The 72,089-nt window shown below is 37.5% G+C and overlaps 3 protein-coding genes across 4 annotated transcripts; 1 reads left to right on the top strand and 2 right to left on the bottom strand.

Moving 5' to 3' along the window:
• The first annotated feature begins 7,595 nt into the window (after positions 1-7,595).
• LOC115918517 (galanin receptor type 1-like) lies at positions 7,596-10,292 on the top strand. The gene is made up of 3 exons (XM_030981503.1): positions 7,596-7,961; positions 8,690-8,825; positions 9,617-10,292. The coding sequence occupies exons 1-3, from the start codon at positions 7,596-7,598 to the stop codon at positions 10,273-10,275; spliced, it is 1,161 nt and encodes a 386-aa protein (XP_030837363.1). The 3' UTR covers positions 10,276-10,292.
• Positions 10,293-17,922: 7,630 nt separating this feature from the next.
• LOC100894075 (G-protein coupled receptor 54) lies at positions 17,923-23,069 on the bottom strand. Of its 2 annotated transcripts, none has more exons than XM_030982463.1 (4): positions 22,529-23,069; positions 21,829-21,990; positions 20,634-20,769; positions 17,923-19,719 (listed from the first exon to the last, which is right to left on the bottom strand). In XM_030982463.1, the coding sequence occupies exons 2-4, from the start codon at positions 21,985-21,987 to the stop codon at positions 19,085-19,087; spliced, it is 930 nt and encodes a 309-aa protein (XP_030838323.1). In that variant the 5' UTR covers positions 21,988-21,990; positions 22,529-23,069; the 3' UTR covers positions 17,923-19,084. The 2 variants fall into 2 exon arrangements, with proteins under 2 accessions (XP_030838323.1, XP_011666084.2); XM_011667782.2 differs by having other exon boundaries at positions 22,483-23,068.
• A 2,283-nt stretch (positions 23,070-25,352) lies between these two features.
• LOC115922794 (lactadherin-like) lies at positions 25,353-46,638 on the bottom strand. Its single transcript, XM_030982461.1, has 11 exons — positions 46,452-46,638; positions 43,113-43,167; positions 40,765-40,956; positions 38,016-38,120; positions 36,796-36,954; positions 35,463-35,639; positions 33,180-33,502; positions 32,092-32,248; positions 30,793-31,007; positions 26,981-27,130; positions 25,353-26,468 (listed from the first exon to the last, which is right to left on the bottom strand). The coding sequence occupies exons 1-11, from the start codon at positions 46,545-46,547 to the stop codon at positions 26,325-26,327; spliced, it is 1,773 nt and encodes a 590-aa protein (XP_030838321.1). The 5' UTR covers positions 46,548-46,638; the 3' UTR covers positions 25,353-26,324.
• Positions 46,639-72,089: the final 25,451 nt, after the last annotated feature.

Raw genomic sequence — 72,089 nt, 5'->3', positions numbered from 1 at the left:
GTAAACAAAATAAGATGCCATTGTATTTTCAGCTGCATACACCGCGGCAGGTTCGGCGTTTCAAGAGGGAACAATAATGACGTCCAGCTATCATTCCGGAGGTTTTTTAATTTGAAAGTGTGGTTTCTTTGATCGTTCATTAACCCATATCCTGTGTATTTACAAACAAAAGAATTTAGTTATCAGAATGGGGGTCATATCCCTTTTTGAATAGTGTAAAATTCCATCACATTTATATACAATAAACTCATTGTAATTTGAGAAATATAAGCATTGCAATTATGTTCATTCTTTATGGGATGTCGTCTGCTTGGGCAGGGTTGGTTCATATTGTGACGGCATGAAAAAAAAAAAATTCCGGCGAATCTCTCGCATATCCCAGATGATATGGAGGTTGTTTTATTTGTATTTTTATAAACCACCCGATATGTAGTTGACCTAAAACTTGCATAATAGTCATCTAATAGCTTACCAGTTTCTAGTAATACGCTATTTGCCGTATTTGTGATTTTCTATGAACCCGCACTTTAAAACATAGTTTTGGTTCACAGGATGTATACATACCACGATCGTGGATATACTGCACCTGTTCATATTAATAGTATAATAGTTAATGATTATTGCTTGATCTGGTCAGGGCCCCGTCTTACAAAGAGTTACGATCGATCCAAATCAATCGTAAGTCCTCCAATCAATCGCAAGTTTGCAGTCTCCTATCTCTTATGTACATAGTTACGATTGATATCAATCGCAAATAAGTTACGATTGATATCAACTCTTTGTAAGACGGGGCCCTGATCTGCAAATTACGGAAAGTTCTCTTTAATAATTCTCTATGGTTGGAAGAAGCCATGAAGGCGATATAGGCATACATGATTGTAGGTGCATACATGTGTGGGTGTGCGCGCGCGCGCGTGTGTGTGTGTGTTTGTGGGCGTGGGTGTGTGAAGGGGAGGGGTACACACGAGAAAAGTAACTGTAAACACCATCATAGAGAAGACGTAATGAGAGACATGGGTAGATTGATCGAGAAAGAGTCGGAGACAGAGATAGAGAGAGAGAGAGAGAGAGAGAGAGAAACAAACTTATCAAAAGACAGCAAAATGGAAAATATGATCACATAAGTATAATTGCTTTCCGATTACATTTTACAAGCAAGATAGATTGAAATAAACAAAATCAATCAAAATGTATTAACAGTCGTAATAAAACCTATGTACTTTCACATATTTCCTTCTCTCTCTCTCTCTCTCTCTCTTCTCTCTCTCTCTCTCTCTTTCTCTCTCTCTCTCTCTCTCACACACACACACACACACGCACACGCACACACACACACGCACACACACACACTTCCTTCCTCCTCTCCCTAATTCTCTTTCTGTCTCTCTTATCATGCTTAAATTACTCTGACTGCCCGCTAATCTTGTTTCATCCATTTTCTCTGCTTTAACTAGATCCATTAGATCTGTCAACGCTTATAACGTAACAATTAGCTGAAATGATGCAATAACACGTAAAAGGTGTTTGCTTGCCCTATTTGCCAACACATCAAATTAGAACCACCGCCGCCATGGCGATTCTTCATGCCATACATTATCGTATTACTATGGTTACCAAGCCCAATTCTTAGACATGAAATGGGTTATGTCATTTTAATATCAAATAGAATTCTAAGGACTTAATTGGGTTTATAGAACCCTTATCAATGTTTGACACAAGTTCTTTTAATGCGTGACAGAGTGTTCGATTACAACCTTTATACAGCCTCTCATCATTGCATCCGCCGGCATTAGCGTATCGAGGGGGGGGGGGGGGGGGGGAATTTTAGGTGTTTACCCCCCCCCTCCCTCCTTCTCAATCTGATAACTCGAGCTATTCGGTTTAAAATGTAAAAGAACATTGTTGTATATATTATGTTACTGCAATTCAGCCTTTGGGCTGCAATGGGATTATTTTGAATAAATATACCTTTATATGATAGACATAAAACGTTGCAAGTTTGAAGGAAAAATTGCATAATCGTTTAGGAAGACTGAGCAAACAATTGTGAGTACCGCCATGACAGTATACATTGTTAGCTAGAAAGGTATTGGAGAAAAAAAATCCAAGTAAGTTTGAACCATACTTGAGACGGGAGGCAGCAGTAAAGAGGGACAAATAAGCTAAGGTTCCAGTCTCTACACCCAAGTTCACCCAAGTAAGTATGTTCAATGTAAATCATTAATCATGTCAATGAAATTCATGTAAACAAACAACACGTCTGACTCTCCCTCTCAACGGTATGCAATTAATGACTCCATTAATATGACATTGACTTCAGGTAGACTTGCCTTACAATATAATAGCAAACAGTCGGCAGGGGCGTCTCAAGATGTGGGATTCGGCCGGGGTGTGCCCTTTCAAAGTTTCATCATAAAAGACTCTGTCAAAAACATTTTTCCTTTCTTGTAGGAAAAAAAGAACGATATATAGACAGAGATATAGAGAGAAAGAAAGAAATATAGATAGAAATAGGAGAGAGAGAGAGAGAGAAAGGAGAGAGAGAGAGAGAGAGAGAGATAGAGAGAGAGGGATAGAAAGTGAGCGAGAGAGAGAGAAGAGAGGAGAAAAAGATAGATAGATATAAGATAGAGAGAGAGAGAGAGATGGAGAGAGAGAGAAGAGAAGGATATATATATATATATATATATATATAAAGAATGAGAGAGAGATAGAGGGAGAGAGAGAGAGAAATAGATTGATAGAGAGATAGAGAGAGAGAGAGATAGAGAGAGAGAGAGAAAGAGAGAGAGATAGAGAGAGAGAGAGAGAAGAGAAGAGAAAGAGAGATAGATAGAGTAAGATGTAGATCGAACGAGAGAGATATATATAGAATGAGAGAGAGAAAGAGAGAAGAGAGAGAGAGAGAGAGAGATAGAGGGGAGAGAGAGAGAGAGAGAGAGAGAGAATTTGCAGGCAACAAACTGTGTTTACTTGTTTCTGTTTTGAAATTGGCCTGATTGTTAGCAAACAAAGCTACTCAAATACTATCACGGTTGAGTTTCCCTTTGGTTTGTATTATCATTTAATGCATTCACAATAAAATATGTTCCGGATGACTTACAGTCAATTTTACAATAGATAAAGGAAGAGCATCAATCACAAACTCATGATATGAACTAAAGCATTGACTGAAGCGGTATGGTTGGGGTAAGGATCGTCCAGAAATAAATTAACACGTCATTAAAATATGATATTGAACAGCAGATGCAATCTTCATATCTAAAAAATCAAACCGAAAGAGGTTTAACTCGTTTGCTGATTCAATTTCACTTTAATAATCATCATCATTAAAGGAAGTGTGATATTTTCAGTGAACGATATAAATAATTAACATTCTCACGTTAGGATTCCCAAAATATGAGTCATTTAATTGCACAATTTGAATATTTGGAATTTTGGTAGAAATGACGTTAACAATTTAGGATCATTTTGTTAGAGACGAATCCAATCATGGGAGTCTCCATATACTGTACACATGCGTGTACGTCGCTTGTAACAAAAAAAATCAGACTATCCCATTACAAGCTTCGGCCTTCAAATTGAGATGTCAATAGAATCCCAATATTAGGTTTGTCAAAGGATCTCCACTCATATTCTGTTGAAATCTCTCCGGTCGGGTAATCTTGACTAATGTGTCAACACAATACAACAGCTCAAAAAACGGCAGAATCGACTGCTAGTGTAATAATGCTTCCGAATAAATGGCGTGAATGATGAAGTGTTTATATTTTTCATTCGCCCGCTTGGGAGCTCTATGCTAATGGACAATGTGGTTTTGGAGAGATTTAAACCGCCCTTAGTAATGATTATTAACCATGCTACGCTCCAATGGAATATCAATATGTTGTGTAGTAGATTATCAGGTATGATAGGTGTAAAATAGTTGTTTCGTGCATATTTGGGGGCTGACATCATTATGGTTCACACCACCACCACGGAACCAGTAACCGACTAACAGAAAAAACGAGGATGACATCAAACTACGCTACTTTTGGTTTCGTGATGGTGTAGGCAGGAAACCATCGGGTGTTTTCAGGCTTCTAAGATTTCAGGTAAGTACCTTGACAAGATTATCGGCCTATATTGATTACAGTAGTTTGTACAGAGGATGACTTTTTATTACCGACATAATTGAAGGAAACGTTTGTAACTCGAGTATCATTAAATATAATCCGGTCATACAAGGCGTCCGGATTAATTACGTGCGCGTTTTAGACGAAGTAAGTCAACACATTTATTTCCTTTTTGGGGGAAATGTTGATGAAACACGAACTGATATGTATACTAGTCAATAAACCGGTTTACTAACATATTCAAATGTTACTCGTACTATTTAAACAAGGATTAGTTTTTAAGACCTGTATACTTGCCCGGACTTGCCCGACATAACTCAAATTAATGTATGCAGATTGGATTCCAAGTAGTGGAGTTCATTTACTGTAACACATTAATGTAATAACATTTCACTAGGTCCCCAGGAAAGAAACCTTAAAAAATGAATGTATTAGTAAACCCGTCAATTACATGTCAGATAAAAGAAAAGAAAACAACGTAGGGCTAAATATTACCGAAAAGGTGTATCAGAGAGAGAAATACAGAGAGAGAGAGAGAGAGAGAGAGAGAGAGAGCTGCATGGGAGATGAACGAGAGCTGAAAGACGGAAAGAGGGAAGTTGGAGAGATGGAGAATTAGATGGATTGAGAGACGAAAAAAAAAAGAGAAATTGATATATATATATCCCCATATCAAGCTATAATTGCAAGTCAAACTGTTCCTTTATTCTCTCTATATATATATCTATTTTTGTACACTGTTTTCAGAGATGTAGACTTCTCAATTCACCCTGTACTTAATCATGACTTTCATGCTGAAATGGCTTCTTGTTTACCGAAACGAAATCGACAAAATATTCATGCTGTTTTAATCACTGGCGTTATTCACACTATCCCCTATGAAGAGTATTATATGATTTTGACATGCCTAATTCATCTTTACCTAACAATAGCTTTGTAAAGCATACTTGAAATTTCACGCAGTACTAACAACTGTAAAAGGGAAGTAGGATTTAAATGGTTTGTGGCTTTTAAAATACTCGGGCTTGTGTGGACTGGGTATATTTGCCAATTATTGTGTCCACCAAACAAACCTAAGTCATTTGTGATTTGACATGCTTGAGAGAGGTGTATAGGGAGTGAATGGAGAGAGAACTTGAATGAGTAAAAAAACATAAGTAAATAAAGGGGAAAAAAAAGGAGGGAGAGAGAGAGAGAGGGGGAGAGAGAGAGACAGACAGAGAGAGGTAGGGAGATGGAGAGAGGGAGAGAGGGAGAGAGGGAGAGAGGAAGAGAGGGAAAGACAGAGAAAGCCAGAGCGATATGGAGAAGAGACGAGAGAGTAAGAGAGCGAGAGAGAGAGAGAAAGAGAGAGAGAGAGAGAGAGAGATATTACAAGTGATAGTGAGTAAAAGGGAGATATATATATTGGAAGAGAAGAAGAAGAAGAAGAGAGAAAGAGAGAAAGAGAGAAAGAAAGAAAGAGAGAGAGAGAGAGAGAGAGAGAGAATTATTTGACTTAAATCTATACTCACTTTCTTGAGAACAATGAAATACGTTTTCCTTTCCTGGTTGTATTCTTCTCAACTCTCAAGTATATCCAATATTAACTGGGCATAACTTTCGATGATATGCCGCACAGGAAATGCTTATTCTGTTTTCAAAGGAGACAGTCGTTCTTTAATCTTAGTGAACTTTTTTCTGTAGGTGTGAAGGCCCCTTGTATGCTCTATAATTATGCTCGCGAGCTCTAGGTTACTAATTTATTTGTCAATGAAAGATCTACGTCCACGAACAAACATCAAGATCTTTAGCCTTTCAATAATTTATTTACAGAGTATCTGTAAAGTTGTCATTGTATAATCAATATTGCTGATTGGTTAATATACCTTTCTTCAAATTTTAATCAAATATACAGCTTCTTTCTCAACCTGTGTGATGGTATCCACTAATTAACCCTCTTAGTTTGCAGATTATCCGATTCCATTAGACGGTGTCCTTATAATACTAATTAGGGCAAGAAGAATATTAGATGTATGAACAATGTCAGCGCTGATTGTATATGGGCACCATGGAGGCTCTAGTAGGCAGAGTCCTCAATTATAAAAGATACAAGGAAATATACATGTACACTCTCCTAGGAAATAAAACAGAGAGTACGGGTGTGAATGATTTCTTTGTTAGATGAAGGAGTATAGCATTTACACAGCTGATCTTCAAGCTGGGTAGCCTATCTATTACAATTTTAATAATATTACAAAGTTGATCATAGTTTGTTTTGATCATGATTTGGAGCAAACACATGGTTTCCTTGATATTATCAAATTTTTCCTTTCGATGAAGAAAATGAATCAAATTTGATGATTAAATAATCCATTACTCACTAGCGGGCTTTTCTTAAAGTTATTGACATACCTTAATTGCAAAGCACCCTCCTTCCAAAAGAGTATGCCATCTCATATTTTCTACCCTAAAAGACCCTTTAGGTACAGTCTTGACCAATTCCATGCTGTTATAATACTAGTAATGCATTTCCCTTTTTAAAGAGAATGGGAAAATATGCTAGGTAATCACTTTGCATCTATGTAGAGTCTAAATAGAATCTTTTTGGTGCAATTGAAATAACAAATATGAGTTGGTGGCCGCTTAGTTTAATACATATCCATTCCAAATAATAGTATAAAGTAGCAAACTATCTCTAACTCTAAACGTATTTACCATCACTTCTCCATTGATGTATGTGTTATAGAATCCGTTAGTGAAGTACTAATGGCGCAAGTGACGTCTACGACAAGCTTGATGGTTGTCAACATTTGTTTATGTACCCATGGCAACTAAAAGCCTTTTTTGGCGGTATCGTGTTCTAACTTAAAGGGACTTGGTAACTTTGTTCAGATGAGAGAAACTGGTGCTAAGGTAGTTACTTCAATGCTAGATGTACAATTAAAGATAATTATCTGAAAGTTTGAGTGAAAACAGGCCATTATCATTAACAACAATTGGGAAAAACGGATCTGATCGATTTCTGAAATCTCCCAACTATATTATTTTAATTTAATTTAAGTTTAGGTGAATGTAAATCACCACAAAGCAACGAATAGGCTCTATATACCATTCCAAATATTTAGGTTTTAGGTTCTAAAAGGGCACCAGAAATTTCATAAATATGAATCAGAGCAATAACCATGCGCTTAGAAGGCATTTGCGGTCTTTAACAAGAAATCCTTTTAATGTTCCATCTACTAAATCGTAGAAGTACCATACCTGGGTGACCGTTTGTGTTTCAAGTGGTTAGGGTAACAGATACAAAGCCACCAAATTTGCAAGATTCATTGACATTCTTTTCTTTTCTTTATACGAGAAGTTACATTTTCTATGTGATTAAAATATTATATAACTTTTAAAATAATTATTGAATTGATTAAATTCCTTGCATTATCCTTGATACAGGTTTGGACAACGTAGGCCAATCTTACATTGACAATGAACGCAACTACCAGGATGGCAGCGGCAGTCACGGCAGGATCGAGTGTGTCTTACACGACACCTACTATAGTCAACCATTCCTGTACCTTCGTGCTTCTCGACGATGAATGTGACCTGACCATTCTCCTCTCTACTATCATGTTCTTCACCACCCTGTTTAACATCGTATTCGGGGTCATCGCCAACTTTCTCGTGATCGGCGTGATTCTCGCGTCTCGCGAGATGTGGACAATCCCGAGCATCTACATTACGAATCTTGCAATCTCGGATGTGATGGCGCTGTTGTTTGTAGCAGGGTCGAATTGTTATGAGTATTACATCGGAGCATTCCAAGTAGAGGAGTACCAAAGCACACAGACTTTCGTATTCTACATGGAGTTGGTAAGATTTAAATGAAAACGAAGATGATCTCGCCCTTTATATTATAGCTGATAATCAACAGCAACATCTTCTTCATCATCATCATCATCATCATCATTATAACAATTATCAACATCATCAGCATCATCATCATCATCGTCATCATCATCATCATTACCACCACCATCATAATCATCATCATTATCATCAACATCATCATCAACATCATCATCAACATCATCATCAACATCATCATCTTCATAATATCATCATCATTAAAATCATCAACATCATCAACATCATCATCATCATTATCGTCAACACAATTATCATCCTTACCATTATCATCATCATCATCTGCCATCAGCATCATCAACAATCACAAAATCATCACCAACGCGTCACTGTAAACACCACCACCAGCACCTACACCACCACCACCAACAACAACAACAATAACAATAACAAAAACAAATCTTCAATCGTGCCAGGTTAAGACGATGACAGCTATGGATATGATTTAATGAAAATAAGGTTTTAATGAAAATTATGCGGATTATGAATAACATTGTTTGCGATAGGCCTATATGGAGAAGATTATGCTTTTGGATTAATGACGGCTACATTGCGTACCCATAGTCTAATCTTAAACATAATTTTATATTTACGATCATTTTGTAGGAGTTCGTTAGACGATTTATTTTCATCGCTGCTATCTTTTACTCATGTCATTTATTTTCTTTTTAAAGGTGACTGTTATGGCAACAGTTGCAATGATGATCGCCCTCACCGTTGACAGGTTCTTCGCTATCGTCTACCCCTTGCGATCCCAGAAGTATCGTACTAAGAATCGTGCTATCAAAATCTGTGTTGCCGTCTGGATTTGTAAGATATATATTCTCCCACCCCTATGACATACCTTTTACAAAATCTTGTATAATTTTATTAATGAGCAAGAATAAAATAAATCTCTCAGAATAATATAAGTTATTTCTTGGGGTGAAGTTTCATATAACTAGCTGTGAAACTATTAAACAGAGCCATCTGTACACAGAGTTGGGCCAACTTGCTTTCATAGCGTACAATCTTTTGTATTGTGCTGGCCGCGAATAAGCAGTAGTCATCATTTGTCAGCTCGAAATGGGTTGTATTGGGCAAACTCTCCTAATCAAAGGTATGATGGTTAAACGATGGTAGCGCTCCCTATGGACTCTTCGGAGATTTAAACAGTTACCTTTATTTATCTATTTCATTTATTTTGTTGCTTGCATGAAGAATTTCGGCTGATGGGCTTATAAAATAAAAGAAAATATTATTACTTTCAGACAATTTTGGGAGGATGAGGTCATTTAATACTTAGTTATAAAGTTCTGTCGGAAAAACCATGCTGTTCTATCGGCATAATTTACTTTCAAGACCCTTTAAGCCTCGTCTGCAGGTGTAGAAAATGATAATGTGTCACAAACATTATGTTACTTGTCCCGACAAAAAAATGCAGTAGGCCTATTGACACGTTTGTAACATTTCCTATTTATATGAAATGCTCCCAACAGTTTATTTATATATGACACTACGATACTGTCACTGTGTTGATCCGTCATTAAAAGACGATATTAAGACTTGATAAAAATATGCCCTTACATGGATATTTTTAAAAACTTCTTTCATGTTTGCAGTTTCGTTCTGTTTTGGAGGCACTTATTTCGGTGCTCCCATCGAAAGTAAAAATCTGGAAGCTTGGAAGGAACCTAATGCCAAATATCTGATCTCATTGGGAGCTGTCTTCACGTACATCATCCCTCTTCTCATCATCTTCGGTTGTTACACGGCGATTATGCGCACCATCTGGAAGAATCGTATTTCTGACGAGCGAGCATCGGACCAAACGCGAAAGAGACGGAATAAACAGAAACACGCAGTGTTACGCGCATCCATGCTCGTGGTCGTTCTATTTGCTGTCATCCAAGGATTCTACATCGCAACTTTCTTGTGGATTGCATTTGGCGGATCTCTCTTAGTGGACCCATCCCTCGTCATCATCGTATTCAACGTTGCTCAAGGATTGTATCAACTAAACAGTCTTATCAATCCGTTTTTGTACGCCCTCTCGCATGAAAAGTTCTATCACTCAATCTGGCGTGTGATTTCATGTTCCTCTACTTGCTGCCGATGGAAGACATCCCTGAACATTCACCTTCCTCGAGCGGCCAAACCAAACGGAGTAGAGCGACCGTCTGAAGCGTCTGAGGTGAATGGCGGAGGAGAATGGAAGTCTCAAGGAGTCTATAACCTTGCCTATGAAGTCAATACGCCAGAAGTCTCGACTAGATTGTAACTAAAAGCAGTGGCGTAGCCTGGGATTAGCCATGGTGGATGGGGGTGGGGGGGGGGGGGGGTTATTACAGAAGGAGCGTCTCCGGTCATTGATGGGAAGAAAGGAGAATTAACAAAGCCACAGGTTGGGAGAAGGATATGTGCGAGGGAGGAGGGTCACCCCCTTTTCCTCTTTTCCGTATTCTTGCTTATTATCCTCCTTTTTTTAAACGTCATTCGGGGAGGGGGGCTCTCCATCTACCTTTAGCTCCACTACTGATTCAGCTGATACGGACTAATGGATTAATTCGGCTAGACTTTCATTTTAATGTAGGAAAATAATATACGAAAATAATATAGACCCATTCCTAAGCAATGACTGTTTTTATATTATCCGTATTTTTGTCAAAACCCCAAACAACCTATGGAAGTGAAATTTTTATTTTTGGACGACCGAGGGGCCTGTCTACACTTAAAACTAAGTAAGTGTGTATTTAATTAATCATGTGCATAATTGTATGTGTATGTATACGCTCTCTGTTTCACTTTATGCAATTTCGCAACAAGATCTACACTTAAAGGTTATGCGAACTTTTGGTAATATTTCAACAGGATTGGGTTATGGAATTAATTGGGCTCTTAAACGCTAAGGATTTCGAGAAATTAATATATCAAAGTTATCGGTGCTCCCGATAAATTTCAAATAGCGCCTACGGCCATACAATGGTAGCTGCGACCATAAACATCTCGGAACATGCAGCTCTGATATTTTCCAAACGGCAATAGAAAATCGGTCGATTTTACTCAAGAAACATTGTTTTGTAGCTAAAGTAATATCAATCTTTAGCTATACACCATAGTTTAATATTATTCACAAATTCATCACTTTAGACTCGATTTCAACAGCGACAACGATCACTGAATATTGTAGGCTCTCATATGCTTCCAATATGTTCATTTGAACCAAATTCATGACCCCATACCAAAAATTTGTATTACCTTTAAGATGTAACGGCTTTTCTGTATTATGTGTGAGCTTTAAAAATATGTAGGATCAATATGCTTATTATGTATTCACATATCGATGGGGCGCTATGTACCACATTTGTGATTCCATCACAAAATCACTCAAAATTATTGATTTTGTCAAAACAGTCAACTCACAATGTGATCTTGTCACGAAATCCATCTCGCAGAGTGATTTTGTCCCCAGAATTACTCTCGAATGATTCTGTTCACGGAATTATTCTCGTATCCGAATTAAACACTGGCAAAAGGGTGTATCTCAGCCTCATAGAGCGAGGAATAAAATTGAGAAAAATGATCTTGTTGTTTAATGATTCGCTTTTGTATAGTCTCCTTAAGAACGATTGATGATGGAGTTGGTTTTATGATTAAAATTATACCTGAAATATCATTTTTGAGTATTTTCACATTTTCATTTCCAGGAAACCTTGTTGTTTAAGGATTTGCTTTTTTATTGGGCAAAAAGAATTTCCGTTTCGGTTTAATAAAATTTGGAGTGGACTATTAGGCTATTATTATTATTAAGAACAATTGATGATAGAGTTGATTTTAGGATTAAAATTATACCTGAAATATCATTTTTGAGTATTTTCACATTTTCATTTCCAGGATCAGACCTGGTTTGACAAAAATAATCCTTTTTGCCAACAAAATATACCAAGCCATATATTAATCAATTAATCATGTTGGACTTCCTATTGTGTATCACTCATGGAATGCACTGCCGATTTACCGTCTATTTCATCAACCTCAACCTACTCATGCCATATTTTGGGATAGTGTCCCTGGCAAAGTGTCCCAGCTCACCCTAACGGGAAAAAATATTACCCAAAACATTAATTTTTTATCTTTCATAAAAATAGAATTGGAACATATTGGGTCATATGGTAGTTAGAATATGTTAAGCAGTATACTGATAATACCTTAGACAGTGATCACCAAAAACAGGGGAGGGGAGACGTCAAAAAAGAAGTGTTCAACAAAATCGTGGTAAAATTATAGATGTATTTGAGAACAGATATTTAAAGACTTTTTGTAGGATTTTAACTAAATTGATTCATAAAAGGTTAATCATTTTTTGAGTTAGATAAGGTGTCACACACTGTTAGACATGTGTAATATAATTGAATTTCTTGAATTCATCTAAGATTAGAGAAACCAATCTGTGGGTAAAATATTCTCTGGTGCCAAATCTGTTTCATTGATATTGACGAAAAGTTACAGGTTCAAACTATGTAACATTAAAAACTAAGCCTTACCTTTTTGTTGCTTTGCTTTGGAGTAGCTTGCTATTAATGTGATTAATGAACTATTGAATATGTTTGGTCTATTTAGTTTAAATAAAATTTTACGTGTTGTTTATGGTGCTTGCAAACAATACAGGATGACCTCAAGCCTATTTATTTTACATATTGGTTTATATATAGGTCAACGTTTTTGGAAACTAATATTGGTAAATGCTAATTAGAAAGGGGGAAGCCGTCCCTTTCCATCGTATTTTGTTGCAATAGAGGCTTTTAAAGTACACTTGAAAGTAACGCCTCCCCTTGTAGCAATCAAAAATATCACCGCATATACTCAATCGTGAAAGTGTATAGTTGTCACGAGTTGAGCCTTAGTCACACGAGTATTGTTTCAAAGGTTAAATCAATTATCTCCTCATATCTTTCTCTTCTCACGACATCAATTAAACCGGAAACACAACTATCTGGCATTTTTTACAATCAGGAGGCATGACGAGTATTATAAGGAACTTTTACAAATTGCAATTTCACCGCCGCAAACCTAGACATAGATGATAAATGACGATGAGCAAGAAAAGAAGAACCTGGAATTCAAAAAAAGAAAAAAATAATCTAAGTGATTTTGATAATCCTACATTTTCGAAAAATAATAAATTCCATGGTTTCTAGTTTGATTTTTAATATATGAGAGGAGGAAGTGTATCGATCAGTCAACTCGTAAATCGTTCTGGTTCGCTGAAAGAGATCCCCAATGTGACAGGGTTATGAAACTACATCGTTAGAAACTTTACATCCCTCCTCTTTTCTCTTTCGATCAATCCCACACAAAAATTGCATATTATGACCAAGCACTATATCTATTTATATAATCCTTGATATCATACTTTATACAATACTCGGATTATGAATATCAGTCAGTGCTTATCTATTCAAAAGTATTTGACGTATACATCGACAGGACACATACAATTTTTTCCATAACGCCGTGGGAAAACAACGACTCGGAAGATAAGCCAACTCGTAAGTTCATTTTATTGTAAACAAAACTGAATATTTTATGATGTTGTCTTGTAATTAAAATTCAATAATATTTGAAGTGTATAGTTACATATTTTTTGACATTACAAGTCTTGTAATCCCACCAAGATTACACAGCTAATGCATTAGCAAATGCTTTACCTGAAATGGACATTAAAAAAAATATAGATAGGCCTACTACATGTATATTCATTATTTGAATAATCATACAAGTAAAGGTTTCTCGGACAAGATGTCAAGGAGGAGGCAGGGGGGGGGGGGAGGGGGTTGTCATCGCGAATACGAATGGCAACCTTCAAGTTTCTAAATTATGTGTAAATGTACAAATAAAGCCTTTAGGATAAATATTGCCCGAAATAGAAGAAAAAATAGAAACAGGAAAAAAATGCATTCAAGGATCGAGCGTTTTTTTTTAATTAGTAAAACAAAGCTGTGATAAGCTGGAAGTAATATTGTTTTAATCAAATTTTACCATCATTCTACAGATTTTGCCGCTGACCTGAGAAAACTTAGTGAGCTCATCCTCTAAACTTGATCCAATCAAAGGCCACGATGGATAGTTATTATCTACATATTGCTTTAATGACAGTGGTTATACTGCATACCATGAAAGAAGCCACGACCACACCTGACAATTGCTCTAGGAATGGTGACATGCTGGACTGCTATGGAAGGAATCTCAATCGCATACCCACAATCTCACCGTCTGTCACAACTGTGAACTTGGAAAACAATCGTCTTGATAGTGTTATGGGTGACAGTTTCGAAGGGGCCACTTCTTTGACGATCCTGTCTCTCGATAACAACTTGATCCAGAATCTCCAGGTCGTCTGGGGGAAGGACCTCATCAAACTTCATAGATTGTCCATGAATTACAATCTTCTGACAGCAATGCACAACGCAACCTTTGTTGGACTCGGTCACTTAAAAAGTATCCTTCTGAGTCACAACAAAATCACAATCCTGTTTCCAGGATGGTGTGACGGTGCTGACAATGTCTCTCTGGTGGACCTATCCGAAAACAAAATATCTTCCATCGGTCGAAACGGTTGGTGCTTATTCACACGCTTAGAATCCTTAGACCTTTCCAATAATGAAATCACTCGCTTACAAAGCAACTGGGCTGAGGGTATGGTTCAACTCAGGTATCTTTACCTGCAAAATAACAATCTGAAAGCTTTAGAGAATGGCTCCTTCAGTTTCCTTATATCCCTCTATGACTTGCAACTCCGCAACAATTCTATCATGACGGTTGAGGTTGGTTGGGGACGGGATCTTGGCAAGCTGACGACACTTCAGCTCTCCAAAAACAAACTCAAGAAACTGCCGCCAAGTTTATTCTACGGCATGGTCCGCCTGACCCGGATTGATATGCAAGCAGCAAATATTAGGAGAGTTCATCGAGATTCATTCAAGTTTTTGGAAGGTCTTGAAGAAATAACATTACAAAATAACTCTATAGCAATAATCCACGAAGGTGTTTTCTCCGATCTTAGATCAGTGGAAAACCTCACACTCCAGTCCAATAAGATCTCTCGCATAGAGCCTAGATCGTTTTGTGGAATGGTATCCCTGGTTGAACTCTACCTTAACAACAACAGAATTTTGACTCTATTGAGGTACACATTCGCTGGACTTCGCATGCTGACACATCTATATCTGCAAAACAATAACATCGTCTCTCTGGCGGAATACTGGAATGCCGATCTCAATAATGTCCTCTTCATTGACATGAGACGGAACAACATCTCTAACATAGAGAACGAACGGTCAAACTATAGCTATTGGGGTGGGCCTACAGATCTTGATACTCCACAGACGTGTGGAAATGAATTATCAAGGGATGCCTCGCATCCAAAGACTGTGCCTTCACTGAAGATCCTGTTATTGTCCAGGAACCCGGTAGGACCTCTATTACATCGAGCCATTTTTAAAGGTTTGGTAGGGTTACGCTACCTGATACTCGCATATTGCAATCTTGAATCTATTGAAGGGTCATATTTTACAGACCTCATATCCCTAAAATACCTCGATATCTCCCACAACAACATTGTTTGGCTAGATTCGGAAGCCTTTAGATCCATTCCGTCGGTGGTAGCAATTGATGCAAAATTCAACGCAATCGAGTCTGTGGGCCCAAATACATTCGACGGCACGCACTTGTCATTCGTTGATCTTCACGAAAACGCTCTGCAAACAATTTCTCGTGACGTGCGGCCAAAACGATTCCGTGAATTCGAACTGCGTCTTTCCCAAAATCCATTGATATGTGACTGCAGGATAACGTGGTTACATAATCTGATTAAAAAAGAACGTAGTCGAAGTGTCAGCCTTTCTTCCTTATCGACGGTAGACTTCATCCTTCCCATGTCCTTTGGTGACATCAGAAGAGTAAAATGTGTAAACATGAATGGTCGTCTACTGAGTTCCATTCCGAAAAGGTACATCCCTTGTGATCCATCGTTCCCCTATAATATGACCACACCAATGGTGCCTCCTGCAAATGAGATCCCAAATATGACATCCCCAAGGCACTTAAGGTCGACCGAAATCTCGACGAAGGGCAACTTGTCTACAATCGCACCAACTATGTTCACGTTAGGTGATGTAAACAGGAAAACAGGAGTGTCATCAACGAGTGGTCAAAACAATGCCATGCAGGATAAAGGAACTTCCCAATTCTTCTCTACAAGCAACACTGTATATATCATTATTGGGCTGTTGTTGGCCGTAGTTATCCTTTTCGCAGGAAAGCAATTATCACAGTGTGGACAGAATTGCAGGAAGATATCCATTCGAGCGAGATCAGTTATTTACCAGGATATTAACAGCAGTCTGGTTATGAGACCTTCTCCCACTGGATCCCCTTCTGCAGACTCTGAAGACGCCAACCATATACAAACCAATAAGAACCATCCTCTGTCCGGACATCGCGTACGTTTAACATCGCGTGACTTTAGACCTGTCCCTCCTCCACCGCCACCCCGAAGACGTGAAGACTTGGGGAAAGCAGTCACCCGAACACCCCCTCTAGAAGACCATACTGTACAACGACTGAGGAACAATCCTGTGGTTCGTAGCAAACGCGTTTCAAAGCACACCTATTTCTGCGAAGGCCTTGGACGTGTCCAGCACAGGGATGGTTCATCGACAGCTTTGACACAAAACCTTGGAGATGGAAACAACTTTAGTGATATTTTGTTCAAACCACGAGTCCCGCGTCACATGGACGTTCGGGCCAATGTCGCAACGGCTTCGGGTTGTCCACTTAAAACAAAAGTCCAAAGAAACGAATTTCATCGTGTAGTCACAGAGGCGTTGATTCGCGAGGAAGCCTCTGATTCGATATTCGTCACAAGAGAAACAAAAGCTTCAAATCCGAACCTGACGGAGACCATTGATGGTGCTGACCAAGAGGGCGTCCTAACGAACCGACACTTTTTCCTCGATACAAATTGGAGCGCATGTGGGACGTCGAATAGCACTTTATCGCTTGGGGATGACTTTGAGAGAGATCGTGAAAGCCATGAAAACGGTGACGACGATGATGACACATCTGATGTAATTATATATGACATAAAGCAGGACGAGTTTACTACTCGAAATACTGATCCTGGTACGATAATGAAGATTGTATATTCTTACTCGAGTGAAGACGACTTTGATTGCGGTATTTCAGACCCCGAAACGGACAATGATGACAGCATCAACTATGATATTGGAGTAATTGAGCTTGACAGTGAGAAGTTATCAATTACTGGATGTTCAATTGGTTTGGGGGATGACGATAGTTCGGCGTCAGAGTCACCTAACACGAACGAATTCATATTCCAAGAAACTCTTGTGTAGGACTAGGTTACAAGTAGGAGTGTATCTACATAAATTTGTCCTCTTCACGGATAGGGTTGTTGGCTAAACATTAGAGCCAACATGAACAATCGTTATCATTGTATATCAGCAAGAATAATGCTTCTCCGAGCTCTCATGTGTTTTTAAAATATTTGTTATAATGTTTCTTTTAGGGCTCACCACCCTCCCCCCCCCCCCCCCCACTGAGCGAAATCATATTTCCGGGGGCAAAAAAGAAAGAAAAAAATTTGTAGAGCGAAATAATATCGGTCGGGGCGATTTTCAAATTTCAGGCTTCTTCACCCCCCTATTGTTAAATCCTGGATCCGCCACTAACCTTGATAACTTGGCTAATATGACGTCACAATTCGGTACTATAGGTGGAGGCGCGATGGCTCAGTGGTAGAGCAGGGGTCTCATTCACGAAAGAACATAAAAAAACAAACTTAATTTGTACATTATTATGACTTTGGTTTGATACAAAATTATTTGCACTATGTTGATTTAAAAAAAAAAATTAACTGCAAAGTGTGCAATAAATTATAGCTTTAGGGATTATGACCGATAGGCCAGTGATCTATCTGTTTATTTGGGATATTTCAGATTTTTCAAGTCTTAATATAACAACGGCGTTCAGTTTTGCTACGTTTGGATTCATTTATCAGCAGATACGTTCCCCCAATTTATCTTCATCAGTCCAATAACCTTTCGGAATAATTTATCAACACGTGCTTTCAAATTTAAAGGAGTATCTTTCAGTCACAAGATCCATAATTAGTTGTTTACTTTCACAACGACCGCTTAATTGGTGGTTTTGATTTCCGCAGTACTTGAAAGTAAGTGATCCGAGAGATAAACACAAATTGGGAATTGCTTATCTTTTTTCTTCTTCTTTATATTTTGAAACACTCTTGTATACACTCGTGTGTGTACACATTTCGTTTATACATAGATACGAAAACAACACAGAATGAATTCACATAGAAATTGTCGTTATTATGATTATTATTATTATCATTTTTATTACTTGATAAGAACTGAATGCCAAAACGTCTGATAGGTTGTTTATATCAATAATAAGCCATATAAATAAACCCATTTCGTAACTTTTGATGTATATTGTCTCATTTTACATCATTATAATAAGAGGAAATGATAAGATATCCTATCGCATGTAAAACACTAGAACGACCAGGAAGCGCAGTAACCAATTTTTATATTTTAATGGAATATTTGCAAGATTATGGAAATCTACCAAACGTATTTTTGAAGTAACCACTTTGCGAAATGTTTGTACTTCAAAAGTTGACAATATATCCCACTACTCTGTTGATATTCGTTTTTGTGTTTATGCTGCATCACAATACCTAGTAGGCCTATATATGTTAGGCTTTGCATTGAAGTTAATGTTGTTAATTCGATATAGAATTTGCTTGAAATAACTATTGAACTTTGTTAATTATAAGAAGATTTTGCACCTAATGTTTTGGCTTGCGTTTTTCAAAGTATTCGTAAGATTTTGTAAATATCACTAAAGGATTTCTTTTAACTATTGACGTTAGAAACTATTTTGTTTTAAAGATCTTCAAAATTTCAAGAGTAAATGGAGAATTTTATTATTTTGTAAATCAAATAAACATTACCTGTACATCCAAGAAACATTAGTAATATTAGTCATTGAATCTTAGACACAGTTTCTAAATGGTCCTTCTTTGATTCTGTGAGGCTTGTTTCTTTCGTGCCCATGGTGATCGCATTGGAGTTAACCTCTTTGAAGGCACGCCCCCTTTGGCAGCATCTGCCACGCCTCTCTTTGATCCTATCACGTATGTCCTTCAAGTATGGTCGAAAGTTTGGTTGCATTAAGCCGTAGATGATCGGGTTTAAACACAGACCAACACACTCCAGGAGAGAGGCGACGTGAGATGCCGTGAATACCTTGCGGAAATTCTGCGGCGCGCAAAGGCTTAGCCAGAGATATACTGCGTAAAAGACTCCATAGTTGAGCGCGAAGACAAGGGCGATGATGAGGATGGATTTGAGCACCGCGAGGTTACGTTTGAGCATGCGCGACTCCAGGCCGTTTGAGGAGGAGGAGGAGGAGGAGGAGCCGCCGCGTAGGGAGGAGGCCTTACTGAAGAGACTGCATAGAATGGTAACATAGCAACAAGCAATGACCATCAGTGGCAGGACGTAGGAGAAAATACAGGAGATGATGATGGCGAGAACGAAATCATGGAAGGTGAAAGCTTCGTAGATGGATTCGGCCAATTCGCCAGCGTATATTGGAGTACAGACTGCAAAAGATACTGTGGGGGATGAAAGTTGATAAAACTGAGTTAGAGTATGTTTGAGATTGGAGTAGTCAGGGCGATTGAGAAAGGAGTTTGGGAACATGTGATTACTGTTTGTATTTCAGAAGAATAAAAAGAGGTAAAGACAGGAAAAAATTAAAGGTACAGTACAGAGTGAGTGAGTGAGACGAGAGGAAAAAATGGAAGAAGAGGGAGAGGGAGAGAGAGAGAGAGAGAGACGTGAAAGGAGGCGGGTTAGACAGTGACATTGTTAGGATAGAGTGAGAGAGAGAGAGAGAGAGAATAATGCTAATAACTAAGGATGGTGATAAAGAGAGAGGGAGAGGTGGGAAGAGAGAAGAAAACAGAGTTAGTACTAGATAGGTATAAATACAGGGAGAGAGAGAGAGAGAGAAGCAAACACAGAGAAAAGATGGCATACACGAGGACATGTAGATACATGTAATATAATACTTCGATAAAATAAAGATAAAAAGCGTTACGAACTACACATTTGCGTAACGTGGGCACATCCATTGAGAGGCCCTCCCAACTGTTGGGTGGGAGGGGAGGGGCATCGTCTTATGTGGTGGATGAAATTCGAATCAATAGAGCAACTGATAAAAAAGTGATGGTGTTGAAGACAGCCTTATCATCTGCTTTTCACTTTCCTTTCCACTTTTCTTCTCCTTCTCATTTTTCTTTCTCTTATTTCTTGAAGTTCCTTTTCCTCTCCTTTTCTTTCTGCTTCTTCACTTCATACGGATTAAAAACACGATGTTAGCTAGAAATACGGAGCAAGTTGTAATTGTAACAACCACAAAATAACAATTAATTTTTTTTTTTATTAATAATTAAAAAAAAAAAAAAAAATAAACAGTGGACACTTTCCTTCGCGTCTGTGATGTCTATGAATATTGCACACTTACCGAACCACGCTACGACTCCGACGATGAAAGCAAACTTGACGGTCCGGAATCGTTTAAACCTAAATGGATGAACGATAGCTAGATATCGATCAAAGGCTAAGGCACAAAGCATCGCACATGTTGCATTGGTTAGCACCTGTAAAAGAATTTGGGGAGAAAGGATCTCACCATCTTCAAAAGGAACAATATATATATATGCTTTTTTAGCAGTTAGGTAAAAAAGAAGATCCTCAAACAATCATCTTAGGCATATGGACTGTACGTCACTTGATCCACGTCATTTGTCTATGCTCACCGAATTCCTAAGTTCAAACATAATCTAAAACCCTAATGCATCAACCCTAACCTTTGTTGAACGTAAGCACGGATCAATTGTCGGGTCACCAGCACATGAGAGGAATTGAAAGTAAATTGTCACCCATTTACAGAAACTGGAAGACATCTTTGTCAAAACATGTTGATATACATTTTTATATTTTAATTTGGGTGCCAGTACTTTATTCAAAGCCTGGTATTCACCTTAAAGAGAGAAATTCCTTGTAAACAAACGAATATGTCGTGAGGGTATTTTGATTTAAACAAAATGTTTAGATCTGATTCAAGGTGTATGGATGCAGTAGCGTGGTACAGACTAGAGCAGATATTAACATGTTACAATATGGCATATTTCACAGAGTGATGCATTACAAAAATGGCAATACATAATTTTACACGTTCTGGTACTATATCGTAAGATCGTCTCTAAATATACGGAAAAGGAATTGACGTCTTACACTAAGAAGAGAAAAGTATGTTTCAAAGTATAGTAGAATCAAATATTAAACTTGGGTAACAGACTATAAAATCAGAAGAAAGCGCCTTAAACGAGCTATTCATTGTGTTCAGTTGCTGTAATTGCCGTATCAATACCTGATGATTGTTTCAGTGTGTTCTAAAATCGGTCCAGTTTATGTTGCTTCATTGTGTGTACGTGTGCATACTTTCACAATGTTTTATACCTTGCTTATATGGAAACATCAAGGTCATTAACCCAATGCACCCTGCTAAACGGTTTTCTACTCTGACCGAATTCCTAACTTCAGTTCTAGACCAAAGACTTTACCGAACCCAAATCCTAAACCTAACCTATATCTTTGATGCAATCAAGTTTGGAGGAGTTCCACATGATCTAATGGCGGAGCACCTGTGTATTTACCAGATGGAAGTAGACGCTCACTGAACGTGGTATCACGGACTTTGCCATCCCTGAGACACCACGAGCGTATTCAGCGACGTCGGTTATTGATGCCATGATGAGGAAGATGATGTCCGTGATGCAGATATTGGCCGCATAGCAGTTGGGAACCGTTCTCATTGTCTACCAATACGAATAAAAAGAACAGCGATCTTTAGCATCGACGTTATCGATACCGATTATGACTCCTCCTCCTCATCATTAATATCATCATCAGTGTCGTCGCCATCACCTTCATCATCAGTATCATAATCATCATAATTATTATCATAATCATCATCATTATCTTCATCATCATCTTCATCACCTTCATCACCTTCATCATCTTTATCATCTTCATCATCATCATCATCATCATTAACCATAACAGCAACAGCAACATCGCTAATCGTGGCCATTCTATGAAATAACTGTTCAAATGAATATTCATTCGGCATCTGTCCGTCTCGAAAGACAAAAGGAATAAAGCTTAACCAAATGATTGTCTGTAGGTATAGTTGTCCGGCCGAGCTTTGCTGTCTAAGATCAGTGTTGACCAGACACAATCCTGATCCACTCGACATCAATAATTCTCAATCATACAGCCATAGAAGTAATGCTGATAGTATATCCTACCTTATAAGCCACTATGATGTAAAGAACAAGGAGATTGGTCACGAACCCGATCACGATGATGATGACGAGTAAGGGTAAGGCGACAATATAGAAGTCGTGAACGTAGTCGCAGTCGGCTGGACGATAACCACACGACGACATATAGGTCATATTTCGCTGACTACCCATGCCCATGGGCGGTGGGTACGGTAAACGCATCATTTTATTCTAATATATTTCTAAACCTCGAAACCTCGATAGGTTGAAAGTGATACTAGTGTACACATTGATTTACACTCGAAAAGCGTTTTGTAACCATTGGAAAAGTCGCAACAATTATCACACAAGTGTACATTTTATTCTCAACCGAGTAACCCCTCCTCTATAATTATGTCTCCGTAGGATACGAATACATGTATTGAAGTGATAACCATTCCTTCCTTTTTAAGATGAAAAACAAATTGAGTTCAAACTCGTTGATATAGTGGTGTTGATGTTACTAATGTTGCTGGTGAGGATGCTATGTGGTATGGTCGACTGTAAATCTTAGCAATTTCTCCACAAATAAATAAATGAAAGCGCTTGAAAGCTAGAAGCTACAAGAAGACGATTCTTCTTGTTGAGTGCCTCTAGATCTGTGGCTGTAGCAAAGGTTTTGCATGATATTCTCATCGGCGGGTATTTCAAACTAAAAGTGGTCTCGGGTTACCTGCACAATACCCGCTTAAGTGTGAAGTTATGTCACACACGTCAACTTAAGATGACTGTATAATGGATCACAGTTGACCAGCAAAAATTCTAAGTTATCGAGCTATAGGCCGTTGCTATAGTATTATTTCATTATTGGGATGCTGATGATATGCCCATGATTTTTCGATGTTTAATGTTCCATACCACTCATAATGAAATATTTCGTATACTAGTAGTGCATGTCGCCTCTTGATGTATCTGCTTTCAAAATAGGTAGGAAATTGAATTACAGCTCTTTCACGTAGCCCCGGTAGCCATTATCACCAAACGGTGCATTTCAGGGAAATGCTGCCAGGTAGCTAGGCCTACCCATTTTACACTTCCATGAGTTGCAACAACTAACGATAGACGGTTTTTCTAAGGCTAAGACTAAGTCGAGATTCAAACCCATGACCTTTTGATCCAGGGTCAAGATAAATAAACCACTAAACCGAGGTGCCCCATTTGCGTGGAATCACGTGATTAATCACATTATTCGCATCCATCTGAACTTTACCAGTTTGCAACCATCGAAATCAAACATAATATTCAAAAGATGTGCATGAAAGAAAACGAAGGAACACTTGGATGTGTATATTGCCCTTTGAAGACTAGGGAGAGGAATTTTTTAACAAAGGAGGTGTATTCAATAAAATCGAATCAACTATTTGCATTGAATTTGAAGAGAAAATAGTTCTTAATATCCTGAGGCGTAAAATGGGATGTTTGTTTGGATGATGATTACTTTCGCCTATCGTGATATTCAGTGGGCCTGGTTTAAAAAAAAGAGGGCGTGCTTACACCCTTCACACCCCATCCCTATGCCTGCCCATATGCTGTATCTTACATGTGATCAACATACTCAATCATTATACCATTCCTAAACTTAAGAGAGAGAAGATATTTTTTCAAAATTCACATTCGGAGAATGGCAAGTAGCCAGGTTTCATTTTTCCCCTTTCATATACCTCTGTAGTTCATTAACATTTCTCAATTTCAGCGCTGTAGACGTTTCAAAGTGACGATATTGTGTCTGATATTCTGGACAAAGAAATTTCTTTTTTGCGGTGTAAAGCCACGATCATGCTCTGGCCATAATTTCTCCTCGGTCATTTTTTTTTTTACTCTTACCGAATTCGCAAACTTCAATAATGGAAGAAATAAGAGATAACGAAAACAGATGTATTTATAGGAGATGGTCTTTTTTGAGGTTCCTTAAATTGCATGGTTTAGTGAGAAATTGTTCAAGGAAAACAAATATTTCAGTCTTTATAGACAGGTGGTCGCTAAAGTCGTTTGACAATGTTTTTATTCTTTCTTAAATAAAATATTTCTTTGTTTTTACAGAGAATAGAGATGTTGCTATACGGTACTCCATGGTGGCCACACATCCCTCGTCGATGATGTTGACCCAAATTTTGAAAACGATCATGACACCGCCAATGAGGTCGAAGTCGTTGAGGACGAGATGAAGACATCTTTGACATCCCCACCCGGCGTTCAGAATATTCTCGGCGTTGGTTATGATATCATCGATGGAAATCCAGAAGGTGGAGAAATCAACAACGGTAGCGTTGACCCAGGACTCAAGGTTATCATTGCACTTTTTTTTTCTTTCCCTCTCAATATCTTCCTGTCCATCACAAATATATGTTGGCCAAATGAAATAATACATACTGTAGATCCAAACAAATGTATGGTACAAATTGTTTTTCAAACTACAAACGGCAAAATACAATACAGGATCAGAAATGGAAAATAACAACGTTTAAATATTAGGGGGCAAACAAGAAAAGACATATTTCACTAGGCTTCATGTAGATATAGGTTGGCCACGTTGATACCAGGTTATTATGTGCCATTTAGTTCATGTAAAAAAGAGATTTTTTGTATTTTCTTTATAAATAGATAAATAAAAATCGGTTCCTCAACTTATTCTCACTCTTCGTATTCTCTTTCCATCTTTCGTTATTTCTTCTTTGCTCTCCTCACTCTCTCTCTCTCTCTCTCTCTCTCCCTCTCTCTCTTCCTCTCTCTCTCTCTCTCTATCTCTCAATATCTCTCTTACTCAAACCCACCTCCTTTTCAGATGTATTACGATCGCTTTCGGAGTCTTGAGTAGGTTGATTTTCGTCAATTTTAATCAACTTTTATAATTTTCGCTCGAATTTACAATTCAAACAAATGTGATATTGTTACTCAGTGTAAATTAACGATTGTAATGATGCCAAATTCAGTCAAATTTAAAGTCAATGAACCTTCTTTTTAAACCCCCCGCTAAAGTGCATGTTGGGAGCCCCAAATTCGCCGAAAAAGTGTAATGATATGAAAGAGGATGTCATTTAACACTAAAATCTGCAAGGATTTTCAAGACAAATGTGTTTGAAGACAAATATAGATCAAAGATTGGGGTTTTGTGTTGTTCGCAGAAAACCTAAATTGAGTATTCTTTCCTCAATAAAAAAATAAAAATTAAAACAAAGAATAAGTAATACTAATGATTAAATGTAGCCCTACTTATTAAGTTTATGAAATGCAAACAGTTGTAAAATATTGCTGAATTCACACCATATTAAATACGTCAATGAAAATTACATCAAACTACTACTGTTATATTTTCAACATACCCAATCATCAACTACTGCCGTATTTTCAACAGATCGAGTGAAATCATTTTTAGTCGAGTGCAGTGCTTTCAGTACAATGAGCTGATATAAATTCAATACAATAACTTTCAGCAGTTGCATAAACATTTAGACACATTGAAAACAAATGATAATGTCCTTTGCTTTGTAATTGGACACATAATGTTATTTTAGTAAGACAAGTCAAACCTGTAATCATGTAATCGTATGACAACAAAACTATAGCGCTATACTGAAATCATGTATAATTTTTTAGACATTGGTATATACCCCTACTTTGTGATAACGAATATCAGGGGTGATTTCAATATTTGTTTCACTTTATACACCATAAAAGATATTGATTAAACATCATGCTTTGCAGGTGGATACTATTCATGTATAAATAGATAAATAGATAAAAAGATAAATAAATAAATAAGTAAATAAATAATTGAATAAAAAGATTAAATAAAACAATTAATCAATCTAATGATAACTCGTTATGGTTCAAGTGTTGATACCAAGTACTTCGAATCTCAAAGATACAATATTTAGTGCTGTTACAGGATGAAACCTGACGTAACGTGCAGTTACTGGCTCAGGAAACAGTATGGTCACATATGTGGCAGAATCAAAAGGTCCTGCATATGTCTGAAAAAGAACGAAGCAATGGACAATGTTTAGTTCTAATAATGATTATAATAATGATACTAATACTAATAATAAATAATTGTTTTATTAACAAAGAAAAGCCTCATAAGTATCACTGTTGCTATTCCCTAGGGCCCTGTAATTTATATAACCCCAGGCCAGAAACTTCCAGGTACCCATTTACACCTGGGTGGTGAATGGCAAATGTTGATTAATGTCTTGCCTCGAATCCCTCGGTATAACTCTTCCGTGAGAAGTGCAATATGGCACAGAGATTTCATCACCAATTCCCTATCACCACATTTCCTATAATTTTGAATACTAGGAAATGATATGCTTTTGGATGTGTACATTTATGTAGATATGGGAAAATGATTGAAGGCAGAAACAACAAAGAAATTTGAACAAAACATAAGTATATAAGTAATACAAAGAACATAAATAAAAAAGGAAGATGATATATTTGCAACAAATGACATAAGCAATTTCTGGAACGCGAAAATGAAACTCACTTTTCGAACCCCACACTGCTCTTCCAGAGCAAAGGTCCAATTTGTATTGTCTCTTGAGTAGGAGATTCGGAATGACGTAACCCTTTTGTTGGTTCCGGTCCGTCCCTGTGTGATAACACCAGTTACCAAAGTATCCTCGCCGAGATCGACCTTTGTGTGATTTTAATTATGAAAAGAAGACAAAAATATTGATATATCCAATGGCAGATTATCTTGCATTTGATAACAATGTTAAGGACAAGCAATATATAAAAACATATGACCATTTGAACACATGTTGTTTCAATATGAGCAAATCGAAAGGGCTGGTCAGATTTGAATGATATGATGTATATATACCAGTTATGTGTTTGTCTTCCTCTCTCTCTATCCCTATCACGCCCTTTCTCTCTCCTTCTCTCTCTCTCTCTCCTCATGTCACCCTCTCTCATTCTTTTCGTTCTCTCTCTCTCTTTCTCTCTCTCTCTCTCTCTCTCCCATGTCACCCTGAACGAGAGAGAAATGGTGGGAGAGGGAGAGAGACTTGGGAGAGACAGAGAGCTAGACAGAGAGAGAATGGAGAGAGGGAGAGAGGGCGACAGAGAGATAGAAGGTGAGAGAAATGGCGTGATAGGGAGAGAGAGAGAGAGAGAGAGGAAGACGAACACATAAATATAACTGGTATATATACATCATAGTTACAATATAACTATTTCATTGAAAAAGTCTTTTCATTCAAGTTTGTGGAAATGCTTTTTTGTTTTAATTGAGGGAAAAATGCAATTCCCCAGTACTATAGCAGACATCACCTCCAAATCAATAGTTTTTATGCTTTAAAACTCATTGAAATTGTTTATTTTTTCTTCATAATAAGTTTCAATTTAATTCAATTACGTTATTTAATAAAAACAAGACTATATCATTGTTATAACTTCCGGAGCCTATGACCTACAAGCATTGCTTTCTCTTTAGACTCCATCATATTTCTTCCTTTATACAATTTAGTCTTATGTATTATTTTGTTTGTTTGTATAAATGCATCCAAAAATGAGTACACAAATATAACATGCCACATGTAATGATGTATTATACAACATGCGAAATATGAAAATAAAACTGAAACTGAACTGAACTGAACTGAACCGTCAAGGCTCGTCGACAATATGGGATTCACGCCGTGAACGCCGCGGTCGGTGGGGAAAAAACAAGACTGATATGAATTGGAGCGCTTTAAAAGCTGCAAAATTACATGTAAAAAGGTGCATCACCATGGCCAAGTGTGAATACTTTACCTGTGCTCTTGAGGAGAGTACTCTAAAGACTGCCTTCCAAGTACTGAATAGGTTACTGAACACCAATGAAAAGGCTCTTCCTGTAGCAGACAGATTCGCCAACTTCTTCACTGACAAAGACTTGAAGATTCGGAATGAACTTGATGGAAATGATCCTGATCCAATGTTCACATCTTGCTGTATTCGGGGATAGGTCTTCACTTCCAAGAGTTTGCTGAAGTATCTGAGAGTGAAGTGGAGAATATCATCTAACGCTCATCCTGCTCCCTTGACCCTGTACCAACATGGCTGTTGAAGAAACATCTGAGAGTTGTACTTCCTGAACTTGTTTACCTTACGAACCAGGTTCTGTCTAGTGGTGTCTTTCCTACAGATCTCAAAGAAGCGCTAGTGCACCAGTCATCAAGAAAGCGTCACTAGATAAAAATGATCTGCGAAGCTATCGCCCTATGTCAATATACCATTTCGGTCTAAGATTATCGAGCGAATAATGCTTAGATAATTTACTGAGCACATCCAGGGTAATGGACTTGCTGAGCCTGTGCAATTGGCATACAAAGAACACCATAGCACTGAAACAACACTACTTAAGATTCAAACGGATTTACTTCAAGCCATTGCCAGTCAGAAACGAGTAATGATGGTGCTGCTTGACTTGTCTGCTGCGTTTGACACAGTGGACCATATGATTCTGCTGAATCGTGTTGAAGACCATTTTGGTATTACAGGTCTCGCTCTCAAGCTTATCCATTCTTACCTTGAGGACCGGAATAGCCATGTTCTAATCTCTGGTCAGCTTTCGAAAGCTTGTAGATTGCCACATGGAATTCCACAAGGTTCTGTCATCGGACCCTTGTTTTTGTTTTTCACCCTTTACATTCGTCCCATTGGTGATATTCTTCGGGCTCATGGAGTATTCTTTCACATGTATACAGACGACATTCAGATCTATGTGATGTTTGACCCAACTGATCCAGTTGCAATTGATGCTGCGCTTGGCAGACTCAGTAGTTGTATTACTGAAATTCAGCGTTGGATGAATGCGAACAAGCTCAAACTCAACGTTGGCAAGACTGAACTCTTGTCTCTGCTTCACCACATCATCGATCATCTCATCTGATGATCGATGTCAGACTGATGATTGGTGAGAAATCCTTCCAACCATGTAAGTCCATCTGCAATCTGGGAGTAACACTTGAACCATCTGTGAACTTAAGCCTTCATGTCAACCTTCTCAGCAGAAGTATCAAGTACCACCTACGTTACCTGTGGAGGGTGAGGCGGTTTATCAATAAGTCAACATTCCACGCTGCGGCGAGGGCTCTTGTCCTTTCCAGACTAGACTACTGCAACAGTCTCTTCGGTGTTCTCAGCAAGAGGGACCTTGATTGCCTTCAGAGACTCCAAAACTCAGCGGCAGGGCTTGTCTTTTCTGTTCGTCTTCGGACTCACATACAACCTCTTCGACTTGAACTCCATTGGCTGCCTTTCCGACAGAGAATATCTTTTAAGATCCTACTACTGGTCTACAAGTCTCTCAACCACCGATGTCCCCCGTACATAGTTGACTGCTTGGTTCGTCGTCCTCGAGTCCGAAAACCCCGCTCATCATCATCCATCTGGCTCACTCAGTGTCTCTCTAAGAAACGTGCTGGTGAATTTTCTTTCCCATCGGTTGCTGCAAAAATGTGGAACCAGCTACCTACTGCTGTGCAGACGGCCTCATCTGTTGACCAGTTCAAGAAACTACTCAAGTCACATCTATTCTGCTAGAAGTTACTTTATCACCAACCTACATATACTTTATACTTGTCTGATCTCAGAGAAATGTCTTACTTTTGTTTTTAAGTGGCCCTAACATTGTAGAGCGTGTGTGCAGCGCTTTGTAACTACAAGGAAAAGGCGCTATATCAAATATCTTTTGGACTGGATTGGAGAAAATAAGTATAACGTGGTAAAATAAGTCCTCAACTATAACGTAATTTCAATTGCAGTATAGTTACAGAAGTGAGGAAAATATGTACGCTTTTTTACACTGCTTAACTTAAAATTATTGATGAAGGGTGCATCTCATTTTGCGAGAGGAGGTAGTGTATTCCATAGTGAGTGTGCCAGGGTACTAAAAGCACGTTCCTCGTAGTATCTGGTAATGACTCTGGGAGTTTGATTCCTAACTGTGAGAGTAAAGCCCTATCCCTATCAAAAAATAAACAATATTAATGACCTTCGGGTGAGTTGAAGGCGTGGTCAAAGTGTTTAAGCAAAAATGGCGGAGCTTTATTTAGACACATGAAATATATCATATCACAGTAGGTTATTCTTTATTTTATGCATACTTCTAATTAGTTACCCAATAGATAGCCAGGTAGACCCTTTTTCAGGTTCTTTTTCTGGTAATCTTCAAAGGGCTATGCAGCTGAACACGAAGAGAAGGTTGATTCGTATATATTCTAGCTGTACACAAACTATTTCTTGATATATGGGTACACTTTGATTTAAATCATCTCAACGCGCATTTAGACATTAGCTAGAGCAAATTACCTTGACCCACTTATTGTTGTCGTCAAGGTCGGGGACCCATGCACCGGCGGATCCCCCTGCAATGGCATTCAGCCTTCCTCTGTAAGCTTCACGGCCAGAACTTCTGAATGATGACGAGGTCAGACTAGAGTCTGGTATCCGACCATCTTCCACGCCAAGCGCCTCGCCGAGGACAGGAGGAGTGCAACCAATTTTCGCATCGAGGTTCAGCGACGCTGCAAAAAAGAAGAATAAAGACATTGTAACTAACTTTCTTTTATTTCCTACTAATTTGCAAGGCAAGGTTGTCCTTTCAATATATTTTCCTTAAATATTATCCGGAAATCTACCCTGTCAACAAGCCATATGAAGTATTAATAAATACAAACGAGCAAGGAATACAAAACAAAACATAAACAAAAACAAAATGAGAAAAAAAAAGGAATTTGTCATTAGGAAATGGTTAATCTTAGTTAATCAATAATTAGCATGATTATAAAATTACAGGTATGTTGATTGTTCACGTGTTCATAACACCTGCCATGCACCATGCACATTTTGCAATATTTTCCTGTATTGCTTGAGCCTGAGTGTGAGAGGATGATTATTAATAATCGCAGGGAATATTCCTCTGTAGGGCCATGCATTATGGTTCAAGGCATGCTCACATAGAAGAGTTTGTTATGTTAGGGGTCGGGGCAAAATGCAATGAATTATTGATAATTTATTGCATTTTCATTGTTTTTATGAATTTTTGGGGGCGGCCCCGCTGCGTACAGTCATGATTCAGTGGCTAAGAAATGGCCTCGTTACTGTGAGCCCCCAGGATCAAAACCGTGTCGATGTGCTTTATTAGTGCCCTTTTATGAGGCATTAATCCTCATTACTGTCAGTTATGACTTCAGGACGTAGGTCCCCTAGTTGAATAGCATAGTAGCATACACATGCTTTAGCAGTCACGCAAAATAAACACTCACAAATTATTATTCATTAAAATCTGAGAATGTATACTATAATCTAGATCTATTAGGAATAAATCATTGTCAAAATCATTCCATAAATTGGGATACAAATAATTATTCCACCATTTTGACCCACAGTGTATATATATATATATACCTTCTCTTTCAGTAGTAGTCCTACTCTCCACCTATCTATTGCATCAATTAGAGGTCCCTTTTGTCATTTTTACCAGAAGTAAACTTTCTCTTAACAGTCCTACTCTGCACTTACCTATAGCATCAATTAGAGGTCACTTTTGTCATTTTTACAAGGAGTAAACTTTCTCCAGGAAGCTCTACAGCCTTACTGTGCACTAACCTATGGCGTCAGTTAGAGGTCCATATCCATATAGCTCCATCCTCAAAGAAACGTGACCGTGATTGGTCTTTGGATTGATCCGGAAAGAGCGTCCAACCATCGGCCTAGCAAGCGTGTGAGTCACATGGCTATCACGGTCATAATTTCCCGGAAATATCTATAAAAAACATATTAAAGTTATATTGCAAAGAAAACTCTTTCTTAATGAAGCTCATCGTTAGTCCATAACTCTATACGGCCTGTGCAGTAATACAGTGCTGACTACACACATTATGGCTTTGGAGAGCCAGTTATGATTATCATGGCAATCGTTTGATTTTCTCACATTTGTTTTCTTCTCACTGCAAGTCCATATCTCAGTATCCTGAACAGTAATGTCTTAAACAACGAAGAGGTGATCGTAACTTCCCTATCTGCATGACTCGATCAACTAAGATGTCATTTTCGTAAGTTGTGATTCTTGTTTCTATTAATTCATTTTGAAAAATCCTTATTGGTTTATTAGGTAATCAAAGGCCTATATTATGTAAAACGAAATAAGGAAATTCCTTTTCCCTCTTTACTGTTCCCAGTTTTTGAGCTAAAACTAAGATACAGCACTATGTAAACTTATTGTTCAATTTTTTCTCTCCAGGAGAGCTGGGGTATATAATTTTGTTCATGATATTGATAATGGAATATGGAGGGTTTTTTTTTCTTTTTCTTTTTTAAAATCCCTCTATGTTAAAATGGAAAACTCTTTCTTTCTTTAGTTGTATTGTATTTTGTTTAATTTCAAAATATATAAATTAATAACAATAATATAAATAACAGTAGGAACTCATTATATCAAAGCATTGTTTCATAAACTTTTACTTCAGCAAGACAATCCAAACGGTTTTATTCCTTAATAATATATACCATTTTTGTTTGTTTTGTTTGTTAATCTTTGTTGCTGTCAGCCCTGGCACAAAGAAGTTGTATTATAGTATAGCGATCAGATTTCCCATGGAGTTCTTACGAGGTTACATTGTATATTTCTGAACATAAAGACCACCGATTAAGGTTCTTTAAAAATGTAATTGAGGAAACCGCAGTTCTGCATTTACCTCAACTGATCCAGAGTAAACGTTCAAATATTCAGTCCAAGCCATGTTGTCAAAACTAGAAGAAATAGTGTATGACGTCACCCACTGATCAGCGTTACTTCTACCCTGGGTCGTTATGGCCGTTACGATATAGCTGGACTCGAATTGGACCTGCATCCATTGGTATTGGTCGGGCGGGTTTGCGATCCAAAATGTGTAAGCGTTCAGGCGGCCAAAACGGCTGCAGAAGGCCGGCGAGTAGCAGGATGATTCGGAGAAAGCTGAATCGGGGAGAGCACCACTTTCAAGGCCGAGTGGTTGACCTGATACATTACACGGGCTCACTGTTGGAAATAAAGTCAGGAAATAATACAAGCATATTAAAGAGTAAAATGATAGAGGAATAAAAGTGCAAATAAAACACGAGAGTGAAAAATTATATTTCACATCATAGCATTAAAGTCATAAAACAGTGAGTACACACCGTGTTAAAAAATGCAAAGAGATTATGATATCTTAAAAAATATTTTACCGTCGTCGGTGAAATTTCGTAGGTGATGTTTTGTAGTATCCCCTAACCTCTCCTTAATTAATATAAGGATATACAATCTTAGTTTGTTTGATTGTTTGATTGATTTTATTTCTGCGTTCAAATAACAAATACAAGGTCATACATTTTTAATAAGTATTACATACATAGCAAATCATGTCTAATAATGTTATACAATGACCATATAACAAAGCATACAAACAATTATAACGGATATTTGTCTATATTTTTATTAAAATAAAGAGATAAATATTAGAACGCAAGAGACCGCCATCGTGATGATATACAGAGAAAACATTATTTTTGCAAAATTCACAATGTTTGAAATATTTACAAAGAGATCATTTAAATAGCATTAATGACAATATAATTATATCAAGCGCACACCTTTAGCTTTTGTATTTCGTAACAAAAATTTCCATTTAGACAATGTCATGAACCTGTATTTAAAACATCTTCTAAGAACAAGATGCAAAAGAAATTAATTCCAGAAGGTTTTGAAGGGAACTTTGAATTACGTACTTTTTCTATTCATTGTGCTACGGTATTACTCAACATGTATACTTCTACTGTCAAGTTTTATTTTTTGATAATGATATATTTATTTTTGCCAAGTGTGTGCTAAGAACAGGGGCCAGACTCGACTAGCACATGTGCTATTATTTGGCTCCTTTTCATCACCTTCTATATTCTATGAGAAAAGACATATGTCTAGCATATCAATACTTTGTTAGGTTTTTCTTTAATATGATCTATAATATTCATTTATGAACATGTACCATTCACGATGTATTCAAATGTTTAATCACTGATGTTATTGATGATGAATAAATAAAATCAAATCAAATCAAATCAATTTATATTTCAATCATTGTGACAAACAATATAGCCTACTGTAGGAAACACAAGGCGTTGTTTTAAAGAAAACATTACAACTGTATTTCGTATTCAACTCTTATATTTAATTTAGGTCATGCAGCAAACACTGAAGACATAACGTTACATTGATGTGTGTATAAATTATATTAATTTTGATTCTTATCCCCTTTGTAACAATAATTGATGTTAATTTGAGAGCTTGCAACGAAACATTCAGGCGCCAGTTGTGCGCTAATTGCGCGATGATGCTATTCAATGCACTTTCCTTGCAACCATAAAATCGTTATGAAATATTGAACTCATGATTTATTTATACAATAATGTTTAATGATTTGGTTGTTGCTTATTGTTAATCAAATATTTATGTTTCACATTCTATAGTAATTTTTCTATTACTTTGCGTATATTATTTCTAACATTGTTATCTGTTGGTATTTTTATTCTTATTTCAAATCCAAATCAGGTTTTGGTTGCAATTAAGAAATAATAATAATAATGCTGCGTTTCATTACAAAAATTATCGCAAGTTAGTATTTTTCGCTTGAATTATTTGAAATTTACAGGACCAAAAGGGAATAGCATTAATTTTTTTAATCAAACCACCTCTCCATTTTGTTAGACTCTCTGTACAGGTAAAACAAATTTTCATTTTGTTGAAGTTTCACTGATTAAGTTAATCTGTGTCAACCCTGTTCAGACGAGGCATATTATCATTATTACCATTATTATTATTATTATCACCATCTTCTTAATCACCATCATCATTGTTTTTATCGTTTTTAATTGAATAGTTATTATTACTATTAATTTTAGCATTATCAGTATTATTTTTTATCATGATTAACTTTATTATTATCATTATTATCATAACTCACCAGGGCAACACACAATGGAAATCATTTCGTGCTCGCTTATCCGTCCCACTTTAGTCTCACTGTACCAGCAGTCGGTGATGTTTGTGGCGTTTGCAGGGCATTTCACTGATTCGGCTTCAGTAGGAGCATCGATGGACGAGGACTCGTACAGTGGACCGCTCAGCGTCGCAAATACTCCTTGTTCAATAAAATTGAAGTAAAAAGTAGGATACCATATTAGTTACAATACCATTTTGAAGAAAATAAATGCAAACCACAAGAAAATGTCAACATCATCGATTACTACAAGAACTGATTTTTGATGACATACACCAAATACAATTTCGATAGGCTCCCGAAACAAAAGTTTTGAAAACTGGAAAGAATAAGAGAGGGATTCAGGTTGAAGAGGGAGAAAATCAACTATAAATTGGAATTTAAATCCCCAACTCGACCAGAATGCAAATACTCCTGATCATGACACCAGTATTTCATGATTCTTTAAAAATAGAGGAATACATCAATAAATAACTTAAAATAAGTTAACAATAATTATATCTTAACCAAGAGAACAGAGTGTATGATAATATTTGTAAAAAGACTCAAACGCTTGCATGAAATCTCAAAATGAAGGGAAACAGTAAAGCAAGTCCACGCTTTAAAAAACCTTAGGTACATCGTAGCATCAGATGGAAAAAAGGATTCATGAGATAAATGAAAGAGTTGCAATGGCAAAGGGTACATTCAATCAAATGAAATCCGTAATAAAAAAAATAGAACATTATCATGAAAACAAAAATCCGTAGCTTTAAAGCACGTCTGCACTAGTTTGACCAGGAAGGATTAGACCACCCAGCGTGGTCACTGACAAGTGGCGATCTCATCATATCAGCTCTCAATTAACATAAGAAAAAGAGGATCATTGGGGACCAACGGGCACCGCTTAGGCATTGTTTTCTATATAGAGGGAGCAAGAAGCTACAAGTAGTGCAGAGGGGCTTTAAGTCATTATATCTAATTCGTTTTTCTCTAAGGGTGTGAGTGTTGGACAATAAACAAAGAGCTTTAGAGAAGACTAAAGGCCACAGAGACTTGGTTCTTGAGAAAGATTATAAATATATCATGATCAGAAAAGATAACAAATGAAGAGGTGTTCAGAAAAGAGGCAAATCCAATTGTTGGTCACATTATCATACGGAAATGATAATGTAGGAAAACAATATATAACATTAACAGGGAAGATTACTGGAAAGAGAAGCAGGGGAATGCAACGCCTCACATATTTGCAAAGCCTGAAAAAACTGATGATAGACAGAAATGGAGGGCCATTAAGATGATAAGGATAATGTCTTACCTTCAAACCCTAGATACTGACATGCCAATTTGGATAAGTTCATGTTCCAATGATCTTGATGTACCAGCACGTACGTGTTTGGACTGGAGCGGGACGTTACAGCAAGTGTTCCTTCATTTATCTTTTCACCGAGAAGCTTTAACGAATGGATGGTTACATCTATATAGTTTACAATCAAAATAAGACAGATATATTGAGGGGAAAAGGAAAGACAATGGAAGTTTTTTAGTGACCAGGGCAAAACAAGTTTCTAACGAGACTTTACAGCGATGTGAAATGTCTTAAATATTTTATTTTCTCAGCTCTCCCATCAAACCTGAATATACAAATTGGTTTGCGTAGGGCGCTAAATTTACCAACTCAAATTTACATCATAGTCACTAAGTACTCAAACCTTAGTCGTATTAGAACACGTGTTGTGTTGGTGTGAATGCAATTAGTGAATAGTTGATGAACGATTTGTGATCTACCAATCCTCTATTTGAAGGGCTAACTGCTAAAATGAATAATGGGATGTTAATACATGTATGTAATTAAATTTAAACGTGAGTTTCACGTTGGACAAAACGCAGGGAAAGGCCCACAATCAAAGAAAGAGGTGTTACTATTACGTTACACTAGGGATACTTCACTGCATTAAAAATGGATTATAATGAAATTTCATTTAGCACTTTATCAAATCGTATTTTTGGAGTCCCTATGACAGAACCACGGTGGATCACGACGGCACAGACATGGAGATCTACATGGTCATACGAACGCATTGATTGTGTTTATCATACCACACAAAACAAGTAGATTATTTCAAATACAGTCAAACCTTTCAACTGAGGGCACCCACGGAAATACTGGCCACTGTAAACGGGTGGCCTATCTAGGCAGGTTTTTATATTAACACACGTTTCTTCCTCAAGGGAGAGAAACTACACGGCGACTATAGACAGGTGACGTTTATAGAGAGTGAGCCACTATTAAACTGGTTTGACCGTACCTCTCCTTTTGTATACTCGATGTATATCATGGTGGTCTTCAAACCAGAGGCTGGTAAATTTTCCTCACGAGTACATTGCACCTTATTCTTGTTTAACCATGCTAGCCTTCTTATCTCGCCATGTTTGCTCTCCTCACAAGTACAAGCATCTCCATGTTAGACAAGGGTCTCCCCTCCCGTACATACATCCCAAATCCTTTACCTGCCTCTATACCCATGACTCACTTACTTTCTTCACACCTTTCACCACGGTAGCGATCTAAACAGAGACAAGTAAATCCTGTCTCCGTCTCCTCGCAAGTGCCTCCATGAAGACAAGGGTTTGAGCGGCATGCTGGTGACAGAAATAAAAACATTGATATAAAAGTGAATACCAGAAGGTATAATACATTCATAAAAACAGTTTTGTGGAAACAGGGGACACGAGGGTTTATGTCTCAACCAGTGGTTAAGAAATGAAAATAAATAAGAAAGCGAGAAAAGAGAGAAATAGAAAGGAGGTGACAGGAATTAAAACAAATACGCTTAGAACACTAGATCCCCCTAAACAGTAGCCTTGTAAGTTCTTATTTCGTTTTTAGAGTAAGTCCAATGCCCCTTCCCCCCTTCCACCTAAACCAACAAAAGTGCCGGAGCTGTGCCTTAATTTTAATTCAAATTGACAAATGACCCACCATATTTGGGTTTCCGACACAGCTTCCAGTAAATCTGTGATTAGTTGTGCGTCATTTATTGATCATGTTTTTATTCAAATTTCATATAAAGGAATTAAAAAGAAATAAAGAAATCAGTATCATTATTATAGAAGCAATGGACTATTACTTTCGCGGTTGACATGTGATAACATTTGTAAAAATGGAAAGCTTGAGAGGATTACCAACAAGGTGGCACATGGGGCACGTGCCCCCTTAGTAAAAAGGCAGAAAAAAGAAGGAGGAAAAAAGAAGGGGAAAAAGTGAACAAGAGAACGGAGAGGGAAAACGAGTAAAGAGTAGATATAACAACCCATCAGAAGCCCATCATTATGATTAATGACCTGATACTGTGCTTCTTCCACCGAGTAAGTTTGGGTCACCTACTTGTTTACTTACAATCATATACATGTTCTCTTAGCAGTCAGGTAAAGCACTCCCCAAACATCATCAAAATGTTGTATTATTGTAGATTTAGCATTCGCTGAATGAGGGAGAAATTGATCTAACATATCCCCTGGAGTTGAGCTTTAAACAGAATCTCTCTAAAAAAGGAAACACAGGTTTGTTGTGAATTAATAAAGCAATCCAAATTATCTTTCTATAGCTTGTATTTCACTGGAAGCTCATTTCCTCTTTTTTAATATGACACCAGAACCATCATCACTTAGTACCGATTTCAGACAGTCTAAAGTAGAATTGTCAGACACCCAATTGTCCAAATGAGCAAATAGCTGCCACATTTGGTTCATTTTACTTTTCTTTAGGAGAGGAAAGGATATGGAAATAATTGTCATTGGAGATACACATGTTGGCAATATAATCACAATGGAATAATCACACTAGGACCGAGAAGGCACAATTTGTAATGGGTAATAATAATGGGTATGGTTATGAATGATTGATTTGACATCATCATTGAGCCCTTAAGCTCCCTCCCCTGTAGAACAGCTTCGTCATAATGGACGTGTATGTAGCACAATACACTTTAGTAAATTAAATGTATGCATCATACATTATACCGAAATGGATTCACAGCCTTTTACGTGTAAATTTGTCATGTGTTTTGGAAAATTAAAGCAGGTTTTTCGGTCGGCGACTTTGTTACACACTGTTAAAACAAGTATTAAAAAACTGTGGGTTAAAAAATTGTTGATTAAAAAACGCTCAACCATTGTTAAAAATGTAGTGTTGATTAAAATTTACTTTTAATCTTGCGTTGGTTAAAAACAGTGTTGATCAAAATTATTCCTTTTAACCTATGTTGGTTAAGTCTAAGTCGTTGGCAAAAATTGTAACCCAGCATGGATTAAAAACAAAATTCCGACAGTAATGATAGCCCCCTTCCGGTTAAAGTTTAATCAATGTTGATTAAAGTACTGGTCACGTGACCCAACGTAACGATATCGAAGCGCGTAGCTAGCGATCGCTCGACATACAAATAAAGTACATGCAAAGTACCATGCAGTTTACGCGTGCGACAAAATTAACAATGGAGGTTGTCGCGAGGACCTGAGAAATGGGGGTTTGGACGGTCTTATCTCCGTGTTTTCAGGTAAGAAATTATTTTAATATTATCATCATCAATTCTAAGATTGTAAGGAAGAAGTGAAATAAGGTTCTTGCTCAAATCAAAAACGATTGGTGTCCCCTAGGCTGTACGTAGCTCAACCAAAAGTAACATTTTACTTGCACCGTGCACCTGGCTCTCGTAAGCACACACACACTCATCAGTCTGCAAGAATCTTCAACCGTGAAGGAGGAGGCAGACCCAATTAAGGAAGGAGAAGTGTAGGCCTATTACGGATCACATACCCCAATTGCATTTTTAGGGGGGGGGGGGGGGGAAGTCCCCTGTGCCCCCTGGATCCGCCACTGAACATGTCGTTATTCCGGTAGTTTGTTATTCCGATGGTTCGTTTATTCAAAAGCATATCAGGAGCTCTTGTAGCGCAGTAGAATATATACCTAATGTTGGATAGTTTCTGCGCTTTATAATGTACTATTATTATTATTATTATTATTATTAAAATATTGCTCGTTATTCCGAAAATTACGTAGAACCATGTATCGTTATATGTATTTTCTTGAATAAAGATGAGAATTACAACCCTTCAGAATAATGATCCCTCTTTCAACCATGGAATTAGGAACCCCCTGGTGTGGAGAAATTCGATGTTTTTTTTCTCGGAAGTAGTAAACTTCCGGGTTATGAACCTTCAGAAATACGAGGCCTCCCCCTTTTTTCGTGCCACCTAATTCGGGGATTTTGCATGTAAATTCTACCTGGTTCGGTGCAATAGTAACGTCGGACATCATCAGGAATCGGGACATCTGTTGGGAGGTCGGATATTAACCAGTCTAGATCGGGTTGCATGGGTTTCGGGATCAATTGTACAGTCTCGCCGCTCTCCAGAGTAATCACAGGACATGACATCATGGAAACATGAGGACAAACGTCATGTACGTCATATGACGCTACGATAGAAATCAATGAGAGAATGAATAGATTAATAAATACATCGATGAATAAATAATTAAACGAATTGATAAATATATAGAAGTAAACGTCAATTGATACATATCTGAATAAATGACTAAACAATTCGAAGAATAAACGATTGAAAAAATAATCAAATAAATATTAATAAACATTATCAAAATCAAAATGACTGAGCTATGTACGAGTTATGCAAATGTAAAACATGTACTACTGGCGGGACTCGAACCGCGGACCTTGTGATCCACAGTCTGGTAACGTATCTACTAGACCACGACACAAGTAATTAGTCGTTATACTCTAGATTGTTTTAACGTGCCATCATCCACGTCTATCACTGTGGCTGACATTATAACAGTCGTACAAAAGCTTTGTAAAAAGAACCATCTATATTTATTTTAACAATTATTATTTCGTCATACGAAGAACAATGAACGGGGAAACCATTTATTATATATTTAGTATTCAGCTTGTGGGGTGGGGGGGGGGGGGGGTCGGCATGTACATGTATATGTGATACTAGGGACTTTTAGATTTGCGTGGACTGATACGTGTGACGTCCATTTAAGGCAGTGCATTAACAGGACGTCGACCGTAGCAATCCACATTGTCTTCGTGCAAATCTAAAAGTCCCTATTGAGTAATCTGCGATGTAGTTTTTGAAAGAACAATTTCTGGTCCAACTGCTAAATCAATTTCAAAACAACTAAGCATGCGGATATACAAGAGATAACAGGAGAGACAACCATATGCCGTGTAAAAGGGAGGTTATAAAATACAAGTCTTCAATAAACTTACAAATATTATGAGCCTAAATACTTACGTACATAAAATGCAAACTAATATTAATAGACATGAGTGTAAGCCTTAACTTCAGAAAATGTGCAAGTTATACTGGGAATATATATCTAGGAAAGGTTTGTCTCTGGATCTGCTATTAAACTTCAACAAAGTTGTGTTTTCAAATCTTGCCTATCAAGTAAAATGAAAAATTTGATTAATTATTTCATGTTGAATACAAAACTTAGTAAAATGTACTCGATAGATTTTAGAACAATCTAATGTATGAATAAGAAGTTCAATTCTGATTATTGTATGGAATTGTTTGGTGACATCTGGGGGTAGTTAACTCTGGGTGGTTATCCGGGGGTGGATTTCCAATGGGTAGGTGTCCTAGACTATACGCAGAAAATTAACATGATGATTTCAAAGAGATTTCAAAGATTTCAAATTTATTCATGTTTCCAACAAAACATTACAAATCAATTATAAGCATTTAAAACAAATTTAAGAAATACATGTTGGAAACAGAGGGTCCACTAAAAAGCAATGCTTGTACAAGTGTGTACACCTCAAATGAAACTTAGGAATAATGAGTAATTAAATTATCTAATCTGTAACTACAAAAGGAACTACAAAATAGGGGAAAGAAAAAGGGGGATGCCAACAGAGACGAGAAAGGGACAAGACAATACTTAACACGACAAAGATAGAAGAACACGGTCATAATACAAAGAGTAGACAATGAAAATCTGAAGTGAGGGATCGAGGGTACAGAAAATAATACTAAATGATGAGCTGCATGCGGGGTTATTGATTATTGCTTCATAATTGTGTTATAATCCTTCAGTTTGCCCCTAATCTCTTAAGGATGATAAATGACTTTAATATTCCAAAGTCAAATAGCATGTACGCCGAAGTGAATTATGACATATTGGGCCAAAGAACCGTGGCGTTAGTATATCAATGGAAAGACCGAGCATTATGAACAAACGCTAATAAATAGGGCAAATAATCGGCGACCACCAAACGAAAATGTATTTGTGTTTGCTGCGTGTGTGTGTATGTGTGTGTGTGTGTGGAGTGGGAGGTGGGTATTCGCACCAGCATAATATCTTTTTGAAATGACATGAAGTGAAACGTGGCTACATACAATACTTTTTGTAAATAGTATAAGGAAATAATAAGTGTACCCCCTTCCCACACACACACACACACACACCATCACACGTTTGGTGGCTCCTGAAAAAACGTCAAAAATAATGCATGAGGGTGTTTGTTCATATTCTTATTTTCATTTGTTGTCAACGGCTTTTATATAATGTTTGTAATCAAAATTATTTTTTTAGCTTACCTGTCGTAGGAACTAATATGTTTACGATGAGGAAACAGATTGTCCAAGGGTAAGCCTAGTGAAAGAAAAATGAAACATTGAAACATTGAATTATTGAATTATACCAAAATGAAGTTGGTCAGTGAAGCTGCAATATTCATTTCGTACAAAAAAATTCTCTTTGCATGTTTCCCTCTCCCTCTATTTCCGCTCATCCCTCTTTACTGCTTTCTTACTTTTCTCGCCCGTCTCATCTAGACCTCTCTCTTTTCCTCTTCTGTCTTTAATTTTCCGTTCAATTTCTCCTGTTCTCCCATCTTGTTATTTTCTCTCTCTTTTACAATTCATCTACTTCCCCCTTTTTTTTTCGCTGTCTGTATTTTTGCTTATATGATGCCTAAATTTGCATTGTTATATTGTTTTGTTCATGGTATACAAATAATTCATGTTTGCGAGTGAGTTAGCAAATACGCCCTGCAGCCAGGTGAAGTCACAATGAACGAGACTCGTCTAGTTCATCGTCCCTCTCATTAATAATCAAGTACAGTGCATGTCAGTAATGCACAAGCTTAGTTGTTTTATAAGACGAGTCCACAATATGAGTATGAAGTTGACAAATTGACTAAAAAACCCATACAAATGCCAAAAGTCGCATATCACGGAGGCCGCCATTTGCTTTATTGAATTACGTCACATCCCAACATAGGATGAATTACACTTCGCAATGAATGATAAGACTTTATCAAGACGTAAATAATTATTCTAGTAATTGAGGAAAAAAGACATCATAGGAAGATATTAAGTTCGAAAAGATGCAAAAATACAACAAATAATGAGCCTCAGTACAACAAAAAATTATGTACCCTGTCTTTGCAAATATATATATATATTTAAGAATCCATCACAATAAAACAAACAAAAAACTCAATTTATGCACGCTAAGTTCGGGTCGGGGGAAAAACGTACACTGGGCGATGGGCTCACCAAATTCCTGCAGACAAGAATCTTTCTTTCCATTGCGGTGAATATTTTTTTGGAAAATGTTCATTTTCTTATTGTGGATTTTAATCCAGAGTCAACGTTGTACTCGAAAAACGAAATACGTACAAAAACGATACTTTCTTTGATAAATTAAGTTGAGTTTTTCTCGATTGAACGCATTTATCTATTTTCCATCGTATACATTTCCTCTATTTCTATTATAATTAATATAAAATGCGCACTCCAAAGTTTAAAAAGAAATCGAAATATTTGTATTATGGTCGTGACAATAAGCCACTATTAGCAGGCCCGTGTAACCACTTTTGGATTGAATTACAAAACAAAATTATCAATCCTTTCACTTGTTTATTAATTTCATTATTATGAAAATACAGGTAAAAATAAATAGATAGTTAGCCCAGGAAGCTGTAATGAATGGAGATCCCGTCCAAGAGGCCCCTTTGAAGCCATCCGTGGCACCGCGTGTCTTTTGTTTCCCCTACCGTAATCCCCTTAATCCCCCTCCGAAACCGTACAGCTCCCTAGTAGCACTAGGTCCTCCCTTTCCACACACATCCCAGCCCAGCGAGCACGGCGGCTTTTGCTTTGTGGGCCCGTATTTGGGGTGAATAGTGGTGATAACTTGACAACTTCTAGCCCTCAATCAATAAATGCGCAAACATATAACACAATTTCATTTAGTTCTTTAGGAAGATAAACCTTTAGACTACTTTCCTAGCTATGTACAAATTTCGGAAATTTTCGGAAAATATCAATAATTAGATGAGAAAATCATGATGATGAAAACCTTTCATTCGCTCTAACTCACGATTTCCTTGGTCGATTTCGCTGGTTGAAATGGCCATGCATTCAGTAGAGCTATCGGAGAACAGAAAAAGCATTTGATGACTAATATAAAGTTGCAATGGTCTTATGCTGTTAATTCTGTATTTTATATGTTATAGCTAAATACATCTTCACTGAACATGACTTAATTTTTCGGTGCCACGCATGGCTTCAAAGCTCGATGCTTGCATATATTTGCAAAAGAGTGAATAGAGAACTTAGGGAAGCAGATGGCGTTACGTAACATTTCGTACTATTTGGAATTCCAGAGAGGGACTGTGCATTGATATGGACAGCTGTTGATGGAAATGATGGTTGGAGAGGGTTACATTTCATTTTGTTAAGCCAGGTTAATCTTGAATATTTTTCCCTCGGAAAATTCTTTCGAGACGGTATCTCCATTCATTACAGCTTCCTGGTTAGCCTGTAAATTAAAACAATTCAGACACTTTTAAATCGTATCACTTAGCCACGACATCCACAACTCAAACAAACCCACTAGCAAAACCATATACTCACATACGTGTACACACCACAATAACATACACTCACAAGTACACGCTCATACACCCCACAGCACTAATTAAACAACCACGCACACACACACACACACACATCCCACACACAAGGATGCTACTAGCTTTTATGTGCCTTGTCTGTTCCGGACAATTATTATTGTAAAAAATAATAATATGTCGATTTATATACTCTACTGCGCTTAATACAAAATACCACATTATTACCCAGGCTGTTCCTGATTGCCCCGAAACAGGCTCGAAAGCATTCAAGTAATTTCTTCCTACCGGGTACCTACTTACTTCACCTGCATGGGTGGAGAATTACAATGTAGATTAATGACTTGCCAAAGGACATTAGCACCGAGGCGGGACTCGAACCGAGAACAAAGCGATTCAAATTTCGGTGACGTATCCACTGGACCAATCATTATTATCATTATTATTATTATTGTTATCGTTATCATTAGTATTAGTATTACAACCACTACTTCTACTACTACTGCCATCTTTATTATTAATATTAGAGGGTTATTGGAGATTCCTGTATCACTCATGTAATATAAAACATTGTTTGATTGTTGTTCCTGGTTTTGTCCGTCTTTCAATGTTTATGTGTGATCTACTATCATAAGAATCTTTAATTATGTCTGACCGGTGAAGTATGAACTCGGTACATTTTTATACATCCGATCTTTGTTTATATTACATGAGTGAACAGGTATATCCGGTGAAATCGGTGAGATCCCTAAAACAATAAAAGGCATTTGTCGAATAATAATTAAAAAAAGACAATAACAATAAACACAATAAAAAAACAAATAAAAAAATATATACAAAGGGGATATGTCATGAAACTTTTCGTACATGACCGATCTACCCTCGAAAGTAGCTATTAACATTGTGAAACATAAGGAAAAGCACCTTTTTTTTATAACTTTCAAACCGGCCATTACCTCTCATACATACTGTCCCACAAGTTATTTACTAAAATAATCAGAAAACCTGTTATTCTCACCTTCATGATACCTGTCCATCCTTGTTTACCGTGAGCAGACATGATGCTATTCGATCGCTGAAAAACCCCAGTTCTAAAGCCCAATTGTGTTGGCATATCAACCCGTATAATTATACGGGATATGAGCCTGCCAGTGTCTTTGATGAATTACCGGTGAGACAAAACAGAATTTGATACGATAAGAGTAGCCCACTCGGTTGCAAAAATGGGGTAGCATATATTGGCGACTAGTTTAGTGGCGACATGAATATGCATTATTCCCACGTCACAGATGTGCGTGCGTATGTCACATACTATTACACTAGTACGTTGGTACATACGTTGCTCCGGAATGAAGAGAAATCACTATAAAGGACAAAGTACTCCGTGAGACCAAGTACAAAAAGAGATTTAACTAGACATGGAATACTTGTTTGGAACAAGTATAGGTGGGCTGTTTCAACTAAAATTTTAGATAAAATAAAGCCAAAAAAACCCAGAGAATTAAAAACAGCAGTACGGTCCTCAGAGCGACATCATCTCCCTAATCTAGCTAGTTTTTTTTAATAACATAGAGAAGAAATCCTTTCCAAAAGGGGTTACATCTATGTGTCATCAAATTAGATTCGATTTTTCATTAATGCATTATTCTTTCGTGGCTACATATAAAAAACTTTCAAAAAGATGATTTGTAGAAAAGAATAAGAAAATAAAACAGGTGCACCAAGCAGCTCATTGTACTTACTGGGTATAACCAAGTGGACACTTTTCGTCAGGTACTTTTATTTTGCTTAAATATCGATAGTTGACAGCAAGATATTGTACAAAATGTCTGGATTCGAATTAGATGGTTGAAGTTGTTTTTATTTTTTCCTTATTTTTTTCATTGCTTTCAAGAAGATAATTTCAAACGTGGGTTAAAATCTACCCCATACAAATTTTCATTGTAAACAGTGGTCTATGAGAGTGTAGGCCTATGGCGCTTGTGGCGAACAATAGCCCTTTACAAAATCTTTCATCCGGGCCTGCAAATTGTGAGGTTTGAAGAGCATAATTGCATATTGATACCGTGATGTGATGGTAGTTAGTTTCTTGTCTTTTCTCAGTTAAAAATGCAGATCATGTGCAGAACCCCCACCCTGGTTGTACTCAAAACTTTGTAGATATCCCTACGCCATTAAACCGAGCACCACCGCCATCGAGCCAGGAGGCATAGTAATCTTCTTTTGTTTATCTATAGACCGAGGTTTCCTTGGTTTATATAGGAAAATGCAGAGGCGGTGCTACCTAGGGAGCAGGGGGCACAGTGCCCCCACTTTTTCTAGTACCCAAAAAGTGCCCCTTTTTACATAGGAAAAGAGCCCCTATAAATTTTTAAGAATTACCTCTATTACTTCGTAGAAGTGCCCCTTCCCCTTTTCACCTCTTATAAGTGCCCCTTTCGTTTCGACACGTCCCCCGTTCCTTCGACAAGTTCCCATTTACCTTTGATAATTGCCCTATTCAAATATGAGAGGTGCCCTTTTACTTTGACAAGTGCCATTTTCCCTCCTGATAAGTACTCCTTTCATCTCTAATAACTGCCCCTTTATTTAACAGACGCCCCCTTTCCTTTCTAATAAATGCTCTTTTTCCTTCTTTTTAAAACCGTTGGTCTACTTTTTTAATATATCAATGTCCACTGGCATTTTCCCAAGCAAAATTAAAATTGCGAAGATTATTCCTGTTTTTAAAAAGGACGATCGTCATTCATTAAAAAATTATCGACCAATATCATTCTTGCTCATTATAAGTATCGGCTTGCATGTTGATGTAGGTATACAGTAGGCTTACGGTTGCACCATGTGAGATAGAGGAATGATTGGGAAGTCCTGAGAAGGACTCTCGATAATCTTTCTCTCTTGAGTGTGTGTAGTCCTGAAAAGGACTGTAGGTGTAGTCTTGAAAAAGACTGTTGGTTATCGTTCTTAGCTTATAGTTCTAAGGAGAACTATAACGCCGGTTGGAGAGGCTAGGGGGAGGGAGTGGCTCGACGTTTCGAACAGGTTGACAATCCGTCGTCAGGAGAGAGGCTTTACCAAGATTTGAATTGTACATGAATTATATATTCTGGGTTTAAATTCAAGGTATGATATGTTTTAAATCTAAGTTTTAACACATTTATTTTATACAGTAGGCCTGCGGGTGCACCATGTGAGAGGGAGGGAGGATTGAGGATTGATACATTTATTTTAGGCTGGCCGAATATCTTGCAAAATTATCAGATATATATATATATATATATATTGAAGTAGACAAGGATCAAGATTGCGCCAGAGCGTCAAGTCGTGACGTTAAACTTATTTCAATCCGGTCCCCAATTCTAAAGTTGATCACCAAATCATACATGCAACACAATTCACAGGCAAGATAGAGGATAAACGGCTCACAGTTGATTATTATTTCGTGCTGCCAAATTTACCGTTTAGTGTTACCTTCTTCAATTTTTCTTCTTAATATATATATATATATATAGTGACGTAAAAGGTAATGCGATTTCAATTGCTTAGTGAATACACGCAAGTCCTTTGTGGCCCGCAGTCGCCGTTCATTTACATGGCGGCTTTAAATCTTGCGGTGCTTCAACGCGCCATATCCGAACAAGCCTCTATGCTGGCTATACAGATGAGGCAATACAGAAGATTCAATTCAATTCAATTTAGTTTATTTCACTTCTAATTAAAAACCTAACATAGCGATGACATTTCAATATATTATACATCGTCCGAGTCTGAATAAATTAATCCCGTCCTGTCTCCGACACGAGGTGGCGCTACACCTCTTACATCTTCCACATTTATTAAACCATGTTAAAAAAGTTGAATGAATTGACTCTTGTACATACAATCATTTTCAACTCTTCAGTTTCAATCAAACCTACCATATTAACCTTTACATTCATGTTTGGGTGAAATTCCTGAAATGTCAACATAAAAGTTTAAGTTGTTTAAGACACACAGCATTTATATTTAAACTTGTGTGTAACTAAAAATGCTAACTCCCAAAAAACACTTTACACTTTGGCTCCAGAATTTCTACCCAAAATGATAAAATGTTCAATTACCAAATCCACATAACTAACTAGAAACACATTTCTGAGTTATGAAATAGAACAAAACTTAGTCATCTGAATCTGGCATTAAAGCATTACGTTAGAAGTTATTGTCTCAAACTCTCTTAAACCATTTTGGTAATTCCTTTTCTTTCTCCTCTCTTATTTCGTTACTTTAATTTTTTTTTTTAGTAATATACTGATGATTAAATGTAGCCCTACTTATTGAGTGTATGAAATGCAAACAGTTGTAAAACATTGTTGAATTCACATGATATTAAATACATTAATGATAATTACATCAAACTACTACTGTTACAATACTTTCAACATTACCAAATATCAACTACTGCCGTATTTTAGCTGAGTGAAATAATTATTAGTCGAGTGCAGTGCTCTCAGTATAATGGGCTAATATACAATGCAATAATGTTCAGCTGTTGCATACCCATTTAGACACATTGACAACAAATACTAATGTCCTTTGCTTTATAATTGGACACATAATGTTATTTTAGTAAGACATGTCAATCAATAAAATAACCACAATAATGATAACTGTTTTGATAAATTACGCACACATAATTATCAGCAATGTCTCATGACGAACAGGCAAAAACGTTAGACTAAATACTATTTCAAACTTCGAACTACGGTTACTTTTTCTCAATTTTTTTTTTGAAAACCTCATTTATTTTGTCTTTTTTTAAGAAAGTAAATGAATTCCATTTTGTTCTCTCGCTTCCATATACTCATAGCAATAAAATTCTACATCATTTAGTTCTCTTTAAATGTTTTGCTAAAATTTTGCAAAGTTAGCTTCCCCCTATAAAGCGCTTTACCAGTTATAACATACCGAATCGCTTACAGTATTAAAGGTAATACAAAGTTTTGGGAAATTTTGAAAATTGGATGGAAAGTGATTATTTACAAATTTGATATATTTCGATGCCCCTGTGGATGTAAAACAAAATAAAATTTAGCCCCTAAAACACTTCTGCTTTCGAGAAAAATTGAATATAAAAATTTACCGGTGCTCCCGGTAAATTTTGATAAATTTCAAAAAGCGCCTACGGCCGTACAAAGGCAGCTGCGACCATGGAAATCTCAGAATATGCAGTTGTGATATATAATTTCAAAACTGGAATAGCTAATCGGTCAAATTTTAGTCAAGAAACATTGTTTTATAGCTTAATTAATATCTTGAACTTGAGAGGAAGCTATACAACATGAAGAGTTTATTATTTACAATTTCATAACTTTAGACTCGATTTCAACCGCGACAACGATCACTGGATATTGTAGGATCGGATATCCTTCCAATATGTTCATTTGAACCAAATTCATGACCCCATACCAAAACTTTGTATTACCTTTAATATTACCCAGGTCATTGGATTCGATTACTATTCCGCACATTAAGGAGCACATTCTCCACTCCCTGGGTAGCATTCTAACTGGTCGCTATTTGACCTTCGTTTATTCTTCCGGCTACCCATTTAACACATGGGTGGAGAGGAGCAATGTAGATAAAATGTCTTGCTCGAGGACATAACTGCCGTGTCGGGCTCTAACCAACGATTTTTTCCATTCCCAGTCAAGAGATTAAACCACTCGACTACGATACCTTTTCCAAACAAACGTTACATTTACTTTAGATTTCAGATTAGGACAGATTTAATCAATCTACAAAAAATCATGAAAGTCAAAAAGTAAAACTTTTGATACTCAATACAAAACCTTTACCACCGTAATATCCAATTGCCTTCGTCACCAATGTGACCTAAATTGACCTTTCTGACGTAATTGACAAACAAACCATACTGTTGGTCAGAATCTAATACAAAATATAATCTCAAACATTTGGTAGAGAATGGCTGTATCGTATCCTCTCTTATCCATCAATATTATCATATTGAGTAATTGTAAATCGTATTTGAACACGTATATAGAAAATGCACGATATAAATACATTATTGTAAGTAGTAGTAGTAGTAGTAGTAGTAGTAGTAGTAGTAATATTTACATGAGACACACATGTATATCGCATTGTAAAATTCAGAGTGCCTTTGAAAATATATGTACACTCTAGTGGCTGTAGACGTCTACCGAAACACCACAATTCACATGTGTCAACCATAGTTATATCAATAATTTTGCAAAATTATTTAAGGGGAAAACAAATTTTCTTAACGCTCCAAATGTACTCCTCGTTGACCTTCGATTTACCACTTTCAGTGAGCATCTACATGTTGGTTTAAAGGGAAGTCCACCCTGATAATAAGTTGGTTTTAATAAAAGCTCAAAAATGATATAGGAACAAGTCAGTGATAGTCCGATCACAAATAAAGTTATGAATTTTTGAAGTTGCGATGAATTAAACACAAGTTGGCTCTTTGTACATTAAATTGTATACAATTTAATTTTCTTCGTTCTTGATGACGGAATAGAATTGTTTCCCATACTTGGAAATAGAAACATTATTATTTGCAATAACCATTAGATAGGGCGCATATATCATGGAACATTTTCTCGAGGGATTTTTTTTTTTTTTTAGTACAGAGCAAATGGGAGGGGAACTCGCAAGATACGTCACAGAGTTGCCAATATGTGTTTAATTGATTGCAACTTCAAAAATTCATAACTTTGTTATTTTTAATGGGAATTTGCTCAAACTGACCTGCTCCTCTCATTGTTTTGCTTCTATTAAAACCAAGTTGATATCAAGGAAGACTTCCCCTTAAATAATAGCACGGTTGTTTACTTTATTCCTTGGCTTCAGAGTGACGTACTGGATGCCTGTCGTAGCAGCACGTTCCATGTGCTCCCGAATCGAATGGTAATCCATCGTGCTTCTGTTAATTACATCCAATGGCTTTCAAATAAATTGAACTCCGTTTCTCCCATAATTTTTACATCCAATTACATTAGTTAACTTGAATTCTTTCACAAGGTAGTTTTGCGCATGATGGAGAAGTAGTTCTTATCCCCACATTTAACAAACGCTTTACCGATTTGCAAAGCATTTTCCGTGCATCTTTTCCTCCTGTTTTCCACAGTGCCTGTAGCTTTTCAACATCTTTGGTGGTGACTTTGATGTCTGTTAATCTCTGACTTTTGTCCCTGTATATGTACATGTACCTCTATGTTTATTTGCATAAACCAGCTCTGGGCATCAGGAATCCCAGAACTCTGCTTGGAGAATTTCGCTGCTCTACATGCAAGCACATTACTCATTCCAAATAAGACATTTCATCATTAAAATACATACACAACGCAGCATCCGTGTGCATTGCGTCTTAATTAGCTTACACCATACAAGGTGATATTGCTAGTAATCGTGTGTACGAATCTTGATATCACAAGAAGCGAAATTCGATGTCCCATCGGGAAATCACTCGAGTTTGTTTTCGTGTCTCGGAGAGCGTTCGGGTGAGGGAGATTTGTGATGATGAGCTTTCCACACGAAAAGGGTTTATTGAAGTTCGCCGTATATTGTTGATAATGTCAGACTGAATTGTCGCTCTATCGTAAATGTTAAGTCTACTCTCGGTTATCAAATACAGCTAATATCGGGTAAATACCCGGTACAAACATGGGTTCAAAATCTCCATGAAAAAAAAGAAAGTAGATTTCTGTAATCGTGTAATCGTATGACAACAAAACTATGGCGCTATATTCAAATCATTAGAACTTTGATCGACACACTCTTTAATTTAAATGAATAAATAAGTAAATAAATAAATGAAAACAATTAGATTGAATAAAACAATAAATAAATTTAGTGATAACTCGTTGTGGTTCAAGCGTTGATACCAAGTACTTCAAATCTCATAGACGCCGTCACAATAAATGTTACAGGATGAAACCTGACGTACCGTGCGGTTACTGGCTCAGGAAACAGTATGGTCACATATGTGGCAGCATCAAAATTTCCTGTATATGTCTGAAAAGGAACGAAAGTAATGGATATTTTCTTTTCTTATAATGATAATAGTAATGATAATAATATTAATGATAAATAACTTGTTTATTAACCAAGAAAAGCCTCATCAGTATAACTGCTGCTATTCCCAAGGGCCCTGTAATTCATATAACCCCCGGAAACTCCAGGTACCCATTTACACCTGGGTGGTGAATGGCAAATGTTGATTAATGTCTTGCCTCGAATCCCTCGGTATAACTCTTCCATGAGAAATGCAATATGGCACCGAGATTTCATCGCCAAGGCACATAAACAATTGATTTTAATGGAACTTTTTGTATTTTTAAAATACATTTTAAAATCCTTTAATTTTGCACACTAGGAAATTCATGCTTTTGGATGTGTTAATACATGACTGTTTATGTAGATATGAGAAAATAATTGCATGCAAAAACGTACAAAGAAATTAAAAAAATACATAAGTAATAAAAAGAGCATGAATAAAAAAGGAAGATGATAGACTTAACAACAAAATGAAATAAGCATTTACTGGAAGCGCAAAATGACACTCACTTTTCGTACCCCGCAATGCTCTTCCAGAGCAAAGGTCCAATTTGTATCGTCCCTTGAGTAGGAGATTTGGAATGACGTAACCCTTTCGTTTATACTGGTCCGTCCCTGTGTGATAACACCAGTTACCAAAGTATCCTCGCCGAGATCGACCTTTGTGTGATTTTAATGATGAAAAGAAGAACAAAATGTGAATTTATCTAATGACAGATTATCTTGCATTTGATAACAATACTTAGGACAAGCAATATGTAAAAACATATCAACCATTTGAACGGATGTTGCTTTCAATATGAGCAAATCGAAAGGGCTGGTCAGATTTGAACGATATGATGTTTTAAAAATTGTGCTAGTTATGTGTTCGTCTTCCTCTTCCTCTCTCTCTCTCTCTCTCTCTCTCTCTCTCTCTCTCTCCCTATCACGCCCTTTCTCTCTCCTTCTCTCTCTCTCTCTATCTCTCTCCCCCATGTCACCCTCTCCCCATTCTCACTCGCTCTCTGCCTCTCTCCTCTATATCTCTCCCTCTCCCACCTTTTCTCTCTCCTTCTCTCTCTCTCTCTCTCTCGCTCTTTCTCTCTATCTCTCTTCCCCCCACGTCACCCTCTCCCATTCTCGCTCTCTCGCTTTCTGTCTCTCCCCAATCTCTTTCCCTCTCCCATGATTTCTCTCTCTTCTGTGTGGCCATGCAGTGAATTTTCCTGTTGGGGACCGGGGAGAAATGCAATTAATTATTGATAATTTATTGAATTTTCTTTGTTTTGTTATATTTGTGGGGGCTGCCCCCTACCCTAGCCCCCGCTGTGTACAATACAATACAATAAAGTCATTTCTATAGCGCTCTTAAAAACTAACTGTTGTTTCTCAGTGCTTTTACATAAAAGTTATCAAAGAATCTATTGTTTATTTTGGTCAAAGAGGAGAGTTTTGAGACATTTTTGGGAGACATCCAGTGAAGGTGCTAATTGAATAAAACGTGGAAGCTCATTCCAGAGTCGAGGAGTACATGCATGGAAAGCATTGACGCCAGCTTTGGTGTATGTTCGAGGAACGTGTAGCAGGTGTTGTCAGTACACGACCGAAGGCCAGGACGAGCAGATTGGTAGGGTACGATGAGAGAATTGAGATACACTGGAGCTTTGTTTTGGATGCACTTGTAAAAAAAAAGCGTTGCTTGATTGGAAGCCAATGTAGTTCTTTAAGCAACGGGGTGACATGATCGTGCTTACGGGCCAAGTAGATCAGCTTTGCTCCGCGATTCTGAATCTTCTGGAGTACAGTCGTGATTCAGTGGCAAAGTAATGGCCTCGTAACTGTGAGGCCCCATGATTAAAACCGTGTCGATGTGCCATTATTATTGCCCTTTTGTGAGGCATTAATCCTCATTACTGTCAGTTATGACTTAAAGGTAATACAAAGTTTTGGCTGGATAGTGAATCTTTACACTTTCGATATATTTGGATGCCCCTGTGGATGTTTATAAGCACTAGGAAATTTAGTCCCTAAAACACTTCTGCTTTCGAGAAAAATTGAATATAAAAATTTACCGGTGCTCCCGGTAATTTTTGATAAATTTCAAATAGCGCCTACGGCAATACAATGATAGCTGCGACCATGAAAATCTCATAATATGTAGTTGTGATATATAATTTACACCCGGGAATAGCCAATCGGTCAATGTTAGTCAAGAAACATTGTTTTATAGCTAAATTGATATATTGACCTTGGGAGGGAGCTATACAACATAAACAGTTTTTTATTTATAATTTCATCAGTTTAGACTCAATTTAAACCGCGACTGAAATTGTGGTTGACTGAAATTGTTCTGATGACCGGGAATTCATGTCAAAACCCTCTTTGCCACTTAATAATTGTACTCCGAATTGTCATGCTATCAAACATTATGTCATAGTCTGCTTGAGCATGCATGAATATTTCTCTGCACAACGAATCTCTTTGATTTGCAAAACACCCGTGTCAGTCACGCGATTCGTATATGATGGGCTTATTAAAATGTAACAAATACATGGACTTATCGTTCGCATGTGTCTAACGTTTGGGCGTGGCTTCTCCGCGCCACGGCTGACCAATCTTCATGTTGGTCCGCAGTGGTGCTCTAGATCTCAGAAATACTCGACGCATGGGTGCGATGGGTCCATTGTTTGACCAGCCTAACTTTCTTTTCAAAACCACAACGAATCTCTTTGATTTGCAAAACACCCGTGTCAGTCACGCGATTCGTATATGATTGGCTTATTAAAATGTAACAAATACATGGACTTATCGTTCGCATGTGTCTAACGTTTGGGCGTGGCTTCTCCGCGCCACGGCTGACCAATCTTCATGTTGGTCCGCAGTGGTGCTCTATCTCAGAAATACTCGACGCATGGGTGCGATGGGTCCATTGTTTGACCAGCCTAACTTTCTTTTCAAAACCACATTAAATGTGTAAAGCTTTTGAATCTTGAGAGAATTGTATTGTTGTCACTAATCTCAAATTGTCATGACCTTTCGGGGGTCATGCAGCTCCATTTTGTATCATGCAGGAATGTATAGCTTACCCTCCACTGGCCTCGGGGTCGTAGACAAATTTGTATTAACCTTTGATCTTGATCACTGGGATTGTCAAGAACGAATTCCTCACCCTTTATCAATAATTATTTGTATAGCGTTCAACTGTTTTGGATCCATCTGTTTTATTGTGGTTGACTGAAATTGTTTTGATGACCGGGAATTCATGTCAAAACCCTCTTTGCCACTTAATAATTGTACTCCGAATTGTCATGCTATCAAACATTATGTCATGGTCTGCTTTAGCATGCATGAATATTTCTCATCTGCACAACGAATCTCTTTGATTTGCAAAACACCCGTGTCAGTCACGCGATTCGTATATGATGGGCTTATTAAAATGTAACAAATACATGGACTTATCGTTCACATGTGTCTAACGTTTGGGCGTGGCTTCTCCGCGCCACGGCTGACCAATCTTCATGTTGGTCCGCAGTGGTGCTCTATCTCAGAAATACTCGACGCATGGGTGCGATGGGTCCATTGTTTGACAAGCCTAACTTTCTTCTCAAAACTCAATTTATTTGTTTATTTTTATTTTTTTGGTTTTTGTATGTGACAATTATCATGATGGAAAATTCGATTGTCCAAATGGGTAAAGCATTTGAATCTTGAAAGAATTGTACGGTTGTCACTAATCCTAAATTGTCATGATTGTATTCCTTCCAGGGGACATGCAGTAGAACTTTGTATCATGCAGGAATGTATTCTTTACCCTCAAATGGGCTTGAGACAAGTATTCGTTATCCTTTGATCTTGACGACTGGTATTATCAAGACCGAAGTCCTCACTCTTTATCAATAATTATTATCTGTATAGCATTCCAAAAATTTGAGTCTATCTGTTATATTGTAATTGACTGAACTTTTTTTTGTTTTTTGAGCGGGAATGTCAAAACCCTCTTTGCCATTTAATATTATTGTACTCCGAAATGACGTTATTGCTATTAAGCATCATCTCAGAGTCTGCTTTAACATGCATACATTTTTCTCCTCCGCACAACAAATCTCTTTGTTTTGCAAAACTCCTGTGTCAATCACAAAATCCATTGTTATAGACTGAACTAGTTTTGATGAGCGGGAATGTCAAATCCCTCTTTGCCATTTAATAATCGTACTCCGATTTGTCATTATTGTTATCAAGCATTTTGTTTCTTCCCAGCCCCTCTATTTTGCGTGTCAAAAATACACCCTTTACTCGGGCGGTCGGGCTCCGCTCTGTTGCTCCTAAGCAATTATTGTAACTGTGACCAAGATGGGTCTTATTGTATTTTTATTTGAGTTATATTTTGAAGTTACCCGCACACTTGCACTTCGTACACACACAAACGCACCAGCATCACACATGCAGTTGTTCATCCTCCAAATTTTCGGTACTTTACATAATACGTATCGTTAAATGAATTCGCACGCGCACACTCCCGATATTCTTGTCGACGATATAAACGAGAGCAAATACTACACACCCCAAGAATTCAAAAATTCATTTTCTTACAAACCAGACAATATTTCACTTTTACATATAAACTCCAGAAGTCTGAACAAAAATTTCGAATACGTTGAAAACCTTTTACACTCTTTAAATAATTTTGCATTTTCCGTCATTGGAATAAGTGAGACTTGGTTACATCAGAATTCTCCAGATATGTTCAATTTGCCTAATTATAAGTTGATTAGGGCGGACCGCAAAGGAAGAAGAGGTGGCGGTGTTGCGTTTTATATTACACAAAACATAAACTTCAAAATCCGTTTAGATATTAAACTAACACAAGCTGAATCTTTATTTATCGAAATTAATAACTCAAATGCCAAAAACGTCATCATAGGTTTGATTTATAGACCCCCTGATTCTAATTGTGATTTATTCTGTGACGAACTGGATTTTTATCTTCATAAAATAGGGGATGAAAATAAACACAATTTTATCCTTGGTGACTTTAATATCAACTTCTCACCCTCATCTGATAACAGTAACTCAACCAATTGTATGCAGTTGATGTATTCATACGGCTTTTTTTCGATTATTAATAAACCCACCAGAATAAATCCACATTCATCAACTCAGATTGACAATATTTTTTCAAACGTACATAACAACAAAACCATCGGTGGAATATTGTGTTCTGAAGTGTCGGATCACCTACCCATATTTTTAACTTGTGAATGCAAACTATCTGGCCGTAAATCATTTGATGAGCTTATATATCGCAAAGAATCCAAACGTAATATAGAATTGCTGAAACAGGATTTATTTTTCGAGGGATGGGCTGAGGTATATAGTGTAAATGATGTCAATACTGCATATAAACATTTTAGTAACAAATTGCAATATTATTATGAAAAGAATATTCCTTTAGGCAAAATGAGTAATAAGCGAAATAAACCCAGGAATCCTTGGATAACTAAAGGTTTATTGAAATCAATACAAACACGCAATCGCCTCTACAAATTACATTTACACAATCCAACTGACACTAACCTAAACACATATAAAATTTATCGAAACAAATTAACAAAACTTATCCGTACATCCCGTAGATTGCATTTTTCTAATAAAATAAAAAAGGCCAGTTCAAACACAACTGCAACTTGGAAAATTATCAAAGAGGTAATGGGAAAAAAAACGAATCCCCCACCCACGGATAATATCACATTAAATGGCACTAAAATACATGATCCTAGTCTTCATGCAAATTCATTTAATTCATTTTTTACGAATATCGGCCCAGAACTCGCCAGCAAAATTAATAGAACTCACGCACACTTTAAAGACTATCTTTCCAATCAAAACCAAGAGTCCCTCTTTTTAAATCCGACAAATCCTAGCGAAATTATTAACATTACCCAATCTCTTAACAACTCAAAATCGCACGGTTTTGATAAAATAAGTATGTCTCTCCTAAAAGAAATAATGTATCCACTTGCAAAGCCTTTAACTCACATATTTAATCACTCGTTATCGCAAGGTGTTTTCCCTGATTTATTAAAACTAGCTAAAGTCAACCCCATTCTCAAAAAAGATGATCCTCACGAAATTAGTAACTATCGTCCAATTTCCCTACTCCCAAGTATATCTAAAGTCTTAGAAAAGATCGTTCATAATAGGCTACACAAATTTATCACTAAACACAAAATACTCAATTCAAATCAATATGGCTTCAGAAAAAATTACTCAACTGACTTAGCATTAATTCAAATTTATGACAAAATTACAAGTGCCATAGCTAACAAAGAGCATGTTATAGGTATATTCTGTGACTTGAGTAAAGCATTTGATACGCTCAATCACGCTATTCTACTCTCCAAACTCAGTCATTACGGAATTCGGGGTCAGCCACTCTTATGGTTTAAAGATTATTTAACAAACAGAAGACAATATGTTACATTTAATAGTTATGATTCTGATCCTCTTTTAATTCAATGCGGTGTTCCTCAAGGCTCCATCTTAGGTCCACTGTTATTTCTTCTTTATGTAAATGATATTATCAATACATCCCCCCTTCTTTCTTTTATCTTATTTGCCGATGATACAAATATCTTTTATTCCCATAAAGACCTTAATTCGTTAAACAATACTTTGAATTATGAAATTAACAAAGTATCAGATTGGTTTAAATCCAATAAACTTTCACTTAATACAAAAAAGACTCATTTCATGTATTTTAAACATCATTCTCATAATACAGAAACACCTATATATATTAAAATCGATGGTATGCTACTAGAGAAGAAAACTAATTCCAAGTTTTTGGGTGTTCTTATAGATGAAACCTTGACTTGGAATGATCATTTACACCAAGTTACAATGTGCATTTCCAAAAGTATTGGAATAATCTCCAAGTTAAAGTTTCTTCTACCCCATGCAACCTTATTCCTACTATATAATTCGCTAGTTCTCCCGTATATAACATATTGTAATAGTGTATGGGCAAATTGTGGTTCGACAAAAATCAATTCTATTTTCAAACTGCAAAAGAAAGCCATACGTATTTGTACAGGTTCGCATTTCTTAGCTCACACTGATCCTTTATTCTATAAACTTAAAACACTAAAAATTTTCGATCTGAACACTACTCAAGTAGCAGTTATTATGTTTAAGTACATTAATAATCTGCTTCCACCATCCTTTGATAACATGTTTAGGTTTAATAATTCCGTTCATTCATACTCTACTCGCATATCTGGAAACTTCCATCTTACAAACCCCAAATTATCAATAACACACAAATCTGTTAGACATTCTGGCCCGGACATTTGGAATGATTTACCCGACAACATAAAGTCTTGTTCAACCATCTACTCCTTAAAAGCTACACTTAAACGACAAATAATACAATCATACGCTCCCCCTCTCTAAATTAGTATAACAAAACCGTGACTTATTTATTCTTTATCATGCAACTGCTCACTGCACCTGCACTTGCACCGCACCCTCTTGGTCACTCAGTTTTTCGAAGAGAGTTATGTCGCCAATTCTTTTTACGAGGCCGCCATCCATCTCCAGCCTAACCGCTCACGATGGCGGTCTCCTGCGTTCCAAATTACCTCTCTAATTTATTGAAAATATTTCATATTTCTTATGTTATTGTATGCTTCGTACATGTTTATCGAATGATATAATTGAACATGATTTTTCATTTAATTACTTTTGTAAACATTGTATTCATTGTATTTGTTATTGTTCGAAATTTTGTACTTTGAATTTGAATTTGTATATTTTTGAACGCAGAAATAAAATCAATCAAACAAACAAACAAACAACGATCGCTAAATATGTAGGATCGCATATGCTTCCGATATGTTCATTAGAACTAAATTCATATCCCCATACCAAAACTTTGTATTACCTTTAAGGGGGTAGGACCCCTAGTAGCATAGTAGCATACAGATGCTAAATAGTGGGGGCTGTTAATTAGGCTAAATAGGGGTCGTTTGGTGCAGATTCTTCCAAAAGCACCAAATTTGGCCCAGAGGTAGCTTATACCATACTATTACGATTGCTGCGGGGCGCCAAGAAGGGCGCCCTCTGGGACCGCCATATTGGGCAAATCCAAAATGGCCGCCATCTGAGTTAAAGGTCAAGCATAGTTCCAAAAAGAAAAGGGTTAGTATGATAATAGTTTATATATTTATGGGGGTTTGGGGGTCAGAGAATCTGATTATAATGTTCTTTTATCATTTTGAGGTCTCATTGGGGCTGTCATGTTGGTCATATTGGTCAAATGAAAAATGGCTGCCATCTGAGTAAAAAGTCAAGTGTAGGTCCAAAAGGAAAAGGGCAGTATGATAAAAGTTTATTATTAAGGGGGTTTTTGGAGTCAAAGAATCTGATGATGATGTTCTTGTATCAATAACAGGTCTCCTTGGGGCTGTCATACTGGTCATATTGGCCAAATCCAAAATGGCCGCCATCCGAATTAAAGGTCAAGTGTAGTTACGAAAGGAAAATGGGCTAGTATGATAAAAGGTTATATATTTATGGGGTATTCGGGGTCAGAGAATCTGATTATCATGTTCTTTTATCAATTTGAGGTCTCATTGGGGCTGTCATGCTGGTAATATTGGTCAAATGCAAAATGGCTGCCATCTGAATAAAAGGTCAAGTGCAGTTTCTAAAGGAAAAGTGGTAGTATGATAAAAGTTTATATATTAAGGGGGTTTTCGGGGTCAGAGAATATGATTATGATGTTCTTTTATCGATTTTATGTCACTATCCTGTCCTAAGGCTACAATGAAGTCCATTTCCTGGTTAAGGAAGATGAGGGAAGATGCGCCAAATTCACACTTGAGTTGGTTAATGATGTAGGCGTACACAACTGGTAGACCACGGGTTCCCCTATCATTAATAGACAGTAGAAAAGTACCTTTTTGTGCGGCATTTCGTAGCCCAAAAGGCATGCGCTCAAATTCAAATAACCCAAAGGGTGTGGTGATGGCTGTTTTGGGCACGTCTACTGGATTGACTGGAATTTGGTGACACGCTCTGATGACATCGAGTTTGGAGAAAACTCTCTTGCCTGCTAGAGCTGAGGTGAAATCTTGAAGATGGGGAATAGGATATTTATCGGGCACTGTATTCCTATTTAGTGCATGGTAGTCACCGTTCGGTCTCCGGTCTCCGGGGTTTTTCTTGGGCACCATATGAAGTGGGGACGTCCAATTGCTGCCAAAAGGTCGAACGATGCCTAATTCTAGCACTTTTGCCTCCTTGTAGACTTGGCGTGCGATGTCTGGAAATTGGTCAAGAAGAGATTTGTAAGTAGCTTGACCGTCTGCCTGGACAAACATGGGGCTGACATATGGAAAAGAAGAAAGGATGCCTCTTATAGATAGATTTGTAGTATAATCGATGAGATTGAGATTGCGCACATCTACCAGAAAACCAAAGTGATGGAGAAAGTCTGCCCCGACGATAGGAGGATATGTCGGCAATGATAAAAATCCACCTGCAAGCTTGGCGTAGGCCGACGTCGAGAGTCAAAAATACCTGGGCATACTCCTGCTGCAAGGAGGCGACGACGTAGACAAACTTTGTTTTCTGTTGGGTGATGCCTCGGGTCATGAATTTTGCCTGGACTTGGGCAAACCAAATAGTAGGATCATTGTGCCAGAAAGGAGGAAGTTTGAGTTGAACATTGGAGACAGATGAAGGGCAAGCAGAAGTTTCAGAAGTTGAAGAATGGGTGTGATCGTAAGAAGGCCTGATGACAGTTGAAAGATAAGACATGAGTAGAAATATGAAGGAAAGGGAGACAATACTTTAAACAGTTTTGATGAAGAATGTCTGCCACTCAGCAGGTTGGTCGGGTTTAGATCACGTCGGGTTCACCAGTGAAACAATGCTCTGCAAATGCGAAGGCGGATGTAGCAACAACATTGACAGCAACGACTAGTAGAACATAATGGTGAAATGTATGGGCGCAGGCCAAGATTTATACATATATCGAGAGCATTTGTTGTGCCCAGTTGAACTTACTGATTATATAACTGGACACAAACCATTACAGCAATCTATTCTGACCAAAGATGTAATGTTGGAAAACCTTCCTTGATTTTCTTAATTTATTTGTTGTGTCCAGCTGAACTTACTTATTGAATAACTGGATACAAACTATGACAGTAATCAGTTCTACCCAAAGATTGAATATTGGAAAGCCTGCCTTGCTATTTGTGTTTGTCTCTTTATACACAACTGTGTAACTGTAACTATTTCCACCCAATATAGGAATAGGTAAACAATATGGAATAAACAAATCAAGCAAATGGAGGGACACCACTCACGCAGAACATAAATAAGAGCCTGTAAGCCGACACTACTCAAAAGGGTTGTTTTAACATCCATTTTAGGATTATGTATGGAAACATAATAAAACCCAGGTAAAATGACATACAAGGAACTGTATTATATAACTACTGAGAAAGAAGTTGAATTACAACTCACGTCAAATAAGTAATTGGGAAATATACCCTCACAATTAAAGCACTTATAACGTCAGGTCATAAACATAGCATCAATATTTATACCACGAAAAAAATATTGTTGAAACCATGACCACCATTGTCCACCATGGTTTAACTTCGTAGAATCAAAATTAACAAGTATATTATTTCCGTACGATAAACAGAAGTGACAGACTTAATGGTAATGTATGGGTTGTGTGTTTGTGCGCATGTGTGTATGCGTGTGTGTGTGGTGTTTATGCGATGTGTGTGTGTATGTAAGGGTTAACTAATGTATGTCAGAATGTTTAAGTATGCATGTTAACCATTGATATAACCATGAAATTAGTTTTATCTCAACATTACATCCCAGAAAAGAGAAGAAAATCTAAGTATGCACATCATACTAGAGTATGGGGCTAAAGCCTGGAACCCCCACACTTCTGGTGCTGCCGAAGGTCTGGAAAGGGTACTGAAAACAGCTGCTCGTTTTGTCTTCCGCGACTACCGAAGATCCACGTCAGCTACAGGGCTTGTTTCCCAGCTGGGATGGGATAAACTGCACACACGTCGTCTTCTAGCACAAAGCACCATGCTCTTTAAAATACACCACCAGCTAGTCAACATTTGTCTTCCTCACCTCATAACCAAAGCTACATACATCAGCAGAAGAGACCACACACTCAAGCTCTCTGTTCCTGTGGCAACAATAGAATCCTACACGTACTCATTTTACCCCCGCACCATTCGCCTCTGGAATCAACTACCAGCCACTGCAGTTACTGCCCCAACAGTTGCTGCTTTCCAGATGACCGCCCTCCCTGTCATCAGAGGGTTGGAACCTCCTGTAGGTTCCAGAATGCTGTAAACCATATAGCAGCATGATTTTTTACTTGCACGTCACTGTTTTACTGTACTATAAAGAAATTGTACACCCTTTTGTTGTCTGCACCTTCACCTGCTGTCACAACACATCCCATCCCAGTATAGCTTGGAAAAGCTGCTTCAGGGATTACCTCATCAAGTATCATAGCATTTGCCTGTTTGGCAGCCATATTAGATTTGACCATTTTAACAGCCCAAAAGAGACCTTCACATCAATGACAGAACATCATATTCAAATTTGCTGACCCTGAAACCCCCATATTTCGAAAAAACTTTTACTTGTCTAGCTCTTTTTCCTATGAAACTACACTTGAACTTTAACTCAGATGGCGGCCATTTTGGATTTGACCAGTATGACCAGTATGACAGCCCCAAGGAGACCTCAAATCGATGAAAGGAAATGATTATCAGATTCTCCGACACCGAAAGCCCCATAAATGTATAAACTTTTATCATTCTAGCCCATTTTCCTTTAGTAACTACACTTGACCTGTAACTCAAATGACGGCCATTTTAGATTTGACCAATCTGACCAGTATGACAGCCCCAAGAAGAGCTCAAATTGATGAAAAAATATCATAATCAGATTCTCCGACCCCCAAAACCCCATAAATATATAAACTATTATCATACTAGCCCTTTATCTTTTGGAACTACGCTTGACCTTTAACTCAGATGGCGGCCATTTTGGATTTGACAAATATGGCGGTCCCAGGGTAGAAATCGTCATAGTATGGTATAAGCTGCCTCTGGGCCAAATTTGGTGCTTTTAGAAGAATCTGCACCAAAATATCCCTAACAACCCCCACTATAAAGCAGTCACGCAAAACAAAGACTTGTAAATTATTATTCAATAACATCTTAGAATGTAAACTATTATCTAGATCTATTAGGAATAAATCGTTGTCAAAATCATTCCATAAATTGGGGTAAAACAAATATTCCAACTTTATGAGCAACAGTGTATAACAACTATCCCAAATATAACTCCATCGTCATGATCACTCAACGGATTCAAGGCTGGGTTCTCATTATTATAAAGAAATTGAAGGAAACTGATTCGTCACTACTTATGCGTCATTATTAGCCAAATGATGAATACATTAACATAAATGAAAAACTAAGCGGAGATGACCTCACTCAAAAAACGTAATACGCATGCTCGAAGCTGATCTGCGTTTTTTTTTCTTGTTGCGTGAAGAGTATATACGAATATAGGAAGCATCGAACGAAAAATGAATAATTCATGACCTTCCAGCGCGTTAAAAGCGTGTTCAAATGTCTAAGCGAACATGGCAGAGATTTATTAATACACTTGAAATATATCATATTGCAGTATGTTATTTTTTATTGTATTCATACTTCTAATCAGTTAGCCAATAGAAAGCCAGGTAAACCCCTTTTCAGGTTCTTCTTCAAGTAAACTTTAAAGAGCTATGCAGCCTAACACGAAGAGAAGGTTGATTATACATTTTAGCTGTACACAAATTATTTCTTGATATGTTGGCACACTTTAATTCAAATCATCTCAATGCGCATTTAGACATGCTAGAGCAAATTACCTTAACCCACTTATTGTTGTCGTTAAAGGCGGCGACCCATGCACCGACGTTTAACCCTGCAACGGCAACTTCATTAAGCCTTCCTCTGTAAGCTTCATGAGCAAAACCCCAGATCGATGACGAGGTCAGACTAGAGTCTGGTATCCGACCATCTTCCACGCCAAGCCCCGCACCGCGGACAGATGGAGTGCAACCAAGTTTCGCATCGAGATTCAGCGACGCTGCAAAAAAGAAAGGAAAAAAGAAAGGGGAAAAAAAAGACTCAGACACCTAAATGACCTTGCAACTAACTTTCTTATATTTCCTACTAATTTGCAAGGCAAATTCGCTGGCCCACCTGGAAATTTCTTGAACTTGCCTTCGGGCTCGGCGAGGATTCGGGTTAAGTTCAACCCATCGCACGGTATACGATCTGACTACGACCCTATTTTGGAAGTGTTTGCAACAGTATTTTATAGGAGCAAGCTAATTCGGCTCAGACTCGTAGTGACATCAGGTCATAACATCACATTATGGCAGAAACTTTCCGGAGTCAATTATAAAATGTTGGCCTTGTACAACAAAACAATTGATATAAACTCTGTGGTTTTGGAATGATCAAAATGTGGAGAACAAATATACACACATAAATGGGTAAATGGGCCTGCACACAGGGGCGTCGCCAAAGGGGGGGGGGGGGGTGTGGGGGGTGCGACACCCCCCCACCTGTCAGGATATTGTCGGTAAAATTGCGCTGCCGTCGGGAAAAAAGAGAAAAGGGGGAGGGGAAAAAAGAGAGGAAAAAAAAGAGAGGGAAAAAAAGAGAGGGGAAAAAAAGAGAGGGAAAAAAGAGAGGGGAAAAAGAGAGGGAAAGGGAAAGAAAAGAAAAAAAGAAAAGGAAAAGAAAAGAAAGAAAGGAAAAGAAAGGAAAGAAAGGAAAGAAAGGAAAGAAAAGAGAAGAAAGAAAGAGAAAAAAAGAAAAGAGGGAGGAGAGGAAAGAAAGGAAAAGAAAGAAAAGAAAGAAAAGGAAAAAAGAAGAAAAAAGAGTGAAAGGGAAACAAAAGAAACGGGGAATGAAAAAGAGGAGAGAGAGGGGAGGTAAGAGTCTGAGAGTGGAGGAGTGGGAGTAAAAGAGAGAAGGTGGATGTTAGGTGGAGTCGTCTCGTCGAGGGAGCAAGAAAGACACGGGTAAATATGTTGCTGTGTCGGGTCAGCTGTGTCGGTATTCTTGCTCGATCCTCGTGTACTATAATTTATCAATGCAGAAGTTTGAAGTCGGTGAGATGTATATTGTCGGTCGGCCGACAAGTTTTTTTCCCTACGAACTGTGACTTCTTATCCGCTGTGACGACTTCGAGAGTGACTACAACTACAATACTTGTATTTTCTCAAAGTTTCACTTTCCTATAATATCAGCTAAAGAAATCAGAGGTTTAAAATTTTCGGGGAAACTAAATTCAAACAAGGTTTAAGAGTCAACAACGGTACGACAAATCGTCTTCCTTTCTTTATATTGTGATGAAACGCCAAAAAGGGGAAGGGGAAACTTCATTTAGACGAGTCGACAACGGTACAACGAATCGTCTTCTTTCTCTAATAATGTAAGGAAATGTCAAAGCTTTCGCGCTTTGCGCGAAAGTGGGAAACTGAATTCAGACAAATAGGGCTTACTAAAAGTCGAAAACGGTACAACGAATCGTGTTCTTTCTCTAATAATTTGAGGAAACGTCAAAGGGGGAAACTGAATTCAGATGAATAGGGCTTAATAAGATTCGAAGACGGTACGAGAAATCGTCTTCCTTTCTCTATATTGTGATGAAACGCCGAAAAATTCCGCGCTTCGCGCGGAAGAGAAAAACTTCATCTCGACGAGTCGAGAACGGTACGACGAATCGTCTTCTTTCTCTTATGATTTAAGGAAACGTCAAAGCTTCCGCGCTTCGTGCGAGAGGGGGAAACTGAATTCAGACAAAATTAATAGGGCTTATTTAGAGTCGAAAACGGTACAACGATTCGTGTTCTTTCTCTAATAATTTGAGGAAACGTCAAAGCTTTCGCGCTTCGCGCGAGAGGGGTTAACTGAATTCAGATGAATAGGGAGGGCTTAATAAGATTCGAAAACGGTACGAGGAATCGTCTTCCTTTCTCTATATTGTGATGAAACGCCATAAATTCCGCGCTTCGCGCGGAAGGGGAAAACTTCATCTAGACGAGTCGAGAACGGTACGACGAATCGTCTTCTTTCTCTAAAGATTTAAGGAAACGTCAAAGCTTCCGCGCTTCGCGCGAGAGGGGGAAACTGGATTCAGACAAAATCAATAGGGCTTATTTAGAGTCAAAAGCAGTAGTACGAATCGTGTTCTTTCTCTAATAATTTAAGGAATCGTCAAAGCTTCCGCGCTTCGCGCGAGAGGGGGAAACTGAATTCAGACAAAATTAATAGGGCTTATTTAGAGTCGAAAACGGTACAACGAATCGTGTCCTTTCTCTAATGATATGAGGAAACGTCAAAGCTTTCGCGCTTCGCGCGAGAGGGGGAAACTGAATTCAGACAAAATTAATAGGGCTTATTTAGAGTCGAAAACGGTACAACGAATCGTGTCCTTTCTCTAATGATATGAGGAAACGTCAAAGCTTTCGCGCTTCGCGCGAGAGGGGGAAACTGAATTCAGACAAAATTAATAGAGCTTATTTAGAGTCGAAAACGGTACAACGAATCGTGTCCTTTCTCTAATGATATGAGGACACGTCAAAGCTTTCGCGCTTCGCGCGAGTGGGGGAAAATTGATTCAGATGAATAGGGCTTAATAAGAGTCGAGAACGGTACAATGAATCGTGTTCTTTCTCTAATAATTTAAGGAAACGTAAAGGCTTCTGCGCTTCGCGCGAGAGGGGGAAACTGGATTCAGACAAAAATTAATAGGGCTCATTTAGAGTCGAAAACGATACAACGAATCGTGTTCTTTCTCTAATAATTTAAGGAAACGTCAAAGCTTCCGCGCTTCGCGCGAGAGGGGGAAACTGAATTCAGACAAAATTAATAGGGCTTATATAGAGTCGAAAACGGTACAACGAATCGTGTCCTTTCTCTAATGATATGAGGAAACGTCAAAGCTTTCGCGCTTTGCGCGACAGGGGGAAACTGAATTCAGATAAATAGGGCTTATTAAGAGTCAAAAACGGTACGACGAATCGTCTTCTTTCTCTAATAATTTAATGAAACGTCAAAACTTTCGCGCTTCGCGCGGGAGGGGGAAGCTTCATTCAGATAAGGATTAAGAGTCGAGAATAGTACACCGAATCGTCTGCTTTTTCTCATGATTTAATGAAATGTCAAAGCTTCCGCGCTTTGCTCGGGAGGGGGGATACTGAATTCAGAAAAGGATAAACAGTCGAGAACGGTACAGCAAATCGTCTTCTTTTTTTATAATAATTTAATAAAACGTCAAAGCTTTCGCGCTTTGCGCGGGAGGGGGGGGGGGGACTTCATTCAACCAAGGATTACCAGTCGAAAACGGTACAATTAATCGTCTTCTTTTCCTAATAATTTCAGGAAACGTCTAAGCTTCCGCGCTTCGCGCGGGAGGCCCATCACCCACACCCCCTAATGAGCGCGCTTTTAAGTGATTCTCTTGATCACTACCGCCCCTCCCTCAAAATAAGCTCCTAGCTCCGCGCCTGCATTAAAATGTATAGCTATAATGCTGACTAAATTGAAGAAATAATTCGTATATTTATGTCTTTGAGGAAAATGACCATTTTGCGCATATGCAAGTACTATAAATAGTCCATAGGAAAAACAATTTAGCCTTCGGCCCCAGGTTTATAGGGTTGAATTTGTAGATATTGGAAATTTAATTTTGTCGGTAATTGGTGGCTAGTTTTGTCGGTAATCGTTGGCCTCTACACCCCCCACTGAAAAAGGTCTAGCGACGCCCCTGCCTGCACACAAGACAGTGTTTCGTCCAGAGTTTCTAAGTTTTAACAATTTCTTGTAGAATGATGAGAGCATTTTAAGAGCAATGCAGTTCAGGGGACAATTCTACTATAATATTCTCCCCAACTGACATACTAAGAGAAGGCAAGCTCACTATTATATATTTTTTCTTCAGCACTGTACCGATATATATATATATATATATATATATATATATATAAACCTTCTCTTCCAGTAACAGTCCTCTTCTCCACCTACCTATGTCATCAATGAGAGTTCGTGTTATCATTTGTACCAGAAGTAACTTGCTATTTTATTATTGTGCACTAACCTATGGCGTCAGTTAGAGGTCCGTACCCATACAGTTCCATCCTCAAAGAAAGGCGACCGTGATTGGTCTTTGGATGGATCCGGAAAGAGCGTCCAACTATCGGCCTTGCAAGTGTGTGAGTCACATGGCTATCACGGTCATAATTTCCTGGAAATATCTATAAAAAAACATATCTGCATTACTTGATCAACTAAGATGTAATTTTCGTAAGTTGTGATTCTTGTTTCTAATAATTCATTTTGAAAAAATCATTATTGGTTTGTTAGGTAAACAAAGGCCTATATCATGTAAAACGAAAAAGGGAAGTTCCTTTTCCCTCTTTCCTGTTCCCCAGTTTTAGAACTAAAACTAAGATACAGCACTATGTAAACTTTTTGTTCCATTTTTCTCCCCAGGAGAGCTACGGCTTATAATTGTGTGCATGATATTGATAATGGAATATAGAGGTTTTTTTCTTTTTTTTCTTCATTTTTTAAAATCCCTCTATGTTACACTGTAAACATTTTTTTCTTTGTTTGTACTGTCTTTATTTTATTAAAACAAAAACAAAAAAACAATAATAGAAATAACAGTGGGACCTCGTTATATCAAAACACTGTTTTATAAACTTTTACTTCAGCAAGACAATCCAAACGGTTGTATTCCTTAATAATATATACCGTTTTTGTTTGTTTTATTTATCATCTTTTATTTATTTTTTTCATCCATGGCACGAAGAAGTTGTATTACAGCAATCAATTTTACATAGTCCCATGAAGTTCTTACGAGGTTACGCTGTATATTTCTTAATATAAAGACCACTGATTAAGTGTTGTTTTGTAATGTAAACGAGGAAACCGCAGTTTTACATTTACCTCAACTGATCCAGAGTAAACGTTCAAATAATCAGTCCAAGCCATGTTGTCAAAACTGGACGAAAAGGTGTATGACGTCACCCACTCATCGTATTTGTTTTTACCCTGAGTCGTTATGACCGTTACGATATAACTGGACTCAAATTGGACCTGCATCCAAGGGGATGGGTCGGACAAGTCTGGGAGCCAGGCTGTCTCAGAGTTCAGACGGCCAACACGGCTGCAATGGGACGCCGAGTGGCAGGATGATTCAGAGAAAGCCGAATCGGAAAGCGCACCACTTTCAAGGCCGAGTGGTTGACCAGATATATTACACGGGTTCACTGTTGGAAATAAGGTCAAGAAATAATAAAAGCATATTACAGGGTAAAACGACAGAGGCCTAAAAGTGCAGATGAAACACGAGAGTAAAAATTATATTTCACACCATAGGATAAAAGTCGTAAAACCATAAGTATACGCGGTGTTGCAAAAATGCAACGAGATGATATCTTAAAAAGCATTTTACCGTCCTCGGA

The sequence above is a fragment of the Strongylocentrotus purpuratus genome, unplaced genomic scaffold (assembly GCF_000002235.5).
Source record: "Strongylocentrotus purpuratus isolate Spur 01 unplaced genomic scaffold, Spur_5.0 spur5_scaffold_12, whole genome shotgun sequence".
NCBI lineage: Eukaryota > Metazoa > Echinodermata > Echinoidea > Camarodonta > Strongylocentrotidae > Strongylocentrotus > Strongylocentrotus purpuratus.
The sequence above is the reverse complement of the archived record's forward strand: the minus strand, read 5'-3'. Positions and strand labels throughout refer to the sequence as shown.

What these genes read in the sequence shown, in the direction of transcription:
- LOC115918517 (XM_030981503.1), top strand. Translation starts at nt 7,596, where the DNA reads ATGGCAGCGGCAGTCACGGCAGGATCGAGTGTGTCTTACACGACACCT. An exon ending in TCGTATTCTACATGGAGTTG is followed by an intron (nt 7,962 to 8,689) that starts GTAAGATTTAAA and finishes TTCTTTTTAAAG; the next exon opens with GTGACTGTTATGGCAACAGT. An exon ending in CTGTGTTGCCGTCTGGATTT is followed by an intron (nt 8,826 to 9,616) that starts GTAAGATATATA and finishes TCATGTTTGCAG; the next exon opens with TTTCGTTCTGTTTTGGAGGC.
- LOC115922794 (XM_030982461.1), bottom strand. Translation starts at nt 46,547, where the DNA reads ATGCCAACACAATTGGGCTTTAGAACTGGGGTTTTTCAGCGATCGAAT. An exon ending in TGGTGAAAGGTGTGAAGAAA is followed by an intron (nt 36,955 to 38,015) that starts GTAAGTGAGTCA and finishes TAAACTATATAG; the next exon opens with ATGTAACCATCCATTCGTTA. An exon ending in AGCAGTGTGGGGTTCGAAAA is followed by an intron (nt 26,469 to 26,980) that starts GTGAGTTTCATT and finishes GTTCTTTTTCAG; the next exon opens with ACATATGCAGGACCTTTTGA.
- LOC100894075 (XM_011667782.2), bottom strand. Translation starts at nt 22,683, where the DNA reads ATGATGCGTTTACCGTACCCACCGCCCATGGGCATGGGTAGTCAGCGA. An exon ending in TGAGCGTCTACTTCCATCTG is followed by an intron (nt 20,770 to 21,828) that starts GTAAATACACAG and finishes ATTCTTTTACAG; the next exon opens with GTGCTAACCAATGCAACATG. An exon ending in CGGAGTCGTAGCGTGGTTCG is followed by an intron (nt 19,720 to 20,633) that starts GTAAGTGTGCAA and finishes CATCCCCCACAG; the next exon opens with TATCTTTTGCAGTCTGTACT.